Below are 68,518 nucleotides of genomic sequence, written 5' to 3'. Positions count from 1 at the left end.
GCTTGTGTGCTTCTGTGTTGACTGACCGGACCCAGAAATCGCCCCCGGATGCCCGTGGCTTCTCCTGGGGGCTGGGGGCGGTCTGCACGAGCAGCCTTGTGCGGTCGTGCGGGGCTATGATGCTTCCGCTCAACAAGAGTGTGTCAAATGTGTGCCAGGAACTGTGCTAAACGCCTCAGTCACTCACTCATTCATTCATTCATTCATGTGCTCAGGGCTCCTTCATTCATTCTCATGTCTGGCCTTTGGCTGTGAGCGTGTGTGCGCGCGCGCGTGCGCGTGTGGTGGATTCGCATGGTGAGTGGGGTGTGACAGTTGTTAGGGCACACTCGGACGTGCGCATTTGACAGCCGAAACGAAATCGAAGCGTGGACCGTGTGTGCGGACACTTGTGTACAAACAACGTCTCGCTTTCGCAGGAAGTGTCGTGATGGAGCATCTCGTTCTCGTCCGTCTCTGCTTCTCACTCCTGTAGCCTCTCTCTCTGTCTCATCCCCTCTACCCGCCCCCCACGCCCCGTCCCTTTGCATCTCTCTCTCCATCCCCTGTCTCTTTCTTTCTTTGCCTTTCTTTCCATCTCTCACCATTTCTCTCTCTCCCTCTCCCCTCCCCTCATCTCTGAATGTCTCCCCGGCCCCCTCCCTGACTTGCTCCCCTCCTCACCCTCATTCTGTGCGGAGCTGCCAGTTACCAGCCAGCCGACCCCTGACCCTCAGACCCGAGACCTGGGTCCATCTTTTTCCGTCTGAATCTCTGACAGCATTTTTCATAGTCCAGGGGTGCAAAAGAAGGCCGTGGGACAGGGCCCTCCGTGGGACATGGAGGGGGAGCACAGGGGGCAGGGCTCAGACTCTTGGGGAACCGAAGGGTGGGTTTCTACAGAAGGAAGCGGGGTGCATCTCCTGGGGCTCAGGGTTGGGGGCTTTCTTGCTGGTGCTGAGGCCTCCCTGGGGCTCTTCCCCTTTTGCCTCCCCTCCCCCCAGTATGATGAGCTGCCGCACTACCCAGGCATCGTGGACGGCCCCGAAGCCCTGGCTGGCTTCTCCGAGGCAGCACCTCCGACACCCAGAGCCTCCGGGCCCTACGGCCCCCACCGGCCTGCCCAGCCCCCACGCCCAGGCTTGGACAGCGAGGGCCTGAAGCAGAAGGATGAGATATACGGGTGAGTGGGCACCGGGCCCTGGGCTGCGGGCCTCTCCGCGCTTCTTGGTCTCGCCAGAGCTTTTTCTCTTTCCTGACTATGTCACTGTCTCTGTCTCTCCATCTCTTCCCTCTTGGTCTCCCAGCCCCCTCCTAGGTGCTCCCTCCTTGGAAGACCCCTGCCCTCCCCTCATGAACTCTGTCTTCTCCTGCTTCCTCTAGACACCCCCTGTTCCCGCTGCTGGCCCTGGTCTTTGAGAAGTGTGAACTGGCCACCTGCTCGCCCCGCGATGGGGCCGGGGCTGGGGCGGGGCTGGGTGCACCCCTGGCCGGTGACGTCTGCTCCTCCGATTCCTTCAATGAGGACATCACAGCCTTTGCCAAGCAGGTGGGCACCCTGTCCACCATGCATCAGGACCTCCAGGGAGGGGGAAGGTGGGAGATGGGGCGTGCCCTCCCTGGCCTCTCTCTTCCTCCCAGGTGCGCTCGGAGAGGCCCCTCTTCTCCTCCAACCCAGAGCTGGACAATCTGGTGAGCCCTGAGCCCCCCACAGTACTCCCTTCTGTCCTGCCCTCTGTGGCCTCGGGGTTGGTTGGGAGAACGGGGAGGAGGCCACCTGACACACGTCCCCAGGTAGAGATAGCCGCAGCCCACCGGCAGTCCAGTGCAGCCTCAAGTCTTGGAACGCAGATCGGATGCTCTGAGTTCAAATCTGAGTCCTTGCCGTATCCTGCAGGGCTGCGGTGAGGACTCAGTGAGGTAACAAGAGTCAAGAGTCGAGGGCACTTGGCATGGGGCCTGGCCCGGAAGGGGACTCCGATGAGCATTAGCTGCTCTATCAGGGACAGACCCATGCTGAAATGAGTGCAGATGCTTAGCCGCAAAGGAGAAAGGAGAGGAGGGAGAGAGGGAGAGAGGAGAAAAGGAGATGGGGGGCGGGGGGGGGGGCACCCTGGCTTCGTTCCTGCTCCAGCTCCCGCCAGGGCCTCCTATTGGCCGAACCCTCTGACAAAGAGCTCTGGGAAGTGTAGTTTGCGGGTGAAGGGTAGGGAGTGGAGTGGAGGCCAAGGAGGCCTGGGAGGGGGCGCCCTCACCTGCTTCTCTCTCCCTGACTCTGAGTCTAACGCTCTCTCTTCCTTTGGTTCGGGGACTCCCTCCCTGCGCGTGCTCACTCTGTCTGTCTGTCTATCTGTCTGTCTCTCTCTCTCCCCCTCTCTCTCTCTCTGCCCCTGTGCTTTGCGTTGTGACCGCCTCTCTGCTCTGGCCCTCTATCTCATCTCTCCTTTCCTCCCCTCTTCCTCCTCTTTCTTCTTCCCTCCCTTCCTCTCTCCCTCCCTCCCTCACTCCCCTCCTGTCTCCCTCTTCAGATGATACAGGCCATCCAGGTCCTCCGTTTCCACCTGCTGGAGCTGGAGAAGGTGAGGCCTCTCGTGTCCCCTTACGCGCTCTCCGCCCCCCATCTGCCCCCCCTCGTCCCTGCACCCCACCTCAGGCTCTCTCCCACTTCCCGTGTGCCCCAGCCCCGGCCCCCGGGTGGCCCCCCCAGTACCCCGGTACCCCCCTCAGGTCCACGACCTGTGCGACAACTTCTGTCACCGCTACATCACCTGCCTCAAGGGGAAGATGCCCATCGACCTGGTCATCGAGGACCGGGACGGCGGCTGCAGGGAGGACCTTGAGGACTACCCGGCCTCCTGCCCCAGCCTCCCGGAGCAGGTGGGCCGGGCGTGGGGCCCCGGGCACCCCCCGGCAAGCACACTCACGCGCATGGCCGCAGAACCATGCACAGACGCGGCCACGCCCACACGGGTTCCCGCGGGGCCACGCGGGTGCTTGTAGCCACCCCCACTTGTGGCCAGGTGTCAGCACACGCCACACACTTAAACACCCCCCACAGGCGCAGCACAGCGGCACAGAGCACGCAGCCTGGCGGAGACACCGTCATTCCACGGTGTGTGCGCCCGCGACACATCCCTCACACACAGGACGGCCACACAGATACATGGTGACTGAGCCAGGCAGCCCCAGCTCCTGCCACGCAAATCAGACACAGCCTAGACCCAGACGGACCGCGGCTCCCGCACACATGCGCCCACGCGCTGCCCTAACCGCAGAGCGGCCGGCCTGCGGGGGCCGCGCACACACCGTGCCATTCGTCCTCCAGGCTCGGAGCCCACGGTTTCATCAGCGATCACACCACAGCCCCGCCTTGCTGGTCCCAATGAGGGTGACCCCCAAAAGGCGGTCACGCGATCAACACACCCATAACACGCACCAGTCCGCGAGAGCCCCGCGAGTGTGGTGGTCGTATTCCCGCCTCCGATTCAGTCCCTTGGTAGTCGCCCCCGCCCCCAGACAGAGTCACAGAGCTGCCCGCCCGATCGTACAGGAATCAGGACAACCGCACACTGTGTCACTTAGAAGAGCGTGGCTTTGTGATAGTCAGCTACAGCCACCTGGCCATCTCAGAGAGTGACACAACCCACTGTGTTTCTCAGGAAGGGTCAGGTACACCGGTGTGGAGGCTACAGGTGACAGTGGAGGCTCTGGGTGACAGTTACAGCAGTGCTCCAAAGCCTTCACACCTGACATCTGCAGTCGGCACACGAGCCACACTCAAGAAAACGATTCCACACAGACGTCTGCAGACGACGCCCCTGAGCCATGTGTCTTGGGGCCAAGCCCCAGCAGGGTGTAGATGATGCTCCCACACTGGCCATGTGGGCAGGGGTCATTTACAAAGCAGCGGGAAGGGGATAGGGGAACCGGTAGGGGAGGCGGGGTGGCCCGGGGGTCAGGAACAGCTGGCAGCTGTTTCCAGCACCCCCACACCCTGTCTGCTCCCAGCGTTGGAAAGGACCCTAAGCCGAGTGACAGAGAGGTCTTGGTGCAGGGAGTATGGGTGGGCGGGCCTCCGGGGACACACGGCTAGGGCGCTATGTCCCCCAAGGTATGTCGGAATTTGGATAAAGAAAACACACACCTGGACTCCCTGATCTCCAGTTCCAAGGGAAAGTCTCTAAAAACTGAAAGTATTTTTTTCCCCCAATAAGTTTCATGCAAACTCATCTGGCAGCAAAATCTGACCTGAACTAATGAGAGGCTATTTATAGCCTTTATTTATTCCACCGAGTTAAATACTCATCCATTTTGCTGCAGAAATGTTAATGAGCTTGGTGACGAGGTTGTGCCCCTGCCGAGGGCATCATGAAACGCACGGTGCGTGCGCTGAGCGACTCTGGGCAAATGTGAAAAGCTCTGAATCCTGAAGCGCCTCCAGGCCCCCAGGATTTCCGATAGGGCGCCTTAGATGTGCAGAAGCTCGTCGTTATGGAGTGACCGCTCTGTGCTTTTCTGTAAATGAACTCAGCGAATGCTTCCCACGCTCTGGGGTGGGGACCGTCACTGTCGTCATTGAGCTGAGGCACAGAGAGCGGCAGGAGTTGCCCGGTCATAGTCCAGAGCCTGTCTGTGGTCCCAGCCGCTGTGGGATACTGCACCCCAAACCTTCCTATTGACTCCCAGCTCTTGTCTTCCAGAATAATACATGGATTAGAGACCATGAGGACAGTGGGTCTCTACAGCTGGGGACCCCGGGCCCGTCCAGTGGGGGCCTGGCCTCACAGAGTGGGGACAACTCCAGTGACCCAGGTGAGAGAGAAGCTTGGAGAAAGAGGGGGGACATAGGAGTCCGTCCAAGGATTGCAGCTGGACAGCAGTTAGGACTTCAGCGGGGCAAGATGGCTGGGTTGTGGGGTGGTGTCTGGGGTGAGGGTCCCCCACTCTCGCCATCTGCAGAGTGTTGTGGTTCCTGCCCCTCAGGAGACGGGCTGGACGCAAGCGTGGCCTCACCCAGCTCTGGGGGTGAGGACGAGGAGCAGGACCAGGAGCGGCGGAGGAACAAGAAAAGGGGCATCTTCCCCAAGGCGGCCACCAACATCATGAGGGCCTGGCTGTTCCAGCACCTGTCGGTGAGTGCCCGGGGGCAGGGCGGGCACAGGGAGGCACGGGGGAGGATGGCCGCACAGAGATCCAGACATGGGAGGCCAAGGCAGCGGGAACACCCAGGGAGAATTTTAAGGAAACGGCGACTGGCCAGAGGTAAGCATCCTGAGCACGACCTGTGTGCCAGGTGCTACCAGGGCTCTGAACTCATTTGGTCCCCCACCCACCATTGGCCCATCTATTCCTTAACCCGTCAGTCATCCACCGTCCAGCCAAACCTAGCCTTGGAGGGCAGAGCTCTGCAGTCTGCAACCTGCAGGGAAGGAGTGAGGCCCAGAGCCCTCACCTCCAGAAGCGGGTTCAAATACAGCAGGCTGGCCTTAACCACTGCACCACACTGCCTCGTGGGGAGATACGAAGGAGAGAGGGAGAGGGAGAGAGAGACAGACAGACAGAGAGACAGATAGAGACAGACACGGATACAGAGAGAGACAGAGACACAGAGGCAGACAGGAACAGAGACAGAGACAGACAGACAGAGATTAACTGAGGGAGCACCCCGGAGACAGAAGGAAATTGGGTCGGGGAGAGCCGAGCACGGAGCCCTGACAGGGAGGTTCAGGAGGGACTTGAGAGGGACTCGGAGAGAATTGCACTGGCCTGTGCTTCCTTTCCTAGCAGTGGAGTCCCCAGCTCGGTCTCTCCCGAATGAGAGCTGGCCAATTAGCCTCTAATTGCTGGAAGAGGGCGGGGGAGGGGCCACCCGCAGGCCTAATTGCTCCAAGCTTGGCTCGGCTTCGCTCTGCTGGGCTCCAGGGAGCGAGGAGAAGCTCCGACGAGCTGACTGTTCTGACCTCTGCCCCAGCCTGGGCTCGCTATTCTTGGGGACAGGGGTGCCAGGCTTTGGGGCTCAGGTGGCAGCCTGGCAAGCGGGGTCACTCTTGTTGCAGCACCCGTACCCCTCGGAGGAGCAGAAGAAACAGCTGGCGCAGGACACGGGGCTCACCATCCTGCAAGTCAACAACTGGTGAGGGGCCCTGGGGGCTCAGTGGCTGCGGGAGCGTGGGGCAGGTGGTCGGGCGCTGTCCGCGGTGCTGAAGGATGCCGCGCAGCCCCTCGGAGCCTCGCCCCCTCGCTCCTGCTTTCCCTCCCACCCAAGGCCTCGTTTCCCAGCTCTCCATGTCTTGGCGGGTTCTTCCCCGCCTCTCTCCTACCTTCCTTTAACATCCCTCGTTTCCATGGCCCCCTCCCAGGTTCATTAATGCACGGAGACGCATCGTACAACCAATGATCGATCAATCCAATCGCACAGGTACAGGGAGAAAGTGGGGAGAGGGGGCCTACTCCTCCCCAAGGAGTGTCCAGGCCTAGGCTCAGGCATCCCGGGGCTCAGCCTGCACCACTCAACCTCTCTCACAGGACAGGGTGCAGCCTTCAGCACAGAGGGCCAGCCCGTGGGGAGCTACACGGAGACACAGCCACACATGACCGGTAGGCCACCAGGTAAGGCCCCAGCCCTTGACTCAGCCACGACCCAGGACACGAGGCCCCTCCTCTATATGGCGATGCCCCACCTTCTGGGATTAAGTTAATAAATAATAATAAGGGAACCGATGAAGCAAATGCAGATTGTCCGGTGCCCAGGTGCCCACCCTTTCCTCGCAGAGATTGCTTATTCCAGGTTCTGCCCACCCATTGGAAGACTCCGCTTTCTCTTAAAGGACCAAACACCCTCTTAAACGATGTCTCAATTTGTCCTGATAGAGGACTCCCTGATGAAGAACAGGTTCGGAAGACTCACCGACCCTCCTCTTTTGTCTTCCAGGATCGATGGGGATGAGTTTGAATTTAGAAGGGGAGTGGCATTATCTATAGAGGCTGGATTCAGGAGACACGTGAGTTTCCTGTGTCTAGGGGTGCTGGGTTGGGGGCTGTGCAGCTCTCGAACCTTCATAAGACCCCTGGACTCCAATAGCAGGCCACCTAGAGCAATAGCAGCAGGGACCCCTGAAGTGAGGCTTCTCCGAGTTTTGGTGAGAAAATCATCCATCTACCCATCCACCCACCGTCCATCCATCCATCCACACATATACACACCAGGTACACATCTACAAATGCCTATGAAGCTCTCTTGCAATGCCCTGACATGTCTCAGGTAGGGTCCTGACCCTGAGAAGACTCTGAGCTTGTGAGGAAGTGGAAATCAGAAACCAGTGGCAATCTGTACACGGCTAAAACAATAACACAGAGCTTGCTCAGAGGAGCTATCAGGGAAGACTTTGTGGAGGAAGTGGCTTCCAGGTGGGGCATCGAAGGATGAATAGGAGCCTACTGGGTAGAAGTGGGGAGCAAGCTACTAGGGTACATCCTTTTACTTTCCCAGGTCCTAAGACTTTCGAGCATCATCGTATTTTGTCTTCATGACACCCCAAGAAGGAAAAACTATTGCTTTTCACTTTACAGATGAGGAAACAGGCTGAGAGAGAAGAGGTTACTTGGGCAGGTTCGTCCAGCTCAGAAAAGCAGAGAGAACAGCACGTGCAAAGGCCCAGGGTGGAGAGGCTGCCTGGAGTTTCTAAAGCACAGATCAGAGCTTGACTCGCCCTGGATTAGAACCCTTCTGTGGCTCCCTAGTGCCCGCTGGATGAAGTCCAAACTCCTTAATTTAGCACCCATCCATCCGTCCATCCACCATTCATTTGATACACATGTCATGAGGACCTCTGTGCCTGGCTCTGTGCTGGGTGGTGCTAGGGACAGAGCAGTCACCACGAGAACCTAGCCCAGCCCTATGGGGCTCCCAACCCACTCGGGGAGACAGACTCATCCCAGACAGTGACAACCCAGCGTGGACAGGGCTGGGATGAGGGAACGCAGGACCTGGAGGAGCTCAGAGAGGATTGGCTCAGGCTGGAGGTTGAGGGAGGACTTCCTGGATGAGGGGAACTTTGGAGCTGAGTCCGGGAGACTAGGACCAGGGGAGAGAGCCTATGCAAAGGCCTGGAGCACTTAGGAACCTCACAGCTGCGAGGCAGCCAGGGGGAGAGCTGGGCTGGGTTAAGGCTGAGAGCCAGGTGGGTGAGCTATAAATTCGGGGCCAACAGCAAGGCTAGGGAATGAGAATGGAGATTTGGGCGGACTTGGGCATGGAGGGGCACCGGGAAGGAGAGAGGTGGGATTGTTCAGAGCCTGGCAGGTCAGTGTGAGTGCGCGCGCGTGTGTGTGTGTGTGGGGGGGGTTGGCTAACAACTCTGCTATGACCAATTGTGGCAGGTGTTCCTGATCTGAGTGTCAGGGGACCTCCAGGATCACAAGTGATAGAGAGGCCTCTCCTCCTAGTCCCCCGTGGGCTGTCTCTTTTATTCTCCCCCGTCGCCCCCAACGCTTGTCTTTTTCTCTTTGTGTCTCATTATTTCCGTCTCCGTTTTGTGCATCTCAGCGTGTCTTGTTGGTTCTTTCTCCACATCTGCATCTCTGATTCCGTGTCTCGTCCTCTGTCCCATTCAGTCTCCCTTGTTTTCCTTTGTCTTAACATTCTCCTTGTTTCTTTTTTCATCGCCGTCTCTCTCCCTCCACTTTGGTTCTGACTCTCCATCTTCCCCTTTCTTTCTCTGTCTCGGTCGCCCTTACTTTGGGACTGAGGGGGACGAGACAGAAGGGCTGACATCAGGGAGACACCTCCTCACTTCCTGACTGGGCCTCTCCTCCCCTCTGCACAGACCCCAGACTGCGGACTGTGCCCGCTGGTCTCACACCTGGTCCTGGTCCCCGCCTGGCCCTTGGGCTTCAGGACCTGACCTCCTATGGCTCTCCCACTCAACGCCTACCTCCCTGAGGCCCCACCGGGACATGCGAGAGACCTGAGTGCCCACTTGAAGGTGTCTCAAGGACAAAGACAAGGCCTCTGGGCTCTGCACCCCACTTCTGCCCTCACGTCTGCCTGGAACCCGAGCTGAGATCCCGGGCCTGGGTCTTCAGAAGATGGTGGCCGGAAGGCCCCAGCCTCTAGGACAGAGATGGAATTGGGGGTGGGCTGGGCCGTCGGGGGAAGAGGGTCACCCAGATCTGACATTTGGGGAGGTTCCCTTCATCCTCCCAGCCCATTCCCCTCCTCCCTACCTCCTACCTCCCTTCTCTGATGTCTTCTACTTTTTTTTTTTAATGATAAAGTCTTAAAAACAAAAAGCCACCAATCTGAATTCTTAGGTCTCTTACAAGATTCAAATTCTCACTCCTTTGAAGCTCAGAATCGATCACTCATAATAACTGATCTTGTTTATCCTGCTCTGTCCTTGGGCACTCCATGTGTATCTGTTTTTGCCGTGTAACAAACAACCCCACACTTTGTGGCTCAAAAACACCCACAATTTTTAAGCAAACCGTTCTATGGGCTGGTGTCTTAACTAGGCTCAGCTGGGCAGTTCCCATAGTTTCAGCAGGGCCTTCTTAAGTATCTGTTGCCAACTGCAGGCCAGCAAGGGGACTCTACTTCTGGGGTCAGCTCGTTAGCAGCAGGGGCCACAGGAGTGACTGGGCTGTATGGTCACATGGGCCAGCAAGCCTGGCTTGTTCACACAGTGGCTTGGCTGGACTCCCAAGGGAGGGCAGGAAGGCCCGAGGCTCAGCTCTCACCCTAGGTTATCTCCCTAACCTCCTAGTCACAGGTGTCTCAAGCCCAGTCCAGAGGTGAGGGAGGGCAAGGACAGGCCACCCCTCACTGTGGGCGGAGCTGCCTAAGTCACCTAGCAAGGGAGTTGGTTACCGGGAGGAAGGAAGAATGGAGGCCACTTCCGCTTCCGTGTCCCACACGCAGCTCCCAGATTATTTGTTTCATAAGAGACGGGCAGGCTGGGCACGAATGGGCCTCGCCCACTGAGAGAGATGCTGACTGACGGGGTTTCAAATCCCGCCTCGGGAACATGATGCTGTGGTGCTCTGGGCAAGTGACTTCACGTGCCGGAGGCTTAGCCTCTTGATTGGGAAAGTGGGGATGGCAGCCGCAACACCTGCCTCCTGGGTCTGCCACGCCGATGAGCGGGATGTGAGAGGGGAGTGCTGAGGATGCTGCCTGGTGCGTGGTGGGGGCTCAAGGTCAGGGGTCATCGTTTGCAACCGAGAAGCCTCAGCCCTGAGCTGAAGACAGACAGACGGACGCGGTGCCCTGGAATCAGGTGGGGAGAGAAGGCGAGCGCCTTTGCTGGGATTCATTCATTCAGGCCACAGGTATTTCCTGGGTGCTCTGTCTCCTCACGGTAGTGAGGAAGCCCTGCCCTCGGGGAGCTGGGGAGCTGCCGCCCCAGTGGGGAGGCCCGTGCGGGTCCGGGAAATGGGCACATCGTTGAGTTCCTTAGGAGCCGACAGGCAGGGCAGGGTCAGGGCGGGTTTGGCCTGCTACCGTTATGCATTTATTCTCCCTTCTCTCATGCATGCTGTGAGCCAAGAGCCTTATCCTACCAGTGCACATCTTAGACTGTGGGAGGGTCATCGGCCCCACTCCAAGGTGAGAAAACAGAGGCCCAGAGAGGCGAAGCCACTCGCCAAGGGTCACATAGCCGGAGAGTGTGGATCTCCGTTCCAGCCAAGACCACCTGGCAGCTCCGAGCCTGTGCGCTAACCCTAACTGTTCAGCTCAATAGCCTCTCACTTTAAAAATTAGAATTCCAAGAGTCTATGATTTCTTAGAGGGCCTAACCAGAACTGTTTTCTGGGTTAGATATTGTTTTGGCGACTGTGATCAGCACTTGTCTTTCCCCAAAGCTGCCAGGATTTAAGTGGGAGAGACAGCAGGAAGGACTTGAAAATCCCACCCCGCCCCCCGCCCCGCTGCTCCTGGAAGCAGCACGACCTCTGAAGGCATATGGGGACAGGTAATGGGGGAGGGGACAGGGCTGGGCTGAGCCCTGACATCTACTTTAAAGGAAGGCTGGTGCATTTATGTGACCCCTTCCTGGGTGGCAGGTGGGGGAACATGGGAATGCTGGCAAGTGGGGCAGGGGCAGCCCGCTCTCCCCCCCGCCCCTCGGGCCTCTCCCACCTGCTCCTGGTGACTGGGAATGCCTCGCGATTCTAATTAAACCATTGACTGTGCCTCCAGGAGGAGGGCAATTGGTTAGGAGGTTAATTGTAACTAAAAATACCTCCCCCACTTCCTGGAGCAGGTGCAAGCGGACAGACCCTGAGTTCTGGGTCCCCTGTGCAATGGGTGGGCATTGCTGAGCGGACTCCGGGTGCTGATGTGTGTCTCAGGGGGCCAAAGCGGGTCTTTATACCTGGCTCCCTCCCTGTATGTGTCCATGGCAGTGGATCTCTGTGCAGCTTCGTAGCCCCTTGTGAATTATGTGACCACAACAGTGTCACTGCAGTTCATCCAGCTCAGACCCATCAGAATGTGGGGCAGGCAATGAGCCTGGCCCCCTCCAGAGGGCGCCAGAGAGCCACAGAAGGTGTTTGTTTTTTAACAGCTTTGTTGAGATGCGGTTCTCAGAGAAAAAAACCCACCTATTTAAAGCCTATGGTTCCGTGGCTGTAGTACATTCCCAGAGGTGTGCATCCATCACCACAGTCAATTGTAGAATATCTTCATCACCCCAAAAGGTCATCTCAACCCTAAGCAACCACCAATCCACTTTCTGGCTATGGATTTGCCCATTTTGGACTTTTCAGACAGAACCTCAGAGTACAATGTAGTTTTTTATGTCTGGGTTCTTTCACTTGGCATAATGCTTTCGAGGTCTATCCATGTTTAGCTTCATTCCTTTTCATAGCTGAATAATCCTCGATTGTTTTGGAAGAATTTCAAGCAGATAACGGACATGTTGGGTTTGTGCTTTGCCCTTTGGGCTGCCACGTGGAGGGTGGACCAGATGGCGTGTTACGGGTCAAACCGTGGCCCCCGAAGGGATCTACTGAAGTCCTAGTTCCCAGACCTGTGAACATGACCTTATCTGGAACTAGGATCTTGGCCGATGATCAAGTTAAGATGAGGTTACAGGGTATCCTTATAAGAAAGGGAAATTTGGACACGGACAGGCACTCGGGGAGGAGACAGCCATGTGAAGATGGAGGCTGGAGTGAGGCAGCCACGAGCCACAGGACGCCAAAGGTGGTCGCGAAAGTACCCAAAGCCAGAAGGGCCCAGGGAGGGCGCCCCTGCAGACCCAAGGGGGAGCACGGCCCTGCCCACACCTTGTTCTGGGAAGAGTTTCTGTTCCTCTATGTCACCCATTCGGTGGTGGTTTGTTTTGACAGCTGTGGAAAATTGACACGGGGAGTGGAGGAGGAGACAGGGAGGCCCCCAAAAGGGGTGGAGCCCTGCGAGAGGAGCAGGGGCAGACTCAAGGACTGCTTAGGAAGGGGGCAAGGAAAGAACGTGGAGAAACGAGGCCACTTGTTAGAGAGGAGGGCGCCATCCAATTATCACGTGACACCTTAAGGTCATCAGCGTGCTGACCTTAACAGCTCATGGCAGGCAGGTAGATGGCCAAACATGACCAAGCTGAGGACCAGAGTGTAAGGGTTGCAGGTCACCACTGACCTTGCCGAAGCAGGTGCAGAGGGGAGTGGGGAGGAGGAGGCAGAGGCCCGACAGGGAGTAGGTGAAGAGACTGCAGGTGAAGATGTGAGTGCTCCACGTGAACCCCAGGGTGTAGGTACGAGGGCGTTCACTTCTGCCAAAGCCTGGAGATGACCCCAGGTGTATGATAAGCAGACTGAATCTTGTCCGTCTCAGATGATCCAAAGATGGAATGCTGAACCACAAATAATGAGATTCAAAAAAAGGAAGCAGAAACGACCTAGGGACTGGATGCAGTAGGTAAGAGGGAAGGAAAATTTGAATCTGTACTCAGATTTCTGAAATGAAAAATGGCCCCATTTCTCTCTGATGTCACTCTGGTAATTGACAGGCAAGTCTTGGTTGCCTTTATTATTGCACTGGGTGTAATCACAGCTATTGACTGCTGAGCACCTATTATGCGCTAAGCACTGTTGTAAGCATGTGGATTAATACATTCGACACTCACGACATTGTGAAGTGGGCCTGTCATCATCCCCATCTCACAGGTGAGCAAACAGACATACGGAAGGGGACTGACAGTGGTGACGGTGTCCTCCCCGCCTGGGCCCAGCCCGTGAGGGTCTCTGACACAGTGGTGATCAGGACCAGGGCCAGCAAACCACGGCCTGCAGGCTTGTGCTGTGGTTGTGTGAGGCCTGTACACCACGCACCTCAAAACAATGCTGAGGAAATGAAAGGAGACCCGAAAGACATTTGTAAAAGGGGAGCTATACCATATTCATGGACTAAAAGACTTAGAACTGACTATGGTTGAAATGTCAACACATCATTCTCCCTAAATACAGGTAGAATCAAGACACTTCCAGTTGAAATCGCAGCAGGCCTTTGTAGAGACTGACGAGCTGATTCTAAAATGGAAATGCACAGAGCCGAGACCAGCCGAAACCATCCTGACAAAGAACAAAGTCGGGGGACTTGCGCCTCTGATTTCAAGACTTACCGTAGTGCTGCGGCAATCAAGACGTGACAGGGGATGGGCTCCACCAAGCAGATCCATGGGACAAGCTCAGGAACGGGCCTGCGTGGCGTAGTCCGTTGATTTTCAGTAAAGGTGACTAATTAAAGGGGAAAGAATGGTTTTTGCAACAAATGGGGCTGGAACAATTGGACACCGACATGCAGGAAAAGGAACCTTGACTCAGCTCCCATTACACACAAACACTGGAATTCGATCATGGGCTTAAAAGTAAAACCTAAAACTATAAAATTTCTTAAAGAAAAAAATAGGAGAAAAAAGTCACGACCTTGGGAATAGGTAAAGATTTCTTAGGTAGCACACGAAAAGTACGAATAATAAAAATTTAAAAATTCAAATAATAACATAGGAAATGTGAATAAAATAGAAATAGGTACAATGAAAATTTAAAATGACTAAAAATAACAATGCGAACTATAATAAAATAAAAATAATTTAAAGGTACAAATAAAAGAAAAATGATAAATTGAACTTCATCAAAATTAAAAACTTCTCCAAGTACACCCTTGGAGAAAATATACACGATACATATGTATGACAAATATATTAACATTTAAAGAGATATAGAAACTATTTGTTTTATAAATAACTCTCAAGTCGATATAAAGAACACCTTTACGAGAGACAAATATTTAATATAAACTCCAAAAAATATATAAATGGCCAATAAGCTCGTGAAAAAATACTTGACATCACTAGTCATCATGAAAATGTCATTCAAACTAAAACAAACATCACTGGCTTCAATGGCGGTCACTGACAGCAGCGAGTCGGCGTGTGGCACACCCAGAGCTCTCGCCCGCCGCTGGCACGAACGCAAACTGCCGAAGTGACTTCGGAAAACAAATCCCAACAACCTGCCCAAACTGAACGCACGCTCCGGGGGCCCAGCCGGGCTGCGGGGGGCTGGTCATTTTGTGTCTCCGGGTCTGGATGCCAGTGGGAGAGGTATGTTTCATTTCCTGAAAAAATTGACCAGCGCTCGCTTATGATCTGGGCGCTTTTCTGTATGTTATGCTTCCAGAGAGCTTTGGAAGACTGCTGACTGAGGCGTGCACTCTGTGCGTCAGAGGGTCCTGCTAGATCGCTCCCTGCCCTGTCCCCAGAGAAGGCCACGGATTCCCCTTCTGATGGCGGGGTGCCCCACAGGTGGGTGGTGCCATCTACCTTCTTAATCCTGGCCAATCCCATGTTTATTTCACGCGGTTGTGGACTGGCAAAGCCACAGCCTCGTCTGGAGCTTTTGTGCATGTGCTGGACCAGACGTGTCCCCAGGCAGTTAGTGGGTAATAAGAATGTCTGATACTGTTAAGGCCTGGAGTTCACCCCTGAGGGTCTGCGACCTCTGGGCATCCTTGGTTCCCACACGCCCTGATGGCCTTCTCAGCCTTCTGGGGGCATGAAGTTCCCTCCCTCCTTCCAGCAGATTCCCTCACACCCACTCCCCAGGAAGGGGTGGGTCAGACACTAGGAGATGCTTAAGGCTTCTGGGGGGACACTGGACGGCTTTAATTTTCAGGTTCCCCAATATAAAAAACTGTTTCTTGCTTGTAGGTCTTTCATTTTATTTTAACATGGAAAAAGGAAGTAAAGCAGGAACAGTCCTGAGAAGCCATGTTCTTAAACTGGCTGGAGATGAGGTGGGGGAGTCTGAGGTGAGTCCCTCCCCTCACCCACGTATTTGTTGGTTTTTCATACTTCGGGTTGGGGAAGGCCTTGTCACAGACCATAACAGGAAAGGGACAGAGATACTTTTGAGTGAGTCAAGTCACCACGAACAAGCAGACCTAAAGATAAGCGGTTTCAGGTGTTGATGCTGTGAAAGCGCTGGGGATAGACGGGCGGCCAGGGCGAAGCCGCGGGGTTGTTCCGCGAGCGCCAAAAGGCAGGGCAGGCCCCGCGACATGGAGGTGGGGGGTGGGGAGCGAGGAGACCAGGCCTAGTGGCCTGGGACAGGGACAGATCTGTGGCAGGGGCCACCCTGGGTCAAGGCGGGAGGTGCCTCAGGGAAGGGATGCCGTGGGCGGAGAGCTGAAGGTCTGAGGGGACAGCTGAGGGGACAGCTGAGGGGACAGCTGAGGGGACAGCCGGGAATGGCCCACGGGCCCTGTAGCAGCCCCACTGGCCGTGCTGGAGTGCCGACTCTGGTCCTGTGTGAAAACCAACACCGCCATCCTCACCAACTCTGGGTGACACACATGGTGGCCCAGCGCGGGTCTCCCTAGTTCACAGGGGCGCAGAGGCCGCGAGCACAGACTCAGCGCGGCCAGAGGCGCCAACATTCCATCCGAGCCCGAAGGCCGGACTCGGGCGCACCTACCCCGGGCCCTCGAGAGCGAGACCATGGGCGCCAACAGGGGAAACGGCTCCCTTCTGGGGGCAGCACAGGCTTGCAGGTCGGAGTCAGTATGTGGAACTTTACTCATACCCCGCCCCACAGGGTGTACAGGCCACCGTCCTGCATCCAGGCTGGGGGTCCGGCTGGGGTCGTAGTCCCCGGCCTGGGCTCACACGTGCTGCCTCCAGTGCCGCAGCACCTCCGTGGGCGTGAACAGGAAGTCCTGCTGGCAGGCCTCGCAGTGGTAGGGCCTCTGCAGGGCCGACGCCTTCTGCTGGGGTTCGGGGGCGGCTTCCTCAGGCCCTAAGGAAGAAGAGACGGAGGCTGAGGGGGCGCTCCCCTCAGACTCTCAGCCGCCCCTGAATCCCGGCACCCAAGGGGCTCAGCCTCTCCTAGCCTTTGGGGAATTGGGCTCTGCCTCCCCTAGAAAGCCATCTGTGATTAATGCACACACACAGGCAAGTCTTTGCTGTACGAGGCAGAGGCAGAGAGACTGAAGCCCGGGGTGGGGACGGCAGCAGGCACCGTGCCGGGGTCTGCCTCCTGCAGCACTCCCTGGGTAACAGCGGGGTGCACACGGCCAGAGTGGAGCTGTGTGGGACAGATCCACAGGGAGAGACAGACAGAGGCACAGGGGCAGACCACGGAGAGACCACAGACAAACGGAAATAAGAAAGAGGTGGCCCTCCAGGCCCTCCCCACCCTGGGCTCCGCGTTTCTGTGACAAAGTGTGCAGGTGGCACCCACCAGGGCCAGAGGGCTTAGGTCGTCAGTCCCCAGATCATCCAGCAAATGCCCAGACGCCGAGGAAACCACTGGGGGGACAGAGGGACAGCGGGGTGGGCAGCGGTGCCCCCGCCCCCAGCCGAGCCCTTACCTGGGGGGCCGTCCCGCGGGGCCTGGGGGCAGGTGTTCTCGTGGGCCATGCGCTCCAAGGGCGTCAGGGGCAGGTGCAGGCCGCAGTGGGGGCAGGTCCAGAAGCTGCGGAGGCAGTCGCTGTACAGGTCCGTGTCACTCTGCGCAAGTGGTGTCAGGGCTCAGGGCTCGGACCCACCTGGCCCAGCACGGCCACCTGGGACCCTCCCCTGGGGACCCTCCTTTAGGGGCTGGCGGGCCCCAAACTATAACTGCATCTCTGTACTCAGTTAGAAAAGAGGGTGCTCCCTAAAACCCCGTCTTCAGGGCAGGAAAGCGAGGGGCCGAGGCGGGGTTCGTGCTCACAGTGAGGCAGTTGTAGGTGAGGAAGTCCGTGACTGCGTAGCCCCCTTTGGTAGGGTGGGGGGACAGGGCGGAGCTGCCGAAGAGGCCGGGGAGGCTGGGGGCCGCCGTGATGGTTTGGGGTCCCACATAGAGATTCTGGGCTTCCAGCCCCGTGAGCCGCCGGAGCCTGTAGGGAACCTGACGAAGGAGAGAGAGGCGGACTCAGCAAGTCCCGCTCAGAGCACCCGGGTCCAGCCGCGCCTGAAGCCCAGGCCTGTACCTTTCACTCACGGGGGCTGACTGCTTAAGCTGATAGTGACATAGTATCGAACCCTCAGGACCAGCGGCCTGTCTAAAGCATGTCCGATGCCCCGCACCCACCTCAACTGCCTTCCCCGGGACCCCAGCTCCCCACACCCACATCCAGAGTCTGGCCCTTCCCCCTCCTCCCTCTCGACATGTTATCCCGTCCTCTTTCCCTGCTTCACTGGGTCCCTCCTCTGCTCCAGGAGGCCACCCTGGGCTGCACCCTTCCCCCCACCCCTGCCACGTGCAGTAGGATCAGAATCAACTCTCGACTCTCCACTTAAGAGGTGGGAGGCTGGTTTTAAATCTCTATCCAGTTCTTCCCGCCCGTCCTCCAGGACAGGACCCCTCGCAGCTTCCCTCTCATCTCGCACGCGCTCGGCTGTCACTGCGGGGGACCTGCGCGACGCCCGCGGTAGGCGACTGATGAGCCCCGACGAACAAGGGCCACAGGGGTTACTAGCCGGTCTCTGGAGCCCGGCCATGGGGATCACACCCCAGCTCCAGCCCTGACCAGCTGCGTGACCTTGGGTTTGTCATCAGCCTCTCTGGTTTGAGAACCCCCGAAGTCACATGCATTCAGTGCACTGGAAGCCAGGCCTTCAGGGGTCTCGATCCCGTGGTGGACGCCCTCTCAGGCCAGCGGGTGCAGGCGCCGGGCGCCGGGTACCTTGGACGCCATGAACTGCAGCAGCTCCCTGCTCAGGGCCACCACCTCCTTGAGGCTGCTGCGACCGTCGTCGTCGTCGTCCTCCTCCTCCCCCGGCAGCCGCCGGCGGGCCTGACGAGCCAGCTGGCGGTCCAGGGCACTTTCCCAGCGGGATCGGAGCCGCAGCGAAGCCGCCAGGAGCCGCACGGCACTCTCACTATCCGCGAGCTGCAGCTCCAGCCAGCCGTCAGCCACCAGGCGTGAGCAGTCGCCATTGGTGTCCAGGGACCGGCTGAACAGCAGGAGGGACTGGAAGAGAGGGGGCAGAAGACAGGCAGGGGGTGAGGGACAGCACACCATCTTAGAGGGGCCCCCACCTGGCTGGGCTCCTGCTCACCTGCCCATTCATCTGTCCACCCGTCCATCCATCTCCATCTATCCAACAAACCCATCGGTCCACCGACCCGCCCCCCCACACCTGCTGCACCAGCTCTGCACTCTTCCAGGTGCTGGAGACACAACTGGGAATGAGGCAGCCGGAGTCCCCGCCCCCTGGAGCTGACATTCAACTAGGAGAGATGGACTAATAAAGACCAGAGTGAAATAGAGTTTGCTCTGAGAAGGCGGGACCCATGGCCCGCTTGGGGGCGGACGGCTGAGGAGTCGTCCGTCTTCATGGGCCGGGTGACCATGCGACCACCTTTGTCCACACTCCTCAAATGGTGTCCCCACCAGGTGAACACGTTACTCTACGTTTTATCCTCAAATACACAAATACTGAACGCTAGTTAACGGGACGCACGCGGAAGGGCACTGCTGTTGACACCTTCAAATGCATCAAGAAATTAAAAAGAAAAGCCACCTATTGAAATAAGTGGTGAGTGGACAGAGGGACAGGTACGCGAGGTAGCAAAAGACCAACATCATTTGAAGGGTCTGTGCTCGCCAAACGCTTCTTCCAACTTCTGTGTGAAAACTGTCAACGCCCACCATGTTGGGGAAAATCCCATGGGATGGGGCAGGACTGACCAGCAGTCGATGGTTTGGGGGCTGGGTGACGGCGCGGGATGGCACAGGGTTCGGCTTGCCACTCTGTCTCCTTTTGTGTGTGTTTAAAACTCTATCATGAGCACACTGCGTCATGAGCACACTGAGGTCTGTTCTCTCCAGCACCAAAGAGAGCCCGCGGCACCATCCTCTATAGCCATTTGTGTTTCTGTTTACCGTCCACCTCCCCCACTCATGTGTGAGCCCCACAAACTCAGGGAGTTTGTTGCTCCTGACCACGACCACACGCCGAGCACCTAGAAGAGGAATTAGCACTGGGGGTGCGTGCAGGAGCTCAGTAAATGAATGAATGCGAAATTGAGCAGGTTAGAGATAGGGATTCATGGTGTCCACAAAATCTTCCCGAGGTTTGGGGAGCCTGAAGGATTTCTCTCTTTCCTCCACTCCACATTCCCTGGGGTAAAAGTGGGGGTTCCTGATAACGGGGAGTCCCATCTGATAAGCAGGAGGCATTAGGTGCAGGCTGTGGCCCTGGCACTCTGCCTCTGCCACTTGCTCACTGTGTGGCTTAGGCAAGTGACATGTCTTCTCCTCTAAAGGCCCAGAGCAGCAGGGTGGCACCCAGTGAGCGCGCAGGGTGTGGCAGCCGCTGCTGTCAGGGCTCCCACTGCCTGGGAGCAGGCACGCACGCGCACACACACACACACACACACACACGTGTGCGCATCTGCCCCGAGCACGTCCTTGCCCAGCAGCCGCCGTCCGCCCCTGCCTGACACGGCCGCCACCTCCTCAACCGGCTCCTTGCTTCCTACCCCAGCCAGACCCTGTCCCTCGCCTGGCTCCCTGTTTCCGTCCCAGGCCAGACCCTGTCCCAGCGCTGCCCTGACCCCTCTGGGAGTGGACGGGCCCCAGGCTCACTGCTGCCTGACTGCACCCCTGGGTACCCGCCCCCTCACGGACCATTCCAGTGTTCCCTGTGCACACGTGTGCCTCAGCGCCTTTGCACTCGCTGTTCCCTCTGCCTAGGGTGTTCTTCCCGCTCCCCCCCCTTCCTTCAGGGGTTTGCTCGACTACTAGGCCTCTCGATGAGGCCCACCCAGGTGGCCTTATTTCACACTAGAACCTGTCCCCTTCCCTCGCCCTCCATCTACCCTTCCTAACCTCCTGACCCTCTCTATTTTCTCCATCGCTGTCACTAATATCTCACTTAGTGCTGTCCTGTGTTCATGGGCACTGTTGGTCCTCCCGTGAGACCTGGGGGAATGGGGACCTTCGACAGTTCCTGGCGCATGGCAGGCACTCAGCAAGGAACTGCTGAATGAATACAGGGATGAGAAGACAGGAGCCAGCCAACAGTCTGCAGCTGATGCCCACAGCCAGCAGCCTGCCCCATGCATCCCACCCTGGGGACAGTCATCACACCTGGGTGCTGGGAGGCGGGGCCGGGACCCACCTGGAGAGCAGGGATGCGGACACAGTTCACCAGGTACGGTTTGTTGGTCTCCAGCAGGGAGACGAAGGTGAGGAGCTGGTGCCTGCTGCTCATCCTGTCCCTGTCATCTGAAGGGTCAAGAGGACAGCTCAGGCTCACTCTGCCCACCCATCTCCCACTTATACCCTCCCCCATCCTTCCTCCGGGGGCTGCCTGTCCCACCTGGGCCATTTACCTGTCCACACATGCTCACGCATGGAGCAATAAAATGTCTGTGACTTAGTTTTAAACATTTTGTTGTAATAAATATGACTTTGGCTATTTGGTGGCATTAAGAAATACTGTTAACTTTGTTAGGAGTGATAACAGCACTATGCAAAGCTAAAACCGTCATTATTATTATTACCAAACAATATGACATCTGTGATCTGCTTTAAAACGCTCCGGCAAAAAAGGAAAAAAGGGGACAGAAGAAACAACAATGGCAAAATGCTGACGGCTACAGAACCTGGGTGAGGGTTTGTCACACTCTCTACTTGGATGACAGAGATTTCCAAAATTGAAAAATTAAGGAAAAAACAATGTAATAATAGGAAGACGGCTACGAGACTAGGAATTCACAGCAGTTAAAGTTTCAAATTTTCTCTTTGAGGTTTAAAATCATACACCCCCTTTTTTGAGTTAACATGTGTCATCTGATGCAGCATGCGCCTCTGTTTACAAACGAGAAGAGGACCTATGCCCCAGACTCAGACAGCACAACCGGCCACCAGGCTGCAGGAGCGAAGGTCCCATGGGAGCACAGAGGCCTGCACCCTGGGGGTCTTCTGGCTGGGACGGCCTGGCCTGTGAGCAGCCGCTGGGCTGACGTGGCCTTTACAGCGCAGATTCCACTAGGATGTAGTCTGAACCCACGGACTGGACGCTGCCTTCCCACAGGCGCAGGCCCGCTCACGCCACTGCGGGGAGGGCGAGGCTCAGCTTGGGCCTCAGCGGGCTCAGCAGTGGTGACAAGAGGCCACTCTGCCCCATCTCGTCTCACAGTACCTCGGCTCCCTTCGCTGGCCTGGGCCTCCTGCTCCTGCGCGTGCAGCACCTCGGGGCTGCTGGCGAAGACGCAGGTGGGGTGCAGCACAGCGCCCTGCTTGGCCTGGGTGTGGAAAATCTGGAGAGGACAGGGACAGAGGACCTCAGCCCTGCTCCTCCCTGCACGTTTTTCTTCACCCTCCTCCATGTCTAAGCTCAGAAGTCGCCTCCACCGAAGCCCTGCTGACCCTTGCCCGGGCAGGGTTCTCTCAGCCTCTGGGCTCCCCATCCCAGCCCCAGCCACTCTGAATCCTTCATCTGGGAACGGGTTTGTCTCCTCACCAGACTGTGACCCCAAAAGGAAAAGGCGAGGGCTGTTCTGGTCACAGTCACGTCCCCAGCACAGAGCAGCTGCTGGGAAGGCGCTGAATGATAAAACCTGCCCGGGGCCGGGGGGCGGGAGGCCCACCTGGTCCGAGTCCCTGCGGCCGCTGTTGAACGGGTCCGGCACGGCGAGCTGCGGGTAGAGGCCCCGGCCCATGAGCAGCTTGAGCAGCACCATCTGGTCCCGCGTCAGGGCCTGGGCCGAGCTGGCGGCCGCCTGCAGCTGCTCCAAGTCGTGCCGCAGCTTGAACTTCACGTCCTGGTGGCAGCGTGGGGAAAGGTGGGGTTTCAAGGGCTTTTGGGAACTGGGGCTGGGGGGCCAGGTTATGGCCACAGGAACCTGTTTCCTGAGGCGAAGGCAGGACTGCATCCCCTCAGGCCCCCACTCTACCCCCGCCCACCCCAGGCACCGGACAGTCCCACGGTGGCCCACCTGGATGTCCACGTTGTCGCCAGCCCTGCGAGAGGCTGTGCTTCCCTCATCCTCGTCGCTGGAGCACCCAGCCTGGTCCTCCTGCAGCCGCAGCACCTTGCGCCGGCGGCCCCCGCCCGCCTCGTGCTGGCGCTTCAGCCGGTACAGGGCCCGGCGCTCCCGGCGCTGCTGCAGCCGCTTGGCGCTGTCCCCCGGCTCCCGGGCCTGGGCCCCGGCCAGCAGCCCGTGCTCCTCCAACAGCTCCTGGGCAGTGAGTGAGGGACACGAGGCAGGTTGAGTGGGCTCTGCACCCAGACACCGGTTCACGTCTGGGGCCTGCCACTTGCTGGCAAGTAACTTTGCCCTTCAGAGCCACAATTCCTCCCGAGTGGAAAATGGGGCCTCTCCCAGGGCCTCCCTGCCCGGGCTGCTAGTGGCTGGAGTGGCCCGTATAAGAACAAGCCTGTGCACAGTATGGGCACGGTGGCTGCTACAGCATTGTTGCTGGCCCACGAATGCCTTGGGTGAGGACAGGAGGGAGGGAGTGACGAGAGGGGGTGACTGTAACCTGGGGTCCTCCCTGAGGGCTCCTGTCACAGCTCCAACCTGCCCCTTCAGGACACCCCAGGCCCGAGCTTCCTACACTGTCGGTTGTCAGTGGGGTCCCCGATCGGCAGCAGGGTCTGGGACGCAGAAACCTGTTGAAATGCCAAGCCCTGGGCCCCATCGTAGAAAGCACTTTGGTCTCGGGAGTGAGGCGGGGCCTGGACTTAACGGACTCGCAAGGACAGGGTCTGCAACACGTTACAGACCCCTGCCCACACCTCTGAGAACAGTCTTTGGGTGATCCTACAGGACTGGGCTCAGTTTCTCGATGAGCCCTGATCAACAAAGGGTGTGGGATATTGTGTGTGACAAAAAGAGAAGGATCCCCACGTTTCACTAGGCTGCTTCACAGCTCTAGAGAGCTGGAGACACTGCAAGATGGGACAACAGTGAGGACACCACCGGTCCCCAGCACAGGGACCCCTAAAATTGCATGAGAAATCTTGGTGGGGTGACGCCCACCCTGGGCCTCAATCTGCCCACCTGCTACTGGCGTGCCCAGGGACGCCTTCATTTTATTTACATTGCGGGGCACACACGCAGCCACCGAGCGTGCAGCAGCAGACCTTACGCTCAGACGGAAAGACGTCGTGGAATGTTAATGACGCACACAAGGCGCAGAATCACATCGCGGCAGCAGCCACCCTGCAAACGCTCTCTGGCCACCGTGGGCTCTTCGCGCACTAACCCATCTGTCCCCACAGGCTCACTGCAAGGCAGGCGCTTCTTGTCCCTGGTTGAGGGCGAGCCGAGGCCCAGAGGGGCACAGGGTCACACTGCTGGCAAACAGCAGAGCTGGAGGTCGCCGCTGGGACATCCGGTTCCGGATCTGGTGCCAACAACTGCTGCCTTACACTGTCTCCCAGCAACCGATCCGCAGGGGCAGCTCAGCACCCCTGCTCCAGAGGGCGAGGCTCTTTACGAGGATGTGGCCTGTGACAGCTACCTTGTACGTCCCCTCTGGGGAGCCCCCTGGGATTTCTACCCTTCGCCCTGCCCACGGCACTCCCACGCTTGGTCATCTGATGGCGGGAGGTGAGTGTAGGGGGGTACCCTGATCGCTCTGTCAGAGAAGCTGCAGCATGCTCGCGGGCACTCACTGTCTCCCCCCATCTCGGCTGCCCACGTGCATTCCTGACCCTCTGTGCCTGGCCGGGCGGCCCACCTGGCCGCGAGCCACACCTTGAACTGGCGCCGCAGGTTGGCCATCTCGTACAGCCGGTGCTCCTCGATGCCCCGGCGGCGGCACCACTTGCGTGAGTTTCCGCTCCGTTCGGACTTCACCTGGTTGGAGGGCACAGATTCCAAGTGTCAGGGCCCGGCTGCTGGGGGGTGGGGGGAAGGGCAACCCACAACCCAGACTGCCCCAGCGTGTGCCCCAGCGTGGGCCCCAACATCGGTAACTTGGAGGATACAAGGCCAGTGGGCAAACTGTCAGCCATCCTTGATACCTGCTTTCCTCCTTGCAGGTCTCAGCCCTACTGCCCCCTCTTACAGGAAGCCCTCCCAGACCACACTGGGTCATATACGCCCTCCAGGGTTTCTCAGCCCTCTGGGTTCCCCAGCACAGCCCATTCCGGGTGGCCACTGTCTGGGGATGGGTCTGTCTCCTGCACTGGGCTGCGAGCCCCAGGAGGGCCCAGTCAGGTGGTTTTGATCACCACCGGGTCCCCAGCAGCACCCTGCACAGAGATAGGCCTAGGTCAGGGGCTCAGGGAACGTGTGTTGGACACACAGGGGGTACTCATTGAGTCTAAACTTTCTCCAGGTGGCACTAGTTGTAAGTGGTGCTTCGGCAGCCCCCGGCTCCCCCTCAATCCTGGGTCCTGCGGGTCCCACGAGTGGTGCAGACAGGAGTGGGCGGGCACTGCCGCAGGCCTCACCTGCACCCAGGTATTGAAGACGTTGAAGAGTGTGAATGGGTCCCCCTGATCACTCTCCAGCGGCCGCCGTGCTGCCACACACTCCGGGCTGCTCTGGGCGCTGCGGGTGAAGGGCGACTGGACGCTGAGGGCGGCCGCGATGGTGAGCACGGGCTCCGCCAGGTGGAACGTGGAGCCCAGGACCAGCATCTTCCCTGGGGGCAGGGGTGGGGGCGAGATGAGCGCGCCCTGCCCACCTCCCTGCACCTCGCCCAGAGGCATCAGAGCCACGCCCTGTGCTTTCCCGTCACGTGACCTTGCACAAGGCCTCAGCTTCCCCACCTGTAGGCTCGAGATGACCACAGTCCCTGCCTCCTCAGGCATGTGGTGGGCACTGTTAGTGATGGTGGCCACTGTCAGCAATGCCACCGCCTGCCCGCTCCCCGCTTCACGACCAGCTCCCCCAGCCCCCCTCCTCGCCTTGCCTTCCCTACACTCCTTTTGACCTGCCGCGGCAGTGTCCCTGTCCCTCTAGAATGTGACCTCCACACGAACTGTATCTTGGTCTGTCTGGCACACAGCGGGCGCTGGCTTTTGTGCCTGCCTCAGGATGACCCTCTCCTGCCATCTTTGCTGAATTCCAGGTGGAAGCAGGGGAAGATGGCGAGGACTGGGAGGGAGAGAAGGGGAGGAGAGGGAGGAAGTGGGGACAGGGAAGAAGGGAGGACATGGAGGAACAAAGAGAAGGAAGCAGTAGGAACAGTATCAGGACGAGGTGAAAACCTGTCTCCCAGTGCTCGGGCCCTCGCCTGCCTGGCCGCCCCGGGCAGTGGCCTGTGTGTCATGTGTCTGACTCATCCCCACCGGTCCCCTTGCCTGCCCTGCTGGGCTAAGGGCAGTGTCTATTATATTGCTAAGAAGAACTGTTTCACCCGTGAAGTACTCGGAGTGCCTGACTGGTGACTGAGCCATCTGGGCTCCACCCCATCCCTGGCCAAGCCTCAGTTTCTTCTCTGCACTCGGGGGTCCCTGGAGGCCCTCCCCTCCCTGAATGGGAATGAAATGATATAGGATCTGGAAAGCCCTCCACCAGCATACAGGAAATGCTCATGGAACTTTCTTTTTCTTCACAGAAGACCTGATTCTCCTTGTTTTAGACATGTTCCCTTACAAAACAAACAGAAATAACCACTTCGCAGCCATGGGAGGCTCCCAGAGCTGATGGTCTCCACCTCCCATCCTCAGTGAAGCTCTGTTATTGCAATGCTGGGGGATTCAGTGGTGCTAACATGGGCAGGTTTCATTGAGCATCACACTTGGGAAATGGTGCCATGGGTGGTGATGCGGAACTGGGGATATTCTGTGGATTTTGGGTAGAAATAGAATGTCCTGAGTCAGGAGAATCAGGCAAGACAAACGCGCCCGGAGCAGCAGGCTCCTCAGCGGGCGGGGATGACGCAGGAAGGAGGAAGAAGAAGAAGAGGGTGGGGATCCTCATGACTGACATACGAGAGATGCCAAGGCAAAGCCGGGAGCGGGCTGTGCGGAGATGGGCGCCCCTTTGCTGACTGCTGTAACCCCACCCCTAGAGCAGAGCTTGGCACAGAGAACCCGAGGACGGATGAAAGGGGCCCATAGAAGCGGCGGGTCACTCAGAGTCGCTTGGAGAGCAGGCAGCGCCCTGCATCCACCTGGTGCCCTGTGCGATCACCCCGAGGCGGGGTTCCTCACCAATCACGACGTCCACGGGCAGCTGGGCCAGCAGGGACCCGATGGGGGTGAGGGCCTCTGAGCTGTCCAGGGCGCCCTGGTCCTGGAGGTAGAGAATGGCTGTTTCCAGGCTGGCTGGTGGGGGTGGCTCAATGAACGGGAAGGTTCGGGGGTCTCCCACGTTCATGCTCTTCATCTGGAATGAGAACCGAACCCCCCACGATGGGACACATGAGAAGCTGTGGAGCACTGAGAGGGCTCGGATCACGAATTGTGACCCTTTAAGACTAAGTGTCAAGGCCCATAGCACAGAGGCAGGGGAGAAGGGCCATTGTCTGCCTGTGTGTCTGTCTGTCTGCCCAGCACCTCTTCTCGCAGACCCTGGCCATGGAATGAGCACACGATCTAAGTTGAACCATTCGAGGTTTCTCAGGCCCCCGCCCCCCCCCCCCCGAGCCCTCATGGGAACTAAGAAATAACCACATGACCTGAGCCGGGCCAATCAGAATCCTTCCCTGGAACTGGAAACTACAGCTGGGAGAGAGAAGTTCCAGCATCCTCTCTGCTCGTGAGGGGCCAGGATGGAAGCCCAGAGCTGCTGTGCTTATTTTTCCATTGCCTGGAAATTAGCCCACCCATCACCAATGGAGAATTCCTTAAGTTTTCCACAGCTAGGCCCGCCTCCCCCATGATGGATACCCAAAGCCACAAAATCCCCTTTACTGCTTACAAGAATTTCAGTTGGGTTTCTCTCTTTTGACCAAAGAATCTCCATGAATTCAGAGGCACAGCAGGTGGTGGGGAAAATGAAATAAGCACCTGTCACTGGGTCCGGCATGAGCCAGAGGGACGCTCAGAGAGCCCGGGGACTCAGCCCTAGTCTCCCGGCTAGGTGACCGGCCCTTCCTCCCTGCTCACTGAACCCTGATGTTGTCTGGGAGATCACCCAATACCCATTGAAAGACCTTCAAATGAGAAGCTCCTGGTGGGAATTAGGGCACAGATTTTTTTTAAGTTCTCCGGATGATTCCAGTGGGTAGCTGGGGCTGAGAATCAGTGCTCCAATCCAGTCTGGCAATGCCACTGCTGGACAATTACAGGTCATAAAGAGGGCACCCAAGGCAGTTCTGCCAACAAGACGGGCTGGGAAATCAGCCGGGGGCCTCCGGGTTAGGCTCCCGTGGCCTTATCCATGAGACCCACAAGGAGCAGGTCGTTGTTCCCGTCTCTGGGTAGTAAGGGAGGAGGAGATGATGCCCACGGCTGCCAGAGCCGGTGGCATTCACGATGCAGCCTCAGATGGAATCCCAGCTGTGCCGCTTGCCAGCTGTGTGACCGGGGTCAAGCTGCTTGACCTCTTTGCATCCGTTTCCTCATCCTTACTTTGGGTTGGTAAGATTACCTACCCCACAGATTTTCTGTGAGGATCAATTATGTACATAAAACAGAGAGCCCAGCCCGCAGTAAGCACTAGGTGTTTTTTTTTTTATCATCATCATCATCATCATTAGGCGAGCTGCTGAGATTGGAAAGACAGAGAAAACCTAGGTCCTTTATGACATCATTGATTCATTGAAGTAACTAAGTCTAAAACCTCTCCATCTCGGGGCTTCTGGTTATGCAAAACGATACAGTTTTCTTACAGTTCGAACCAGTGTTTTTGAAATAGCAGGTTATGTGGGTCAGGAACTCCACGAAGTGGGTCATGGTCAGCATTTTTTAAAAATGAAATCAATCAATTAGACACTATCAGCGTGTGTCACATGCAAAATGGGGCTGGTGTGCCCCGCTCATGCACATGTGAGCCTACAACAGGCGCTCCCTGTCCCCACCCACCTGCCATTCCCTCCTCTTCCCAAGCATAGAGACTACACTTTTCAGCCTCCCCTGCAGTGCGGTGTGGCCAGGGGGAGCTCTAGCCAGGGTGGTGGGGGGGAAGTACAAAGCTCCACAAACCCGTCTCTGAAAGGGATGACTGAGGCACAAGAGGGAAGGGGTCTGGGTCTCAGGATACAGGAAACTGCCCGCCAGCCCAAGGAGGGTCTTGCTGCGTTGGCAATCCAGGCAGCAGGTGCCCTCATCTGGTCTACGAGCAGCTACTAAGATGTGACACGTGTCGAGAAACGACTTCTTAATGGATTTTCTGTTACAGCTGAAAGCACTCTATTAAGTCATGAGGTTCTTCCCGTGACCCTGTGAATCTGGAGGACAATTCTCCCCTCAAAATGGCATGTGACATTCGGGAGAGATGAACACCCTGGTGGCCCGGCCAGCCCCACCCTTCTTGACACTCAACTCTGGGACTGGTCTTGTCTAACCATCTCCCGGTTGTGCTGGGCACCAGCACTCAGGGCGGTCCCCTCCCCGCCCTGGCTCACCTGCAGCACCATCGTGTCCAGGGCTACCCTCTGAATCTCGGGGACGGCGTAGGGGGCGAAGGCTTCGTAGTCCGACTCGGCATAGAGGCGGAAGCAGACGCCGGGGCCTGTGCGGCCCGCCCGACCCTTCCGCTGCTCGGCACTGGCCTGGCTGATCCAGAACTCCTGCAGCCGCTGCACCTTGGCCTGGGGGTCGTAGCTCATCTCCTTCACCTTGCCTGGGTCGGAGGAGGGGCGGGAGGGCCTCTGTGAGTGGCATGCGCCTGCCCCCACCCGCCCCTTCCTGAGTCCTTTATTCCACTAACGCTGTCCATGACCGTCAGCTCATTCTGGACCTGGCGCTGACACTGCGTTAATGTACTCTTTCGTTTTTTCATTCACACATCTTTTGTTTATTCAAGCCTTTGCTTATTCAGAGGTTTAGTCATGTGACAGGGATTATGAAGCACCTACTACGTGCCAGGCACTGTCCTCAGCACAAAACAAAGTCCCTGGGCTCACGGGGAAGAATAGACACCATGTCTCATCAATTCTAAGACCAAACTTTTCTCATACTGTACCGTCTCTGACGTGCCTTAAAATCAACGGCATGTCTGTGGTTAATGGGCGGTGTTTTAAAATTTTTCTTGACTGAATAAAAAATTGTGGAATGTTTTATCACTGATATCCCAGACTCGATACTGTAAGGTAAGTGCTGACATTTATGGAGCGTTCGCTCTGTGCCAGGAACTATCCTAAGAACCCGAATGTATTAACTCGTTTCATCTTTACAACCTAAGGGAGGCACTGTCATTACTGCCGTGTTAAGAATGAGCAAACTGACACAGAGAGTGTCAGGGACACAGCCTGGGTCCCACACCCAGCACTGAACCTGGCCAGGCTGGCTCCAGTGTCCCCTGACCACTGTGCTCTGCTGACTTTCCAGAGAAAAGTCTAGTCTGGAAGATGGAAAATGAAAAGATCAACAGATATAAAATACGATGCCCGTACTAGCAAGAAAAATAAAGCCCCATAAGGGGAGCAAGAGCGGAAGAAAGGGGAGATTACTCAGATTAAGTGGACGAGGCGGGCCTCTAATGGGGACCATTTGTGCAGGCCCTGGGACAAGATGAGCTCATAGCTATCTGGAGAAAGACAGCTCTCAGCAGACACAACAGTCAGTGCAAAGGCCCTGGGGAGAAGCAAGCTTAGAATGACTGAGAAAGATGAAGACGTTGTCGCTGCTCCAAAGCCCTAAATGCCCCCCACTCCCCACTTTGCTCCAGGTCAGACGCTTGCATGTCCCCAGACTGCACACTTCTCTCCAGGTCCCCGGGGCGGTGTGTGGGGCCGCCCTCACCAGAATCCACCACGAAGCGGATCCCATCAATGGTGACTGAGGTCTCGGCGATGTTGGTAGAGAGAATGCATTTCCGGACTCCAGGGGGGGCCACGTCGAATACCTGGGGGAGAGTAAGGAGGGGACATCGGGGACTAACTCAGCCCTCACCGACCCGGAAGGTCCCAACGGCACCTCAAACCTGCACGTCTAAAACAGCCCAGCACCCTCCTCTACACACTCCTCCACATCCATCTTGGAGATGGCTCATCATTCATGTCACCCAAGGCCAGGAACCTGGGCTGTCTTGGGTCCTCCCCTCCCCTCCCCACCCGAACCTCTTCAACGTTTCTGGATGTCATGCGCCTCCCCACACCGCCACCCCTGCCCTGGCACAGGCCCCTCCTTTGCCACCCAGGCCCTTCTCAAGCTTCCTCCTTGGTCTCTGGCCTCTGGACTCAGCCCGTCCAGTCCGTCCGTCACACACAGCAGAGGGACCCGCTAAAGCATAAACTGGCACTGGCCTCGCCTCGCTCAGAACCCTCCCGCGGACCCAGTATGCCATGGCTCCACACTGGGTCCACAACGCCCCCTGCAGTCTAACCCTGTGGCCCTGTCCAGCCCCACCTCTCCCGACTTCCCCGTCACAGTGCGGACCGCAGCCACCCCGCAGCACAAGCCCTTCTCCTGGACCCAAGGGGCAGTCAGGCACAGTGGCTAGAGCTGGGGTCAGCAACTGCAGCCGGGGCCGAAACCAGCCTGCCGCCTGTCTTTGTGAATCGTTTTCATGGCGCACGGCCTCAGCTGGTCAGTCTGCTTAACGGTAGCGCTGAGACATGGTGACAGAGACCACGTGGCCCACGAAACCTAAAAATACGTGCTGCCTCACCCTTCACATAGTTTGCCAACCCCTGGTGAATGTCACGGGCTCTGGTGCCAAATTAGCACGTTCCGCAGACTGGCTCTGCCACTAAGTGCCTTTGCTCACATCTCGGCTTCACACCTGCGAAGCGGGGACGGCGCCTGCGCCGGGCAGGCAGGGCTGCAGTGAGGGCTGAGACGGGCCAGACGCAGAGCTCACACTCCTGTCACCTGGGACACTCCTCCTCCCAGCCCCCTTCCCTGGCTGGGCCTTCCCAGGTCTGATTGGAAAGTCCTTCCTCCAAGGAACCCGACCCGAATCCACGAAGACGCTGCTCCCAGAGCGCCAGGGCTTCCATCCACTGTCTGGAAACTGTCAATTACTTGTCCTTTCCCCCGACAGACACAAGGGGAGGCACCAAGGTGGTGCTCAGAGGCTGTCTCCTCAATCAGTAAACAACCGACTCTGACCTGAAGGAACTGTTCCCCAAGGTGACTACAGCAGGCAGCTCCCAGGACAGCCCGGGGTGCCCTGGCCCTGGACTCCCAGCCTCACCCGGGAGCTTCCCACCGAGTGGGGCTTAACCAGAGGGATGCTGCGGAAATGACGCTTTGTGATTCCCAAGGCTAGGGGGTCACAAAAGGCACTGTGGCTTCTGCTTGGGCATCTCGGGGAGAGCCAGCCACCACACTGTGGGGACGCTCAAGCAGCCCCCTAGGGAGGCCGCAGGGAGGGGAACTGAGTCCCTAGGTAACAGCCGGCCATGTCAGTGTGCCATCTTCGGAGACGACTGCCAGCCACAGTCACGCCGTCAAATGAGTGCAGCCCCAGCTGACCCCTGACTGCACCCTCAGGAGACCTGAGCCGGTACTGCGGGCTATACCGCTCCCAAACGCGACCCACGGAAACCATGTGACATAATGCATGCTCCTTACTCTAGGCTCATTGCTACAAAGTTTTGGGGGTGATTTGTTAACAGCCTCTGTCCTGGCACCCTTCTGCTCCAGCAAGGCGGTCTCCTCACCTTTCCCCACACCCACATCACAGATTCCTGCCTCCAGCATTCGCCCACGCTGGTCCCCTCCCTCAACTGTCATCCTCCTTTTCCTCCTGCTCAAAACCCTCCTTACCCTCCAAAGCCTCCACATCACCAGGAAGCGCGCCCTGGCACGTACCCGTCCTCCCGAAAGCTGTGAGCAGCCCCTCTAATGCCCGCAGCCCTGAACTTGTGGAGTCACGCCCCCTCACCCGCACCCCGCCCTGCCCGGCTGCATGCTGAGACCTTGTCCTGGTCGGCCACAGAGAGGGCACTGTGCAGTGGCAGCACCACCCAGCGTTGCGTGTGGCTGGCATAGGTCTGGGCAGCCTCGAGCACGGTGCCAATCTCGGCCATGCCGCTGAGGAAGACGAGGAGGTCGCCCCGCTCCTCTGGTGGGTACTTATTGTCGATGGCCTCCAGCACCCTCAGGTAGGGCCTCGGGTCCAGCTTCTCCGACTTGGATGTCGCTGGCTTGACCTCCTGTGGCTGGTACACGACCTGCAAAGAAAGCCCCAGGCGGGAGCGCACCCTGTCACTCCAGCTCGGAGCAGAGGCGCAGGGAGACCTCGGGCCGACAGAGGAGACAGACACACAGCAGTCAGAAGGCAGACAGCACGCTCAGACAGGATCATGTGAGGAGGATGAAATAAAAGGAGAGAGTATATGGCTTCTGGGGAGCTGGCAATGTTTGACATTTTAATCTGAGCGCTGGCAGCATACAGGTATGAAATTTATAAAAATGTACTGAGATTTACATGTGATACGTGCACTGTTATGTTTGGAGTATAAACTCAATAAAGACAAAACCTTATGGGGTGCAGCCAGGTTAAACCCTAGAAATCCCTGCTCAGAAAGCGCCCTCGCACTGTTTCTCTGGCTGCTTAGAAGTGAGACCGCTGGGCATTTAGAACTGAAAATCATGGGGACAGTACAGGTTCCTGGTGGAACCGTAGGGCTGTTACCAACTCTTGGCTCAAAGGCCCAAGGGGAAGGAGTGGTTAGCCATCAAAACCACAGAGGAGGGGGCTACGTGGAGAGCGCCATCTTGAAAGGAGCCGTGGCCTCGGTTGAGGGCCACAGCCTACTGGAGACCTCGAGGGACGGGATGGATTCCTCGTTCCCCAGTGGCTCATGGATGCCAGAGGGCGAGGCGTCCACTCGCACCATCCACACGGGCCGCCTCCCAGGGACACAGGAAGGTGGAGGGGAGGGAACGGAGAGCGGGAAGAGCAAAAAGAAGCCTCTGGCACCGGGCCTGTCACCTGCGAGCAGGATTCGAGTGGCGGCTCTGCCATTTCCGAGTAATCCTAGAGACAAGTAGCTTCACACTGCGAGCTTTGCTGTTACCCTCCTGGGTGGCGATTCCAGGCTGTGGGCGGGGCTGACGCACGCTCGCCTGTGAGCGGGGAGCACGTGGTAGACGCTCAATGGACATGAGCTGAGCTCACCATCGTCAACGTTGGACAACTACTACATGTGAACTAGAGCCAGTGGCTGGGAAACTGGGGGAAAGTGCGGGGTGCAAATTGCTGGGGGAACTGAAGAGCTGGGAAGCTAGAAGGGATCTCTGCCTAGTGTGGGGAAAGTGACCTGGGAGAGGACCTAAAGAACACGCTACTGGTGACTGTCAGACTCCCTTTCTTTCACCTAAAGGGTGTGTCTCCTGATTTCGGCTTCCTCAGCAGTAGCTGCACCTCACGTCAGCGGGATGTGTCAGGAGATGCAGGGGCTTCAGGCCTACTGAGAGAACGGGGTGAAATCGGGTGTGTCTACTGGTATGGCCCCCACAAAGTCTGCTCTCTTCCTCCCTGGCGCACTGTTGCCTAGAGAGAGAGAGATGACAATTTCTAGCCTCCCTGCATTTCGATGGGGCTCGGAAATGAGGATGGAAGCAACTGCAAAGTCACATCCAACTGGTAAACCGAGAATGCACCTGACACAGGCGCCTTCCGTCCTCCCACTGGCTCTAACCACACGGCCTGGGACAACCTCCAGGCCAGGGTTCTTACTGGGCTTGGTGAGAACTTGGCAACATCTGGAGATAAATCAGCTTGTCACACTTGGGGGAGGAAGATGCCACCTGTCCCTAGTGGGTGGAGGACAGGGACGCTGATAAACATCAATGACACACAGGGCAGTCCCGCAACTAAGAATCATCCTGTCCAAAACGCCAACAATGCCGAGTGTGAGAAACTCTCCCCAAAGAGATGGCAGAGCAACGAGATGGAAGAGCCTCGATCCCTGAATAACTACGTGGAACTGAGCTGCCCATCGGCCTGGACCAGCTGGACTGTTATATGGAAGAAATACACTTCTTTGTTACCTGGCCTGTTACATTTCTGGGTCTCCTCTAACAGGCTCTTAGCACTCTTCCCTGCTCACTGAAAAGGCTCAGGAAATGGCAGCTTTAAAAAAGACAGAGGGAGAGAAAAGATCCCTACTTGAAGGGGTGGGAAACAGAGCAGAAGAGGAGGGACAGGTTGAAGTCTGGCCAGAGACCAGGCGGCAGGACGGGGGTGGGGACGCACTAACCTTGATGGGGAAGAGCCTCCCGGGCACCTGCACCACAGGGGCACCGCCAAAGTAGCTGGAGAAGAGCGAGATGTTGATGGTGGCCGACATGAGGATGACCTTGAGGTCCGGCCGCTCGGGCAGCAGGCGCCGGAGGACGCCCAGGAGGAAGTCGTTGTGCAGGTGCCGCTCGTGGACCTCGTCCACGATCAGGACCTGGTACTGGGGCAGGCGGGGCTCCCGCTGCAGGTGCCTGAGGAGCAGCCCCACCGTCAGAAACACGATCTTGGTGGCCGTCGAACGTGTGCTCTCAAAGCGGATCTGGTAGCCGACCTGACGGGGAAGGGGGCAGGGCTGTCAGGGGAGGACCCCGGGCGTGGGCACTAGGCCCTCACCCTGCGCAGACGGAAACCTAAACCAGTGCCCCCGCATCAGACACAGCAGTCCAACAGACGTGGGTGAAAACCCGACTTCTGCTACCTAGGGCTGCTGACCCTGGGCAAGCAGTTCCGCCCTTGAGACGTATATTTTTCCTAGATGCTGTGAGAATTATATGTGCTAATTCAAACAAAGCATCTGGCACGGAGCCTGGTTTGTGACAGTAATTAACAATTATAATAAAAATCAGCCTTTATTGGAGCCTTCCCTAGGTACCACCGACGATTCTAAACACTTTATGTCTCTTGACTCAATTCATGCTCACAACCACCACAGGCTGTAAGAATAATTCTTATTTATTTATTTATTTTTAGACGAGGCAACGCTTGGTTGACCTCACATATTCCAAGGACTCTGTCAGCTTTCAATCCCTTATATTTTTTTTTTTATTTTTTACACCTACAGAACCTGGTCTTCCTAGGCAGTCTTCCATACAAGTACTAACCAAGCGCGACCCTGCTTAGCTTCCGAGATCAAACCAGATCGAGCTTGTTGAGGGTACCATGGCTGTAGACTGTAAAAATTATTCTTAGCTTCACCTCACAGATGGGGAAACTGAGGTCACTCATCCAAGGTAACTCAGCTAGAAAGTGGTACCTCACATTACGCGCATATGCGCACACACCCCCCTATTTCAGATGAATTATAGTTCTAAATGTAACTAATTAGAAAAAAATTAGAACATCTTTGCGACCTTAAAGTAAGCAAAAATTTCTTTAACAGATCCCAAAGACTGTCAGCCATAAAAAGAAAATGACACACTTGAAATAAAAAGACATCAACATCGAAAGACAACCTTTCAGAAAATGAAAGGCCATTCACAAAACAGAAGATGAGATTAGCGATACATGAATCCTATATAAGTCAAGAACAAAAAGACAGACAGTGCAAAAGACAAACAGAAAAAGGCCGGGACAGTCACTTCACCAAAGAGCATCTGCCAACGGCCAGTAAACACATGGAAAGGTGCTCAACATCCTCAGTCACCCGAGAAACGCAAATTAAAGCCCACACAGCAAATTAAAATCTGATACCACCACACACCCACTACAGAAGCTAAAATGAAAAAGAGGAACGGTCACAGGCGTTGTGACAACATCGAATGTACCGCTGTGGGGTGCAAAACGGCACGACCGCCTTGCCATACACTTTGGCACCATCTGCTAAAGCTAAACATACACGCAGATCGGATGGCCCAGCAATCCCACTGCTAGACACACACTCGACAAAAATATGCACCAAAGACACCAAAAGGCAGGTCACAGGATGTTTAGAGCGGTACTGTTGACTAGAGCCTGAAACTGGAGACACCCCAAATTCCCAGCAGCAGCAGAAGGGACAAACATACGTGGTGCCATCACCGGGGGAAACCGTGCAGCGCCGGGAAGGCACGCCACGCACCTGCACGGACGCGGTAGATGCACCTCACAAAACTGAGAGTGAGCGACAGAGGCCAGGCCAGAAGAGAACATACTTTTGATTCCATTAATAAAAAGATAAAGAGCCAAAAATAATCTGGGATGTTCTATCATTAACACAGGTGTGATGATCTAGCGCTAAGGTGATGATTTATCACTAAGAATAGTGCTGACCCTTAGGGCTTCCAGGGAGTAACCAGAGGGGAGGCGAGAGGACTTTGGGGTGCTGGTAAGCCTGATTTTTTATCTGGGTGCTAGTTACACAAATATACTCGACTTGCGAAAATTCAGAGCTGTACATTTATGATACGTGCATTCCTTTGTGTTCAAAGTGTTCTAACTTCAATAACAACTTTTAATTGGGGAGCCAGGATTAGAACCTTAGAAACCATTAGTAAGAAAGTGTCCTCATTCTTTTTTTATGGCTACCTAGAGAAAAAACATGGAGGAACCTTTAGGACATTTTTATTGTTAAAGTGCCACACGGGCAGACCTCGGCTATACTGCGGGCCCTGTCTCAACCACCATGACAAAGCGAGTATGGCAGGAAAGCAAAATGTCATCTTTGCTGGTGGAGGGGCTTGCCTCCAATTTGTTAAGAAAATGCAACAAGACGAGGTTGCCTGTCTTGGGTGTTGGTGGAGCCTGTCTCGCTGGGACCACATAGAGGACATTCGGTAAATTTCTACGGCATCAAAAAGGACGTATATTCGTAACTTCGCGATCTGCCAGGGACAAGCAGCTTGTTCCCCAAGGTCACGGGGAAAAGCTGGTACGCGGATAGCACTACTCACCTGCGAGCCATACTGACTGAGGCTCTCGAAGCCCACACGCTTGGCCAGCGAGACGCAGGCGATTCGCCGAGGCTGGGTGCACGCCACGTGACTGAAGCCGGCGGCCAGCAGGTACTGGGGCACCTGAGTGGACTTGCCACAGCCCGTGTCCCCTGCCACCACCACCACCTGGTGCCGCTTCAGTGTCTTCAGGATGCGGTTCCCATACTGGAAGATGGGAAGCGCTGCCCGCTCACGCTGCAGTCTGGCCAGCCGCCCAAGGGCCTGTTTCTGGCTAAAGTCCAAGTAATGCGACAGAGCTTGGCGGAACTCAGACACTCTCTCCGGGGGCAGACGCCGGCCCGGCCACCGAGGGCCTCGAGCATCGGGGCCCAGGACAGAGAGGTTGATGCGGTAACGCGAGTCATAAGCACCAGGTAGGTCAGCCAGTGCTGGGTTGCCGGGCTGGGGACGCCCAGGGTCTTTCTCCTCCTTCCTGGGGGTCCTGAGATTCTGGAATCTCTGTAAACGTTCAAAGAAGGACCAGAACTTCTGGCACTCCTCCGAGTCCTGGCGGATATAATCCTCATCGCCGAAGAAGGCTTCCTCGAACAGACGCCGGGTCTCTGGACAATTCCAGTCCCATTTCCCCAGGGCCTCCTCCTCACTGGGGGCCCGGGATCGGTCCCGGTGAGCCCTGCCCTCCCTTATCCTGGAAGCAGCCATCACAACATTGTCACAAAACTGGCCTCAGTCTTCATCACCTGGACCAAACATTCTCATCTATCCCCACCTCCTGCAGTGAGAGGCCAGTGACTGCAACAAGAAACTCAGGAGTGGCACAGGCTCACCGCAGGCGATGGCAGAGTAAGTGGCCAGGGTCAAGCTCATAATTCACAGGGCACATCACGACTCCTGCAATGATCTCCACGATAGATACAAGTTCCGCCTGGATTTTTGGGCCCTGAATGCCTAGGGAAGAGACCAGAAAACACTCATTTGTTTTTAGAAATATTTATTGAAAGCCTATTTCGCAAGCACTAGTCTAAGAAAAGGGACAGTAAAGAGTAAGGTCACCTGAGCCCCAACAAGTGGTCATGGTCACATGCAAGAGGCATACATGTCACCAGAATGACAATCCACTGACTGGGGCTGTGATACAGGAAGCCCAGGGGTCTGTGGAGGCCTCCCCTAACCAAAACCATGAGAGGTGTGCTATACGAAGAGTACTCTGGGTCTACTGATTAAGTGAAACGAAGTGCACAAGTTTGCAAGTGTTGCGTTTCGTGCCTATCGCATTTGCCGCTCAGCACACCCCTTCCTTCTTCCTCCTAACAGGAGGCGCCTGCCTTTGGAGAGCAGCCTTTCCTGGATTCCATGTGGTTCTGATGGGCTTGAAACCAGAGACCTCCTATTGGCTCAGCAAGTGACAAAGGCCTGGCCAATCATGGTACCCTACGCTCGCTTAAACCAGTGCTCAGACTGAGATGTGGACACCACTCAAGGCGAGTTAACTGAAACCTCTCTGGAATTCACACCGGGTTACTAAAAAGTTCTCACTTTATCTATTGCGGTTACGCAAGGCCGACATAAATCCGGAGCTCTTGGAAGTATCTTCTGAAGATGATCACCTTCCCCAGAGAAAAGCCTGCACATGGGCACAGTGCAGCCGACACAAGGAAGGTCGTTGAGCCGCTACAAGGAGAGGAGTAGAAGAGGGAGGGGGCAGAACTTGGAGACATCATTTAGTGCCTGACGTTTAGTTCCCTACAACCCTCCACTACCCAGCTACAGGAGAAAACGTCTTTTTGCTCAAAGGTGGGTTTCTGCCTCACAGATGCCTGTGTCCTAACTAACATATTCCATACCAGCATAGGTGCAGTTTCCTGCAGGGGAGTCCAGCACAGACTCTAAAAAGGGTTTACGATCTTAAAAGGGTTCTGAGCCTTCTCATGCTAACGGCTTTCGTGTCGGGCACATTTGGGTTTGAACTTCAGCTTCATCATTTATTAAATGAGTGATCACTGGCAAATTAATTTCTGTGAGGCTGTTTTCTTCATCTACCAAACGCACACAATATTCCTCAAAACACGGCAGTGTTATCACCTAGCCTGGTACACAGAAGCTTAACAGTAACTAGCACTCAAGTCCTGTGCTTTCTTCCAATGGTGACTAACACAGGGAAAACAGCAAGAATGAGGGACATATAACCTGGAAGAAAATTACACTCAAAAGGCCACAACTGTTCTTCATAATGGCATTAGCAACGCTTCCACTCACTCTGCCTCCAGTTCCTCAGGCCCTCATGGACCAGAACTTGGAGCTTCGATCTCTGAGCTGTCAAGGGAACTAGGACCGACTGTGGGAGTCATTAGAGACAGAGACTCGTCTCATCTAAGGAGGAACTGGCAAAGTGGCAGAGTTGTTTCCCACAGGAGCAGCAACCTGTGGGGAGGGCACATCACTTATTAAACACCTGAACTGGATGATGTCAGAGCAGCTTCAGCGGGAGCCCCTACACTAGGCAGGAGGTAAGAACACAAGACCGTGAAAAACTCCTGAGATGCTCCGGTCCTTAGAATGAAAGAGAGCATCCCTCTCAGGCTTCAAAACGCTTTTGTAGGCACACGGGTCCAACTGAGAACCTCCCCACGGCTCTCAAGGGGTCTGTCTACTCTTTTAAGCTACCTTTTTTAGAGTTCCTGAATCTACTAGTTTCTCCTTCACGATGTCTCTGACCACCTCTTGGTTTCTCTTTTCTAGGCTCGGAGCTTTTACAGGTTTTCTTTGCCTCCCTATTTCTCTCCTTTCTGGCTCTCCATCTTCAGCTCTCAGTGTCCTCTCTTTTTCAGTCCATCCTGTTCACGGGCCAGATCTCTCCCCGTCCATGTCAGTTTCTGTCAGGTTCTCCCTATTCAATGCCTCCATCTTTCCATATCTATTGGTCTATCCCCATTATTCCGCCTCTTCTCCTTCTATTTAATTTGCGCACTTAAATTGTCTTCCTCTTTCGTCTGTTTCTGCTCCCCAGTTCCCACTCTAATCTTTCTGCATCAGCCTCCGACTCCAAAGTTCCCGGGTCGAATACGTTTCCCACGAAGTCGCTGTGAGACTCTCCCGGGGGAACCCATCAGTTTCTTGCCCTCCACCTCTCTCGTTCTCAGCTTTCCTCCTCTCCCGACCTCCAGGTCCCTCGGTCCCGCAGTTTCTCGCAGTTTCTTGTGGTGCCACGATTACTCGGGCCTCTCTGTCCCCCAGGTTCTTCGGGGACGCTCAGGCTCCATCTCCGTCCGCTTCTCCCGGGCCCTCGTCCAACATATTTCCTCATCTCGGGATCTCCCGCCACTACTCAGCTCGCTCCCTGGACACTCCGGACCCGGCCCGACTCCCACCGCTCAACAACCACCCGGCGTTGGCCCCGCATCCGTCACCTACTTAACCGCCTCCAGCGATTCAGGTTCCGGTCTCCAGCGCCCGCCGCGCTCTCAGAGCCCGTCCTGCGCTTGCGCACGGCAACCCCGCGGCTCGGCCCCGCCCAGCCACGGTGGGAAGAGCCAATGGGCAGCCGCGAACGCTCAAGCGTCACTCTGCGCCTGCGCCCGCTCACGCTCCGGCCCCGCCTCGCTTCGGGTGGAATCTCGGGTGACGGTTCGCCCTCTAGGGACCGGAAGGGGCGCTGCGGTAGAGACTGGCTCTGAGACCTCGGCCCTGAACGGCAATTTGCATCCTGGGGTCACCCGGGCGCTCGGTTTTTAACCCAACGAAGGGGAGGGAGTTTGGCTAAAAGCATCTCTTTAGGTTACAATAGTGGCCGAGGACCAGACACTATTAAAACACTCCCGAGATTTACTCATGATAATTCAACAAACCAGGAAAGGGGTGAAAAGTGAGGCTATTTAAAGTTCCATGGTCAGAGACGTCTAGAAAGTGGTATCTGAGCAGAGCTGAAAAAAGCGAAAGCTGAAAATAGTGGGAACTGTGGAGACCCCTCGAGGAGACCATCTAGGTAGAGGAAACAGCAAATGCAAAAAATAAGATGGCGACAGGCAACAAGTTGGGTGGATTCAAGGACCGACAAGCCGGCGTAGTGGCTGGAGTGAGTGTGGGTGTATAGCAGGGAACCAGGTGCAGAGAGGAGGTGGATGAATCATACACACCATGCCGAGTACTTGGGCTTCTCTTCTGTGTGAGCTGGCAGCCCTGGGAGGAATCTGAGTAGAGGACCAATGTGAGAAACCATCTGACTTAGATTTTAACAGAATCTTCTGGTTCCCGTGTGGGAAACAGAACGTAAGAAACGAAGACGAGAAAAAGGGGCCCAGAGAGGAGGCAGCTGGAATAGGTGAGAGAGTGTGGAGGCTGGACCAAGTTGATGGCAGAGAAGATGGTGAGAAGTGGTCGGATCCAGAAGAAATTTTAAGGTGGAAACTGGAGGGATAGCCTGATGGATTGGCCATGGAATGTGAAAGAAAGAGAAGTGTCCAGGATGGCCCCAAAGTTTTTTCCCCCAACACCTGGAAATATGGAGTTGCCATCGACCAAGATCAGGAAGATGCACGAGGAAGACTGAGGGAAAGAGAAATCCAGCGTTCCATTTGGAGCATATTACGTTTAAGTTACGGATTGGACATCGAGTTGGGACGTCGAATGGGAAACTGGGTCTGTTAAAATCAAAACCTAACAGGGACCAACCTTGAAAATTCCTTAAGCAGACAAAACCAGTTGAGTCAAAGAAATAAAGCTGAATTTGGATTATATTGCAAGACTGACCTGAATCAGTTCTTGCTTATGCTTCCGGAAATTACAAGCAAAACTTGAATTATTTTCAACGGAGGTATGAGGTAACCACTGTCAATTCCCTGTTATTTAAGACAATTCTGATATTATAAACAATCACCGTGAAGAATAAATAGTCACTGCTTTATGACAATATATGCTTAAGCTTCATCCCATGTTTTGGTCTGGTTTACTCCCTTGCAAACTGTTTTTTGATATGTGCACACTAAGCTTTTATTAATTTTGACTTCAATGATTCATTGGTTTGACTTCTTTTATTTCTGAACTTTTCATAGGTGTAATTTTCAAACCTTTGGGGAACAAGTTGAACATAGAGAGGTCAATTCATATGTCATTACCCAAAGAAAAAGAAGAAATTGACTAAACACCTGCTTAAAATATGCAAAACAGAACTATGACTCTTTTGAAGGAAAATGAGATGTAAACCACAATATGAAATCAATAAAGAAGTCACAAACTACCAAACCAGGATTGAGTAGCAAATATAAAACTAGCTTGTGAAAAAGGCATTAAGCCCTTGTTCTTTGGAAATTTAAAAGTCTGTACATTCGTGGTTAAAAAAAAAAGCAAAAGAAATAACAAACTTAAAAGCAAAAAAGGGGAAGCTACAACACATAAGAAAGATTAATGGTCAACGGACTTCTACCTAAAAATTACACAGTGTATGTTTGAAAGCTTTCATGCAATTGGCTCTTTTAACAAAAAGGAAGACCGACACAATAAGAAATGGAAATAAATTTCAAAAAACACAAAGACTTTTCAAAGCAGAACTCTCCTGAATATACAAATTGTTCCAAGACATAATTCATTTTACAGGCGGTTTTAATCTTAATCACTCATGTAGGAGAATTCTGAAAATAGACCAAAAGATAAAATACGTATTCTTGAGGACCTACTGTGTGTCTTATATCAGATACAGGGGGGGAAAAATAGGAGCTAGAAGAAAGGGATCTCCACCATCGGGGAGCTCACTATCTAGTTCGAAGAAAACGAGGTACAAAGACATAAAAGTAGTTTGGCTCTTTCTAAGGCCTGGGTTGGGTAGTGCATAGACAGAAATTAAAGTGGTGCAGATGTCGCTCCTGGGGAATTTACAGTTTAGCCGGGAACTTGTGTTCCGGAAATTTGGAAAAGAGAACACTATTGCCTTCCTGGGAGGAAGATGCATCAGGGAGGCTAGCTGAAGAAAGTGTCACGTGAGCAAAGCGTTGAAGGAAATTGGCCATAGTCAAGAGCAAGGGCACAGGGGGCAGGGGGCGTCAAGTAAACGTGGGATCAAACATCAAACCTCAGCTCTAGAACTTCCTGACTGTGTGATCTTGGGCAAATGACCTCCCTTCTCTGGGCTTCAGCTTATAAAATAAAGCATCTTTTGCACCTCTCTGGCTTGCTGTAAGAATTACCTTAAAGGTGAAACTACGGGTAAGGTGCTGTCCTGGAGTCATGACTCTACAGATGGGTGACGCTACCGTGTGACTTTAAAGATCTGAACAGGTGGGATTGTAGAGCAACCCTTGCCTGACAGGACTACCTGTGATGATGAAACTATTCTATATCTGCTCTGCTCAACGTGGTTGCCACCAGCCACATGCCGCTATTAAGCACTTCAAATACAGCTAGTGTGACCAAGGAACTATTTTTAATCTAAGTTAGCAGAATGAATGTGGATTTGAATGGCTGCAGACAGTTGGTGGTGACCAGTTGGGCAACATAGTTCTGAAAGGAATTCCAGGCAGCGGCACCAGCTTGAGAAGAGGCCCAGAGGTAGGAACAGGAACAGCCCATAAGATCCGTATTTGTTTCACGTGGCCGCTTAACAAGTTACCGTAAACTGAGTGACTTAAAACAGCACCAATGCACTCAAGTGAGTTTTGGAGATCAGAAATCTGATATCGAGCCCTTGGGGGGACTGCGTTCCTTCTGGGAGCTTCAGAGAGAATCCGTTTGCTGGCCTTTTTCGGAGGCTGTTTCCATTCCGGGGCTCATGGCCCCCTTTCTGACGTCACTCTGACATCTACTTCCATTGTCACACCTTCTGCTACTAACTTTGATCCTCCTACCTCCCCCTTAGAAGGACCCTTGTGATGACACTGGCCCCACCTGGTTAGTCCTGGATCATCTTCCCATCCCAAGATCCTTAACGTAATCACATCTGCAAAGTCCCTTTTGCCATGTGAGGTCATATGTTGACAGGTTCAGGGGCTTAAGATGTGGGCATCTTTGGAGGGCATTATTCTGGCTGCTACAGTGTCTTGAGTGCGTGTCCAGCAGTGGAGAGAGGTCTAGAGTACCAAGCTACAAAGATTGGCCATGGCCTTCCCCTCAAAATCAGTCCGTTCCCTGGCTCCCTCTCCCCACCTCTGCTGCTATTACCCTCATCCAAGTCGCCATCACCCCTCGCACTATCCATTACCCTGATATCGTCTCCCTTCCCTCCCCCCTCCCCCACAGTTCGGTCTCCACCAACAAGCAGAGGTAGCCTATTAAAATCTAAGTCAGACCAGGACGCTTCTCTGCTCTGAATGAGATCACCTGGTTTAGGGAAAAAAAAAAAAATTACAGACTGTTCAGTTAAATATGAAATTCGAATCAACATCAAATAATTTTTTAATGTTTAAGTATGTCTCAAATGTTGCCTGAGACGTATTCAAAAAAAAATAATGTTTGTTTTTGTGGATCTGAAATTCAAATTCGATTGGGTGTCTCTGTATTTTCATCTGGTGACCGTAGCTCAGGACCCTCCCATGGAGATTGAACTCTGGGGGAGGGGGAAGGAAGGGAGATGATACCAGAGCATGATAATGTCAGCTCCCTTCGGGCAGGGAGCTGTGTCGGTTCCGGCCACTGCTTCGTCCCAGTGCCTCATCTTCCACAAAGGAGGCGCATAATAAATGTTTATCACGTGAATAAAGGAATAAATGACTCTATCATTGAGTCCCTGAATCTACCTGTGCCTGAAGTTCCGTTTTGTGAAATGGGATAGAAGGATTAATACATACCTAGCTTCCTTCCAGCCTCATCTCCGTCTCAGAGAACTGGTCATGGCTGCTGGAATTCCTATTGATCACAATTTCATCCCTGCTTGCTGGGTCCTTCAGGGCCCAGCGACACGCAGCTGACAGCGACTGGCAAAGACGAGCCCTCCCGAAATACAGGATGAGCATGGGATTGAGGCAGCTCTGAGCCAGTGCAAGTCCCACGACAAAGGGTTCAGCCAGCAGGGCCCGGGTCCAAAGCGTGGAGTATGGGGCAGCCATGGTGAGCACTAGTCTCAGCACATGGTAGGGGGCCCAACAGACCAAAAAACACACCACAGAAGCCATGTCCAGACGCCAGCGAGGTCGGCCTTCCATGCGTAGGAGCACAACGTGGCAGCTGACCACGACTATCAGTAGCACCAGGAAGCCAAAAATAAACTGGATGGCAGTCACTGTGTTCTCAGCTACCGTCCAGCTCCTGTAGTCCAGCATGCACTCCAGCGAGGACGGGTAGGTCTCCAGGAGCACCTGATGGTAGACGTCCAGTGCCACGGCCAGCAGCAAGGCCAAGAACCAGGCTATCAAACGGGCTGCCCGCACCCAATATAGCCGCCGATCCTCAGTCCACCAGGGGGGCTTCAGGACCAGCAGGAAGATGTCCAAGTAGAGAAGAGTCAGGAGTAGGACCTTGTAGTACATGGACAGAAAGATGACAAAGGGCAGGGCCCGACAGCCCGTCACCCCATAAGGCCAGTGGCCACGCAGGGCAATGGGCAGCACCAGGGCGGGGAGACTCAGACAGCAGAACATGTCTGCCACAGCCAGGTAGTAGAACCAGGTGGTGCTGATTTTATGGAAGGTCACTAACATGGTCACCCAGCTAATCATGGCATTGCCCGACACCCCAACCAGGAAGACAACAATTAACAGCGGGACTAAGGCCAAGCGGACAGCTTCAGTGGGGATGCAGTCGCCGCCTTCGCAGTTCACAGGGACGTCCAGAGTCTCGCCATACTCCTTGTCCTCCTGGTTGAAAAAAGTATCCTCCATCTCGTCCCCAGAGACCTGGATAGGAGACAAAGGCCATGAAACCTCAGGTGAAGACTTCGAGGCCCTCGGAATCCTCCGGGGTGGAAACCGAAGCCCATCGGCATCTCAGACACTGAGACGCAACAACGTGAGAACCTCGGCGCCTTCAGATACTGGCATTTTAGAATGGCAGGATGTGCGAACTAGTTCATTCACATCTTGGAATTCTAGAATCGTCCAGCCTAGAATCCCAGCATGTTAGAATATCGGACTTCTAGAAAGTTCGTGTCAGAACACCGGCTCGTGAGCATCTGGAATTGCAGAATGTTGCCGTATTAGAACACGGTCAAGAACAAATCTCTTGGAATTCCAAAATATTAAACTCTTGCAACCCTAGCCAATTACTACTTGGTATTTTACCACAGCACCGTGTCTGATTGCACTTTTGATGCTGATAAAGATGTTTTATATCCATGGTGTCCACTCCAGTAGCCATCAGCCAGAGGTGGCTACAGAATATCTGAAACTGGGCCAGGGCAATTGAGAAACTAAACTTTCCATTTGACTTCATTTTAATTAATTGACATAGCTACACCTGGGTAGCGGCTACCTGATTGGACAATGAAGTTCTAGAGCCCTGAAACGTGAGAATGTTCTGCTATCATCAGCCTGGAATTCTAGAATTTAAAACATTAGAATCTGACTATCCATCAAAAGGGGGAAAGGTTCCTATGGATTCGCGGCAAAAGTATTTTACTTGGTTCTTCTTCGTCTGCAATTCTGAAGCTTGGTGCAATGAAAAATGTGACTCTGGAGCAATTTTGTCCTCTTTTTTTTTAAAACACAAACTGGGTCATCGTAATGCATGCAGACAGCAAAGTACACGCCTCACACAGGTGCACTCGCTAGGTTTCACAATCAACCTCAACACGACTGTATGACTGGCCACCAGACTGAGAAACAGAACATTTCTAGATTCCTCCCAGAGTAATTTTTAAAACTAACAATAGTGTTAGGAAAGTAGGAAAAACAATATGTTGAATTCTCTACAAGTCATTCATTCATTCATTCATTCATTCAACACAGCCCCCTAGTGCCTGCTCTGTTCTGGGCATTTGACACACAGTAGGGCAGCGGCCCCCAACCTTTGTGGCACCAGGGGCCGGTGCTCCCATGAGAATCTCATGCCTGAGGATCTGAGGGGGAGCTGAGGCGCTGATGCTGGTGCTGGGGAGCGGCTGCGGATAGGATTGAAGCTTTGCTCACACACTGCTCACCTCCTCCTGTGCGGCCCGGTTCCTGATACAGACCAGTACCATTCCATGGCATGGGTTGGGGACCCCTGCAGTAGGGGACAAGACTGGAGGAGTCAGATAGAATGGAATAAATAAGCAAAATCCCCAGTATTTCTGAAGTTGACAAGTGCTATGGCAAAAGGACAAAATATTAGATGGGGAATTTTTAATTCTCTCTGTTGGAATTTTAAAGGAGTGGTCAGGGAGGGTTTCTCTGAGGAGGTGATGTTTGAGCAAATCCATAAAGGAGGTGAGAAAGAGAGCTGTGTGGGGATCTGGGGGAAGAGAGTTCTAGGCAGACAGAATGGCCAGTGCCAAGGCCTTGTGGTGGGAATATGCTGGTCACGGTCAAGGAACGTGGAGAACGCCGGCGTGACTGGAGTGGGGTAGACAAAGGAGCTTAGGGGAAATTAGGAACAGAAAGACCTCAGGGGCCACGTGGGGGCATTCTAAGGACTTTACCTTTTACTGCACGTGAGACAGGAAGTATGAGAGGGCGCCGAGCGGAGAAGCGACATGGTCCATCACAGCAATAACTATTATCGTTGGTATTATTGATATTATTATTAGAAGCCACCACTTAGCATCTCATGCTATGTGCCGGGCATTGCTTAAAGCACTTTAAATATTATACTGTTTAATCCTTGTAACAATGCTCTGACTTTAATACCCATTCTGCAGATCATGTCAGGAGTGACCTGACCCACACTGCCCAAGATTCCAGCCATGACTGATGCAACAGGAAAGACAGAGGGGAAGTTGGGACGCTCACCTCTGCCCCTCTCTGTCCTGCCAAGTTGCTTCCAGGCCAGGCCACTCCACAGGCATATGTTTGGGTCTGGCACTCTGTGTTCATATGATTTTCATTACTAGAGTAAACACGAGCAGGCTTTAAAAACTCAAACCCTCACCAGTGGTGTGGCCTTGGGCAAGTCACCTAACCTCTCTGTGCCTCAGCGTCCTGATCTACGAAATAAGAGTAATAATACTACTGGACTTACCTTCCGGGGGGTTATGAGAATCCACCAGGCCGGTAGCAGTAAGTGGCTCTGAATGCAGCGCCAGTGTCAGCCGCTGTCACCTCTGCCTGTTATCTGGGAGCAGCACCCCTCCTCACCGCGGGACCCCGCCCTTCCCGGCTCTCAGCGATTAAAAGCCCGGACCATTTCCTGGGGGAAACAGTTCAGTCTGTGCTGTTTCTCCTTCAATATATTCAACAGAAATGGGCGCGGCCGACGCCCACTGCATTATCCCTCCGTCTTTCCCACTCCCTGTTTTCGGGTACCTTTTCCCGTCTGCACACACGTTGCCTCCTCTGCACATAAAACATAAAAACTATGATTATTATTATATAATAATTCAAATGGCAGGTGACATTTATCAAGTACCTGTTATGTACCGGGCATAAATAAACCTTACAATCCTGTGAGAGTAGTAGCATTGTCCCCACGTCCTGGGATCGCGTGTAAACTCAATTGGCAGCAAAATCTGACTTGAACTGATGAGAGGCTATTTATAGCCTTTATTTATTACACCTAGTTAAATATTCATCTATTTTGCTGCAGCAATGATACTGAGCTTTGCGACGAGTTGTGCCCCTGACGAGGGCATCATGAAACGCACGGTGCATGCACTGGCCTACTCTCGGCAAATGTGAAAAGCTCTGAATCCTGAAGCACCTCCAGCCCCCAGGATTTCTGATAGGGCGCCATAGATCTGCAGAATCTCATCCTTATGGAGCGACCGCTCTGTGCCTTTATGTAAATGAACTCAAGAATGCTTCCCAAGCTCTGGGGTGGAAACTGTCACCATCATCATTGAGCCGAGGAACAGAGAGCGGCAGGACTTGCCCAGTCTTAGTCCAGAGTCTGTCCGTGGTCCTAGCCGCTGTGGGATACTGCACCCTGACCCTTCCTATTGACTCCCAGCTCTTGTCTTCCAGAATAACAAGTGGATTAGAGACCATGAGGACAGTGGGTCTCTACAGCTGGGGACCCTGGGCCCGTCCAGCAGGAGCCTGGCCTCACAGAGTGGGGACAACTCCAGCGACCCAGGTGAAAGAGAAGCTTGGAAAAAGAGGGGGGATGTGGGAGTCAGTGCAAGGATTGCGGCTGGACAGCAGTTAGGACATCGGGGGGGGGTGCAATATGGCTGGGTTGTGCAGTGGTTTCTGTGGTGAGGGTCCCCACCCTTGCCGTCTGTAGAGGTGACACGACTCCTGCCCCTCAGGAGATGGGCTGGACGCAAGCATGGCCTCGCCCAGCTGTGGGGATGAGGATGAGGAGCTGGACCAGGAGTGGTGGAGGAACAAGAAAAGGAGCATCTTCCCCAAGGCGGCCACCAACATCATGAGGGCCTGGCTGTTCCAGCACCTGTCGGTGAGGGCCCGGGGGCAGGGCGGGTACAGGAAGGGACAAGGGAGGGTGGCCACAGAGAGACCCAGACATGGGAGGCCGAGGCAGCGGGAACACCCAGGGAGAATTTCAAGGAAACGGCGACTGGCCAGAGGTAAGCATCCTGAGCACGACCTGTGTGCCAGGTGCTGCCAGGCCTCTGAACTCATTTGGTCCCCCGCCTACCCATCCACAATTGGCTCATCTATTCGCTAACTCGTCAGACATCCACCGTCCAGCCAACCTAGCCTAGGAGGGTAGAGCTGTGCCTTCTCCAACCTACAGAAAAGGAGTGAGGCCAGAGCCCTCACCTCCAGAAGCGGGTTCAAATACAGCAGGCTGGCCTTAACCACTGCACCACACTGCCTCATGGGGAGATGGGAAGAAGAGAGAGACAGAAACAGATAGAGACAGAGACACACAGAGAGAGAGAGAGAGAGAGAGAGAGAGAGAGAGACAGAGAGAGACAGAGAGAGAGAGAGAGACAGAGACAGAGACAGATAGACAGGCAGACAGAGATTAAGTTGGGGAAGCCACGGAGACAGAAAGAAATTGGGACAGGGAGAGATGAGCACAGGGCCCTGACAGGGAGACTTGGGAGGAACTCTGGAGCAACTTGGAGAGGGTTGCGCTGGCCTGTGCTTCCTTTCTCATCAGTGGAGTCCCCTGCTCTGTCTCTCCCAAATGAGAGCTAGCCAATTAGCCTCCAATTGCTGGAAGAGAGGCGGGGGCACCTGCAGGCCTAATTGCTTCAAGCTTGGCGGGGCTTCACTCTGCTGGGCCCCGGGGAGCGAGGAGAAGCTCAGACGAGCTGGCTGTTCTGGCCTCTCCCCCAGCCTGGGCCCGCTATCCTTGGGGACGGAAAGGGCGAGGCCTTGGGGCTCAGGTGGCAGCCCGGCAAGCAGGGTGACTCTTGCTGCAGCACCTGTAGCCCTCGGAGGAGCAGAAGAAACACCTGGCGCAGGACACTGGGCTCACCATTCTGTAAGTCAACAACTGGTGAGGGGCCCTGGGGCTCGGCCGGGGCGGGGAGCGCGGGGAGGAAGGCCGGGCGCTGTCCGCGGTGCTGAAGTAGACCGCACAGCCCCTCGGAGCCTCGCCCCCTAGCTCCTGCTTTCCCTCCCACCCAAGGCCTCGTTCACCAGCTCTCTCTCCGTGTCTGCGTGTTCTTCCCCGCCTCTCCTACCTTCTCTTAACATCCTCCCCCGTTTCCACGGTCTCCTGCAGGTTCATTAATGCACGGAGGCGCATGTGCAACCAATGAGAGATCAATCCAACCGCACAGGAACAGGGAGAAGGTGGGGAGAGGGGGCCTAGTGCTCACCAAGGAGTGTCGAAGCCTAGGCTCAGGATCCTGTGGCTCAGCGGGCACCCCTCAACCTCTCTCACAGGACAAGGTGCAGCCTTCAACACAGAGGGCCAGCTTGTGGGGAGCTACACGGAGACACAGCCACACATGACGGGCAGGCCACCAGGTAAGGCCCCGCCCCTTGACTCAGCCACGACCCAGGACACGAGGACCCTCCTCTAAATGGCGATGCCCCACCTTCTGGGATTAAGTTAATGAATAATAATAAGGGAACCGATGATGCAAATACAGATCGTCCGGTGCCCAGGTGCCCACCCTTTCCTCACAGAGATTGCTTCTTCCAGGTTCTGCCCACCCGTTGGAAGGCTCTGCTTTCTCTTAAAGGACCAAACACCCTCTTAAACGATGTCTCAGTCTGTCCTGATGGAAGACTCCCTGACGAAGAATGGGGTGAGAGGGATTTTTGGGGGTGTCTAGCGAAGACTCACTGACCTTTCTCTTTAGTCATCCAGGATCGATGGGGATGAGTTTGAATTTAGAGGGGAGTGGTATTATCTATGGAGGCTGGATTCAGGAAACACGTGAGTGCCCCATGTCTAGGAGTGCTGGGTTGGGGGGTGTGCAGCTCTCGAACCTTCATAAGACCCTTGGACTCCAATAGCAGGCCACCTAGAGCAGCACGAGTGGGGGTTCTCCAAAGTTTGGTGGAAAGATGATCCATTCACCCATCCACACAACATCCATCCATCCACACATATACACACCAGAGCTACATCTCCAAATGTCCCTTGAGCTCTCTTGCCATGCCCTGACATGTCTCAGTTAGGATCTTGACCCTGAAAAGATTCCGGGCTTGTGAGGAAGTGGAAATCAGAAACCAGTGGCAATCCAGTACACCAGCTGAAATGATAACACAGAGCTTGCTCAGAGGAGCTATCAGGGAAGACTTCGTGGAGGAAGTAGCTTCCGGGTGGGGCATCGAAGGATGAATAGGAGCTCACTGGGTAGAAGTGGGGAGCAAGGCACTACGGTATATCCTTTTACTTTCCCAGGTCTTAAGCCTTTTGAGCATCATCATATTTTGTCTTCATGACACCCCAAGAAGGGAAAACTATTGCTTTTCACTTTACAGATGAGAAAACAGGCTGAGAAAGAAGAGGTTACTTGGGCAGGTTCATCCAGCTCTGGAAAGCAGAGAGAACAGCACATGCAAAGGCCCAGGGTGGAGAGGCTGCCTGGAGTTTCTAAAGCACAGATCAGAGCATGACTCGCCCTGGATTAGAACCCTTCTGTGGCTCCCTAGTGCCCGCTGGATGAAATCCAAACTCCTTAATTTAGCACCCATCCATCCATCCAACCATCCATTCGATACACATGTCATGAGCACCTCTGTGCCTGGCCCTGTGCTGGGTGGTGCTAGGGACAGCGCAGTCACCACGAGAACCCAGCCCAGCCCTAATGGGGCACCCAACCCAGTTATTGAGACAGACTCATAACAGACAGTCACAACCAGAGTGGACAGGGCTGGGACGAGGGAACGCAGGACCTGGAGGAGCTCAGAGAGGGCATCGGCTCAGGCTGGAGTTTGTGGGAGGACTTCCTGGATGAGGGGGACTTTGGAGCTGAGACAAGGAGACTAGGCGCGGGGGAGAGAGCATATACAGAGGCCTGGAGCACACAGGAACCTCACAGCTGTGAGACAGCGTGATTACACATACACTAGGGGGAGAGAGGGCTGGGATGGTTAAGGCTAAAAACAATTTTTTTTTTAATTTTGAAACACCTACGTCAAGAACTAAATAAGATAAAAATATTCAATCACCCGGCAAAGTGCCTGGCATACAGTAGGCGGACAAGAAATGGCAGCCAGGGCTGTTATCATTTATCGATATTATGATCATTGAAGAGATGATACCTTTCTCTGAACAAACCTTTTCTTTCTAGTCCCTTTACATGGCCCGAAGGTTGGCCAGGCTGATGGTTGGGGGTTTTTGCCATTAGAGCCACATCAGTGGTCAGATTATTCAAAGGAAAATGTCAGTGTTGGTTGGTAAGTAAACGAGTAGGATATAGCGCATCCGTGCAGGGGAATATTATTCAGCCATAAAAAAGGAACAAAGGACTGATACAAGGCACAATGCGGATAAGGCAGGACAACATTATGCCGAGTGAAAGAAGTCAAACACAGAAGGTCACATATTGTAAGATGCCACGCACATGAAATATCCAGAACAGGCAAATCCATAGAGATGGGCTGGGCTAGTGGCCAGGGGAGGGGGAATGGGGAGTGGCCGCTACATGGGTACGGGCTTTCTTTGGAGGGTGCTGAAAATGTCCTGGAACTAGTTAGAGACAGTGGTTGCACAGTATGGTGAAAGTCCTAGATGCCACTGAAGCGTATACTTTAAAACGGTGAATTATATCATGCGGATTTTACCCAATTCAAAAGAAATGCCAGTGTCATAAAGACAAGGAGGGGACTGCTCCAGATGAATGGAGACTAAAGGCAGGGTCACCAACGTGACACGACGCCCCGTACCGGAGCCCGGAGCAGGACGGGCGCATTCTCTCCACGGGGCATCGGTCGTACAGATGAGCAGGTCTGTGGACGAGCCGGGGGCACCACACCGAAAGCTGAATTCCCTGACATGGATAACCACGTGCACGCGTGCGGGGGGACGTCCTCACTCTCGAGAAACAGACCCTGTGGTATTTAGAAAAAACAGGGTGTAATGCCTGCAAATCGCTCTCAGACGGTCTGGTATAAAGATGATCGATGACAGAGCGAGCAAAGTTGGGGAATCTGGGCAAAGAGCATAAGGGAGCTCTTTGCATTGAACGTGAAAAGATTTCAGAATAGAAAGCGAAAGTTCTTGAAGTTTTCCATCTGTCAGTGCCCCCTGCCCGGAGCTATCTACCTCTGCCCCACTCCCCACCAGCACCCCGGCTTCCCTTTTTCTGCTGCAAGACCCTCTCCCTCCAGGTTGCCACACTCTAGTTGTCAAACGGTCAATGCCAGACACAGCAGGAGGCCTCAGACCCTGCTCAGGGGGGCTCCGCAGGTGGTTAAGTATTTCAAATGTCCGCTGTGGACGTCATACATGAGACTAACTTTTCCTCTGCTGGTTTCACAAGCCTTCCGCCATCTTTGGCTGCAGAATGAGTCAGCGTCCCAAAAAAGGAACAGTCCCCAACCCCCTACCCCTGCTATTGTGCACTTGTGGCTTCTCCTCTTATCAGCTGACAAAAACCCTTTCCTGGCATGAGCTCACATGGCCTTTTCCTCTCATGAACGCAGAGAAAAGATGCTAACGCCAGCACTCGGTGGCTTCCACCTGGGACCTTGTAAATGGCACACAAAGTTTGGCCGTTGCAGCATCGCCAGAGACTGGGCATGACTGAAGTGTCCAGCTAGAAGGGACTGGCTGAATTAATGAGGGCACATCCAGGCAACAGAACACCATGCAGCTATCAAAAAGAACGAGGCATCTCAACAATCAAAAAACAAATGATCCAATTTAAAAACGGGCCAAGGAGCTCAACAGACACTTCTCCCAAGAAAACATACGAATGGCCAACGGACACATGAGAAGATGCTCACCCTGGCTGGCTATTGAAGAAATGCAAATCGAAATCACCACCTCGCACCTGTTAGAATGGCTGTCATCAACAGGACAAATAACAACAAGTGTGGGAGAGGATGTGGGGGAAAAGGAACCCTCCTACACTGTTGGTGGGAAATCGCTACAGCCATTATGGAAAACAGCATGGCGGTTCCTCAGGAAATCAGGCATGGAACTACCATATGACCTTACTTTGGGGTATTTTCCTCCCACAAAAACTTGATATGCACCCTTATGTTCACAGCAGCATTATTTATGGTGGCTGAGACTTGGAAGCGACTAAAGTGTCCTACAATAGATGATTGGATATGAAAACTGTGGCACATGTATACAATGGAACATGACTCAACCATAAGAAAAGAGGAAATACTGCCATTTGCGACAACATGGATGGATCTTGAGATTATCATGCTAAGCGAAATAAGGCAGGCAGAAAAAGTTGAAAACCACACGATTCCAGTCATAAGTGGAATATAAAACTAAAAGTACCAAACGGACATGACAACCAGACTCACGGACATGGACACTGGACTGGTGGTTAGCAGAGAGGAGACAATGAGGGGGAGGTAGATGGGGGGAAAAGGGGTCAAATACTTGGTGGCAGAAGGAAATTTAACTCTGGGTAGTGAACACACAATGCAATGTACAGATGACGTGTTTGAATCATACACTGAAACCTATTTGATTTGACTAACCATTGTCACTTCAATAATTTTAATTAAAAAAAAAAAAAAAGAACGAGGAAGTTTATGCACTGACATGGAAGGGCTCCAAGATCCAGGTGAAATAGAAAAAGCAAGGACCTGAAAGTAAGTAAAATTACCAACAAAAGAAGAATCTCTCTCTCTTTCTGTCTGTCTCTCTCTCTCCACTCCGCCCCCGGCCCGCTTCCCTCTCTCTGTCTCTGTCTCTCCCTCACCTCCCATCTTTCCTTCCTCTCTCCACCCTTCCTCTCTCTCCCTCCCTCTCTCTATCACTATTGTTCCATCCATCTCTGTGTGTGCGGTCCAGCGGTCCAGCTCCAGAAGCTGACAGAGCACTTCTAACAGCAGCTGCCCGGGGGAGGGGAAGCCGGGGGCTGGAGCAGGCACCGGGAGAAAACTTGTCACCATGTGTGTTTTGTTCTTCTTGCGTCCTATGTATAGAACCATACCAGCGAGTGCACAGCCCGCTCCGCCCCTCCCCTGTAAAAAGGAAAAAAAGGGGTATTATGTAAAATACCCAAAGGGTTCGTGGCTCTAGAACTCCAGGAGTCTAGGAAGAGCTTCAGAAATTTCCTTCATGTCACCAATATTTACTGGTTCCCCACACCTGTCCTCTGAGAGGTGACGGTCTGTCTGCAAGGGACGGGAACTAATCCCAGGCGATGAGAGCCGGAGTGTTCAGTGACAGGCCAGCTGGTGTGGGCAGGAGGAGGTCCCTGGAGACCAGCCTATGGAACTTTCTGGCTCTGACGGGAACCCTCTTGGGTGGCGTCTGGGACGGTACCCGCCAGCCACCCGGGGCCCCGACGCGTGTGGAATGCGGCCGCTGAGCCTGAGGAACCGCATGTTTAATTTCATGTCATCTCAATTAAATTTCAACCACCACGTGTGTCTAGTAGCTACTGTCTCAGAGAGTCTGGGGGGGCAGGGGGTGCTGAGGGATCCCCGAACGCCAGGCACCGTTCTAAGCACTGTCCAGGTGTGCTCGTTCATTAAATAAGTAATTAATGACACTATCTACAGTGGCAATGACCTGAAGGGCAGGGTGCTCTTATGGTCCCCATCTTAAGAGCCCTGTATGTTGGGTGGAGAAAGGGCTTCTGGTGCAGAAGCGGAGACAGGAATCGTGAGGTGGAGCAACAGTGGTGGCTTGCCCTGGGGTGGTGGCAGCGAGGGGACGCGAATGGCCCGGAGAACAGGGGGAAGGAGAAGGCGCGGTGCCACCGACGAGCACAGCGACCGGAACGGCCAGCTCTGCTCTCAGCCCCTTTGCACGCGTCGTCTCAGCCAACGCGCAGAACAGCCCTGTGCGGGTTGCTGCTGTCGGGTCGCCTGTGTCACAGGTGAGAAAAGCAAGGTGGCAGAGAGCGGGAGAGACCTCTCCGAGGCCTGGCGGGAAGGGCGAGGGGATGGGGGGCCTGCATCCCAGGCTGGAGGAGGAGGAGGAGGAGGAGGCAGAGGCTGCTGCGCACGCCGGGAAATGAAAGACACGTGGCCGAGGCGAGGAGGATGGCCACCCACAGATGCCGCATTAGGGAAGTCACACTTTGCCCTGGGGTCATGGGCAGCGTGTGTGTGTGTGTGTGTGTGTGTGTGTGTGTGTGTGTGTGTGTGTGTGTGGTGTCTGAGCTGCACAGCGCCCGGATTAGCGGTTAGGTTTAGAAAAAGCCCTCTGGCTGCTGCGAGGAGGTGCAGCTAGGCTAGAGGCGGGGGCGACCAGAGAGGAGGCCGGAGCAGTGATCCAGGGCAGTGAAGTCGGGGCTCGGGTTAGGGGTGACGGTGGAGAAGGGGAACAGACGTGAGAAGGCTCAGAGCACGCAGAAGAGGCAGGACTTGGCCTCAACGTGCAGCTGGTGCAAGGTGAGCTCTGCCCCGCCCCGCCCACTTCCCTCTCTGGGCTTCGGTCTCCCCACCCTTCTGTCAGGGAAAGCTCTGCCAAGTGTCCCCTCACCCCCGCCTCCATCGCCACCGCAGGGGAAGTGACAGACCCGCATTTCCGCATTTCCGTGGGAGCCAGGAGCACACAGGAGGCAAGGCCCGCTTTCTTCTCTGGACGCCCGCCAACCCCAACCGCGTTGCGCACAGACGCGACCTCTGTGAGTTGCCGCCCCGGAACCCCAGGGAGCCCCGGCAGCTCCTGTCTGCAGAGACTCCGGACACAAGGGTGGGGGGTCGGCGCCGCGGATCATTGATTCTCCTACATGTGCACAACGTCTGTGACCCGAAACCCCTCAGTGTTAAGATACACAAACGCTCTTATTTTAAAAACCACATGCACTCCCTCTACTGGGTATTTACCGCAAAGCCTTGAAAACCCATATCCCAAAAGATACCCACGCACAGATGTTCATAGCAGCGTTATTCACGGTGGCCGTGACATGGAAGCAACCGAAGTGTCCTACGATAGATGATGATTGGCTAAACAAGCTGTGGTACATATATGCAATGGAACATGACTCAGCCATAAGAAGAGCTGACATACTGCCATTTGCAACGACATGGATGAACCTCGAGATGGTCATGCCAAGCGAAATAAGCCAGACAGAAAAATCTGAAAACCATATGATATCACTTATATGTGGGATATAAACCTAAAAGAAACAAATGAACAGGACAAACAAACAGAGATTCAGAAGCATGGACTATAGACTTTGGTTACCAGAGGGTGGGGGAGGGGAAGAGGTAGACGTGGTAAAGAGGGTCAAATATGTGGTGACAGAAAGAAATCTAACTATGGGAGGTGAACACACTGTAAATATATATATGGCTTACTGTTAAAGTGTGCAGCTGAAACTTACTGAATTTCGTTCACCAATGTCACCATTAATAATAATAGTAATGTAATAATAATAATAAATTCAGTGGAAAACATTTAAATTCTAAAATACAAAAATAAAATAAAATAAAAACCACACGCGAGAGACAGGCCTCCGGATGCTTGAGGATGCAAAGAACTGCTTCTCGGTTTGGCGAAACAAAGAACAAACAAAAAACATTTACTATAACCGTGCAGACGTGGGCGTAGACAGACAGACACTCTGCGCCGTAGATGGGAAGTGTGAGTTAGTACATTTGGCAATATCTGCTAAAAAAATAAATAAAGTGCTGATGTTTTGGATTTAGCATTAGCAGTTCTAGAAACCCAGACGTCAGTCCGAAGATGGAACTTTAAAGATAAAATATTAGAAACCACCTCAGTCTCCATCAACAGGGGGTGGAACCTCCCCTTGGAGTATCACACAGCTGATCAAAAGATAACGGCGACTGCTTTGAAATACACGGGGAGATCACAGTACTTTTCTCATAGGTTGTTTAAGACGGAATGAGTAAGTGTGAAGCACAAGGCACAGAGACTGGCATGCATTAGGCACTCAATAATGTTGGCTAATAACATATGATAGTCACAAAAAAAAAAAAATCAAGGTGCAAGACGACGTGTGAAGCATGCTTCTGTTTGCAACGGCTGCGAGGAAGGATAGCTACGTGCCTTACGCCACACTCTGCTGTATTTTCTTTCCCCGTATTATCTCATTTCATTTATCAACCCTCCAAAGGAGGGCTGGGCTGTAATAAAGAATAGAAGCATTTATTTGAGCAAAAAGAGTTGCAGCCCCAGAAATGCCGATTTAGGAAGCAACCCAAACCGGCCTCAGGAAAGAGCAAAAAAAAGGCAGGTTCCTAAAGGCAAAACCACAAGCAGAATTCTTCCCTGCAAAGGAAGCTGGCTGGCCAGGTTCACAGGGCTGTTTGTTCCAACATGCAAACGAAGGAGGCAGAAACCACCAGCGGGAGGCCAGGCCTGAGGCAAGGTCCACAGGCAGGCGGACACTGCTGTGGCTCCAGGCTGTTTGCAGAGCAGCTTTGGGAAGTGCAGGTGGCTCTGAGGATCTGAGGACCTGAGGACTGAGGAGAGACGTACACAGAGTCCACTTCCCCAGTGGCCTCTGGACCCTCATTTAATAGCCACGCTTACTCCATTGGATTTCATTAGCACTGTGAAATAGGTTCTGATGCTGTAGGATTAGTGTCCTCATCTGAAAGGAGAAGGAACCCCAGAAAAGACAAATCTCAGCTATTCCACAGAGAGGCGGAATTTGAACTTCATTTTACTTCGACCCCTACGTCAAACTACTCCTTCCTTCCTTCCATCCGTCCGTCCTTGAGCACCTGTGAGCTGTTTCTGGAAGGATCCACCAGGAACTGGTGCCCACAGTTGCCTCCAGGGGCAGTGACCAGGGCCCTGAAACCTTGGGGAGGGAGGGGAGAGTGGCTTCTCGCTGAATACCCTTTGGTATTTGGGACCATTTCTTAGAAAGAAAAAGAAGCCAAATTAAGGGTGAACCTTATTCTGAAGTCCTGTTGAGCCGAGCCAGGTCTCAGTGTGCGGTGGGTCTCAGAGTGGGGCGAGGGCAACAGAGCAACGCCAGACCCCTCCCCAGTGCAGCCAGCCCATCCTCCCAGCTCCCCCTCCCCCCTGGATGAAGAGGAGACCTTGCAGTCACAGTGGGCAGGTGCTACCCCTCAGCCCTGACTCGCTCAGATGGGTGAGGGGGCCAGAGGTCCCCAGGTAGCCTGGACACGCCCTCCCTATGACACTCACGGAGCCCAGGGAACTGCCTAGTTTTGCCACCAACCACCGCAAGACTGGGACCATCTCTGCTCCTGCCTCAGTTTCCCCGTCTCCAGTTCAAAACACCTGACAGTGTCGGTGAGTAACCTGGCCTTTCTCCCAAACTGGCTCTTCCGGCCTCCCTGCTTTTGCTCAGGCCACCCCTCTTCCCAGAAGGCCTTTCCCCACCAGAGGAAGTAAGTCCTTCTGCTTGACCCAACGTTTGAATTTCTTGCCCTCAGGAACTTTCAGGGCCCAGCCCAGGACTTTGCAGTGGCGCCTCAACAACCTCTTGCCACACTTGCTCCCTACCTGCATCCCAGCCCAGGATGGGACAACGCAAGACGAAGGCGAGGGGAGAAGGGAGGTGATGGAGGAAAACGGGCAGGAGAAAAGAGAGGGAAGAGGAGAGATGGGGAGAGAGCCGGGAGCCCAGAGACGAGAGGGCGGGGGTGGAGGGCTCCTGCCCCTTACCCTTCTAGACTCACCAAGTTTAGGTCTCAGACTCCCAGCTGATCAAAGGTCTCTCCTGCCTGAGGGCTGTGGTTTTTAAAGCCCCGAGGGAGGGTGCAGATAGTGAAAGAGGAAATGACCCTCCTCCTCCAAGGTTCTCATTGGTCTGTACACAGGCCATCCTGGCTGAGGCCACTTCTGTGGGGCAGAGAGGGGAGTCAAGGTTTGGAATACCAAGGAGGAGGACATTCCCTCCTGGTCCAAGGATTGAGGGAGCCAGATTAAAGGGACCCCTACTCTGATCTGGACTTGGCCCCACTCTGGGCCTTGGTTTCTCCATTTGGGACCATCCCTGTCTTGCCTTCGAGAGCCCCAGGCAGCCGCACCTCTGGCAAAGCTCAGGGGTCCAACAGGCTTGAACTCCCCTGGTGACCTGGGAACATGGGATGGGGACCCCCAGCCTCCCAACCAGGCTGCTTGGAGGCTCAGAGAGACATAGCAGGTGTGTGGAGGTGGCCCAGCACCCAGGTGACCAGTCAGCCTTCCTCCCTGGGGCGTTAAGTTCACACACGCACACACACACACACGCACACACACCTGAGCCACAGCCACCCTTTCCAGCCTCATCCTGAGTTCTCGTGGAAACACACTGGAGCCCGGGTTGAGGAAGGAGGCTAGATTAGCGTCCTTTTGCTGCCATAAAAAACTGCCACAAACTGAGTGGCTCCAAACAATGGAAATGAATCCTCTCGTAGCTCTGAAGTCCTGAAGTCCGAAATCAAGAGGTCGGCAGGGCCAGGCCCCCTCTGCGGGCTCTGGAGGAGAGTCTATCTCCCTTTGTAAGGTCCATGACTTACTTATCTGTCAAGTCCTTTCTGCTGTATGAGGTCACGCTGCAGCTCCCAGAATCAGGATGTGGACATCGGTGGGAACCGGTCTTCAGCACAGAGAGCGGAAAGAGTTGCCCAGTCTTATCCAGAAGCCATGGTCCTAGCCACTGTGGGATACTGCACCCCGAGCCTTCCTACTTGACTCCCAGCTCTTATCTTCCAGAATAGTACACGGATCTTAGACCATGAGGATAGTGGGTCTGTACAGCTGGGGCCCCCAGGCCCGTCCAGCGGGGGCCTGGCCTCAAAGAGTGGGGACAACTCTAGTGACCCAGGTGAAGAGTTTGAAGGAAGAGGGAGGACGTGGAAGTCAGTCCGAGGATTGGAGCTGGATGGCAGCTAGGACTTCAGGGTGGGGGGGGCAAGATGGCTGGGTTGTGAGGTGTGTCTGGGGTGAGGGTCCCCCACCCTCGCCGTCTGTAGAGGTGACGTGGCTCCTGCCCCTCAGGAGACGGGCTGGACGCAAGTGTAGCCTCACCTAGCTCTGGGGACAAGGACGAGGAGCTGGACCAGGAGTGGCAGAGGAACAAGAAAAGGGGCATCTTCCCCAAGGCCGCCACCAACATCACGAGGGCCTGGCTGTTCCAGCAGCTCTCTGTGAGGGCCCAGGGACAGGGCAAGCACAGGGAGGCACGGGGGAGGATGGCCGCACGGAGACCTGGCCACGGGAGACGGAGGCATTGGAAACACCCAGGGAGAATTTCAAGGAAATGGCGATTGGCCAGAAATAAGCATCCTGAGCATGACCTGTGTGCCAGGTGCTGCCAAGGCTCTGAACTCATTTGGTCTCCTGCCGACCCACGATGGTTGGTCCATCTATTCGCCCAACCGTCAGTCATCCACCGTCCAGCCTAACCTAGCCTGGGAGGGCGGAGCTGTGCCGTCTCCATCCTGCAGGGAAAGAGTGAGGCCAGAGCCCTCACCTCCAGAAGCGGGTTCAAATACAGCAGGCTGGCCTTAACCACTGCACCACACTGCCTCGTGGGGATATGGGAAGGAGGGAGACAGACAGACAGACAGACAGAAGACAGAGAGAGCTTAATCAGTGAGAGCCTGGGAGACAAAGAAATTGGGACGGGGAGAGACAAGTTTGGGGCCCTGACCGAGAGACTCGGAGAGGGTTGCGCTGGCCTGTGCTTCCTTACCCAGCAGTGGAGTCCCCCGCTCTGTGTCTCCTGAATGAGAGCTGGCCAATTAGCCCCTAATTCCTGGAAGAGGCAGCTGGGGGGAGGGGAGGGAGTGGGTGTGTCCGCAGACCAAATTGCTCCAAGCTTGGCTGGGCTTCCCTCCACTGGGACACAGGGAGCGAGGAGAAGCACAGCCAATGTGGCTGTTCTGGCCTCTGCCCCAGCCTGGGCTCGCTATCCTTGGGGACGAGGCGGGCCAGGCCTTGGGGTTCAGGTGGCAGCCCGGCAAGCGGGGTCACTCTTGTTGCAGCACCCGTACCCCTCGGAGGAGCAGAAGAAACAGCTGGCGCAGGACACGGGGCTCACCATCCTGCAAGTCAACAACTGCTGAGGGGCCCGGGGGCTCAGCGGCGGTGAGGGGCGCGGGGCTAGAGCCGGGCGCTGTCCGCGGTGCTGCAGGAGGCCGCGCAGCCCCTCGGAGCCTCGGCCCCTCGCTCCTGCTTTCCCTCCCACACCCCCTGGCCTCGTTCCCCAGCACGCTCCCTGTCTCCGCGTGTTCTTTCCCGCCTCTCTCCTACCTTCTTTTAACATCCTCCCTCGTTTCCATGGCCCCCTCCCAGGTTCATTAATGCACGGAGACGCATCGTGCAACCAATGATCGATCAATCCAATCGCACAGGTACAGGGAGAAAGTGGGGAGAGGGGGCCTAGTGCTCCCCAACGAGTGTCTGAGCTTAGGCTCAGGCATCCCGGGGCTCAGCCTGCACCCCTCAACCTCTCTCACAGGACAGGGGGCAGCCTTCAGCACAGAGGGCCAGCCCGTGGGGGGCTACATGGAGACACAGCCACACATGACCGCTAGGCCGCCAGATAAGGCCCAGGCCTGTGACTGAGCCACGCACGCAGGACACCGGGCCACTCCTTTAAATGGCGATGCCCCACCTTCTGGGATTAAGTTAATGAATAATGATAACAGAACCCATGATGCTTCTTCCAGGTTCTGCCCACACGTTGGAAGTCTCCGCTTTCTCTAAGGACCAAACACCCTCTTAAACGATGCCTCAGTCTGTCCTGATAGAGGACTCCCTGATGAAGAACGGGCCGGGAGCAATTTCTGGGGGTGTCTGGGGAAGACTCGCTGATCCTCCTCTTTTGTCTTCTAGGATCGATGGGCATGAGTTCGAATTTAGAAGAGGAGTGGCATTATCTATAGAGGCTGGATTCAGGAGACATGTGAGTGCCCCGTGTCTAGGGGTGTGAGATTGGGGGCTGTGCAGATCTCGAAGCTTCATAAGACCCCTGGACTCCAATAGTGGGCCGCCTAGAGCAGCAGCAGCGGGAACCCCTGAAGTGAGGGTTCTCCGAGATTTGGTGGGAAGATGATCCATCCACCCAACATCCATCCATCTTTCCACACATGCACACACCAGGTACACATCTCCAAATGTCCATTGAGCTCTCTTGCCATTCCCTGATAAGTCTCAGGTAGGGTCCTGACCCTGATAAGATTCTGGGCTTGTGAGGAAGTGGACATCAGAAACCAGTGGCAATCCAGTACACCAGCTGAAATGATAACACAGAGGTTGCACAGCGGAGCTATCAGGGAAGACTTCGTGGAGGAAGTAGCTTCCCGGTGGGGCATCGAAGGATGAATAGGAGCCTACTGGGTAGAAGTGGGGAGCAAGCTACTAGGGTACATCCTTTTACTTTCCCAGGTCTTAAGACTTTTGAACATCATCATATTTTGTCTTCATGACAACCCCAAGAAGGAAAAACTATTGCTTTTCACTTTACAGATGAGGAAACAGGCTGAGAGAGAAGAGGTTACTTGGGCAGGTTCATCCAGCTCAGAAAAGCAGAGAGAACAGCACGTGCAAAGGCCCAGGGTGGAGAGGCTGCCTGGAGTTTCCAAAGCACAGATCAGAGCTTGACTCGCCCTGGATTAAAACCCTTCTGTGGCTCCCTAGTGCCCGCTGGATAAAGTCTGAACTCCTTGATTTAGCACCCATCCATCCATCCATCTATCCATCCATTCATTCGATACACGTTTCCTGAGCACCTCTGTGCCTGGCCCTGTGCTGGGTGGTGCTAGGGACAGAGCAGTCACCACGAGAACCCAGCCCAGCCCTATGGGGCTCCCAACCCACTTGGGGAGACAGACTCATCCCAGACAGTGACAACCCAGTGTGGGCAGGGCTGGGATACAGGAACCCAGGACTTGGAGGACCTCAAAGGGTGCATCGAACTCAGACTGTAGGTTCAAGGAGGACTTCCTGGATGAGGGGCACTTTGGAGCGGAGACAGGAGACTAGGAGTAGGGGAGAGTGCCTATGCAAAGGCCTGGAGCACTTAGGAACCTCACAGCTGTGAGGCAGCCTGGATACACACACACCAGGGGGAGAGAGGGCTGGGCTGGGTTAAGGCTGTGAGCCAGGTGAGTGAGTAATAAATTCGAGGCCAACAGCAAGGCTAGGAAATGAGAATGGAGACCTGGGCGGCCTTGGGCATGGAGGGGCACCGGGAAGGAGAGAGGCGGATTGTTCAGAGCCTGGCAGGTCAGTGTGTGTGCGTGTGTGTGTGTGTGGGGGGGGGGTAACAGCTCTGCTATGACCAATTGTGGCAGGTGTGTCCTGATCTGAGTGTCAGGGGACCTCCAGGATCACAAGTGATAGAGGGGCCTCTCCTCCTAGTCCCCCGTGGGCTGTCTCTTTTATTCTCCCCCGTCGCCCCCAACGCTTGTCTTTTTCCCTTTGTGTCTCATTATTTCCGTCTCCGTTTTGTGCGTCTCCGCGTGTCTTGCTGGTTCTTTTTCCACATCTGCATTTCGGATGCTCTCTGTGTCTCGTCCTCTGTCCCATTCAGTCTCCCTTGTTTTACTTTCTCTGTCTTAACATTCTCCTTGTTTCTTTTTTCATCGCCATCTCTCTCCATCCATTTTGGTTCTGACTCTCCATCTTCCCCTTTCTCTCTCTGTCTCAGTCGCTCTCACTGTGGGACTGGGGGAGATAGCACAGAAGGGCTGACGTCAGGGAGACCCCTCCTCACTTCCTGACTGGACCTCTCCTGCCCTCTGCACAGACCCCAGCCTGCGGACTGTGCCTGCCAGGCTCACACCTGGTTCCGGTCCCCGCCTGGCCCTCAGCCTTCAGGACCCTACCTTTTATGGCTCTCCCACTCAACGCCTACCTCCCTGAGGCCCCACCGGGACATGCGAGAGACCTGAGTGCCCACTTGAAGGTCTCTCAAGGACAAAGACAAGGCCTCTGGGCTCTGCACCCCACTTCTGCCCTCACGTCTGCCTGGAACCTGAGTTAAGATCCCGGGCTTGCGTCTTCAGTAGATTATGGCCAGAAGGCCCCAGCCTCTAGGACAGAGATCGAATTAGAGGTGGGCTGGGGCCGTTGGGGGAACAGGGTCACCCAGATCTGACATTTGGGGAGGTTCCCTTCGTCCTCCAGCCCATTCCCCTCCTCCCTACCTCCTACCTCCCTTCTCTGAGGTTCTACTTTTTTTTTTTAATGATAAAGTCTTAAAAACAAAACGCCAGCAATCTGAATTCTTGGGAGTCTTACAAGATTCAAGTTCTCACTCCTTTGAAGCTTATGAATCGATCACTCATTATAATAACTGATCCTGTTTATCCTGCTCTGTCTTTGGGCACTCTGTGTGTATCAGTTTTTGCTGTGTAACCTACAACCCCACACTCTGTGGCTCAAAACACCCACCATTTTTAAGCAAATTGTTCTATGGGCTGGTGTCTTAACTAGGCTCAGCTGGGCAGTTCCTGTAGTTTCAGCAGGGCCTTCCTGAGTATCCATCGCCAGCCCCGGGCCAGCAAGGGGACTCTACTTCTGGGGTGAACTCACTAGCAGCAGGGGCCAGAGGAGTGACTGGGCTGTATGGTCACATGGGCCAGCAAGCCTGGCTTGTTCACACAGCAGCTTGGATGGACTCCCAAGGGAGGGCGGAAGGGCCCAAGGCTCAGGCTCGCCCTCAGTTATCTCCCTAATGTCCTAGCCCACGTGGGCCTGGTAAAAGGGCACGTCGTCATGTTCCTTAGGAGCCGACAGGCAGTGCATGGTCGGGGCGGGTTTGGGCTGCCACCGTTATGCATTTATTCTCCCTTCTCTCATTCATGCTGTGAGCCAGAAGCCTTATCCTACCAGCCCACAGCCCAGGGGGTGGGAGGGTCATCGTCCCCATTCCAAGGTGAGGAAACTGAGGCCCAGATGGGCGAAGCCACTCACCAAGGGTCACACAGCCAGAGAGCGTGGATCTCTGTTCCAGCCAAGATCATCTGGCAATTCCGAGCCTGTGCGCTAACCGTAACCATTTGATCAATGGTCTCTCATTTTAAAAATTAGAATTCCAAGAGTCTATGATTTTTTAAAGAACCTAACCGGAACTGTTTTCTGGGTTAGGTATTGTTTTGGTGATTGTGATCAGTGCTCATCTTTCCCCAAACCTGCCAGAATTTAAGTGGGAGAGACAGCAGGAAGGACTTGCAACCCCCTCCCCACCCCGCCCCCACAACCACCACCACCTCTGAAGGTTATGGGGGAGGGTACAGGGCTGGGCTGAGCTCTGAGGTCCTCCTCAAGGGGAAGCTGCTGCATTTATGTGACCCCTGCCTGGCTAGCAGATGGGAGAACATGGGAATGCTGGCTTTGGGGGGAGAAACAGACCCCCACACACACTCCCCCACCTGCACCTGGTAATTGGAAATGCTTCTCACTTTATTCTAATTAAACCATTGAATGTGCCTCCAGGAGGAGGGGTTTTAATTAGGAGGATAATTAACTAAAAATACCTCTCCGTCTTCCTGGAGCGGGGAGCAAGCGGACAGACCCTGAGTTCTGGGTCCCCTGTGCAATGGGTGGGCATTGCCGAGTGGACTCCGGGTGCTGTTATGTGTGTCGGGTTCATCTGGGTGGCAAAGCGGGTCTTTATAACTGGCTCCCTCCCTGTATGTGTCCATGGCAGTGCATCTCTGTGCAGCTTCGTAGCCCCTTGTGAATTATGTGACCACGACAGTGTCACTGCAGGTCATCCAGCTCAGACCCATCAGAATGTGGGGCAGCCAATGAGCCTGGCTCCCTCCAGAGGGCGCCAGAGAGCTATGGAAGGTGTTTGTTTTTTAACAGTTTGTTGAGATGTAGTTCGCAGAGCATAAAACCCACCCATTTAAAGCGTGCGGTTCCAGGACTGTAGTACATTCACAGAGCTGTGCATCCATCACCACAGTCGACTATAGAATGTCTTCACTACCCCGAAAGGTCACCCCCAACCCCCAAAAATAACAACCACCAGTCCACTTTCTTGCTCTATGGATTTGCCCATTCTGGACTTTTCAGACAGATAGAACCACACCGTACAATGTACAGTCTTTTGTGTCTGGGTTCTTTCACTTGGCATAATGCTTTCGAGGTCTGTCCATGTTGTAGCTTCATTCTTTTCCATAGCCGAATAATCCTCCACTGTTTCGGAAGAATTTTGAGCAGATAAGGGACATGATTGTGTTTGTGCTTTGCCCCTTGGGCTGCCACGTGGAGGGTGGACCAGATGGCGTGTTACGGGTAAAACTGTGGCCCCCGAAGGGATCTACTGAAGTCCTATGTGCCAGACGTGTGAACGAGACCATAACTGGAATGAGGATCGTGGCTGATGATCAAGTTAAGCTCACAGGGTGTCCTTGTAAGAAAGGGAAATTTGGACACAGACAGGCACTCGGGGAAGAGGCAGCCATGTGAAGATGGAGGGCTGGAGTGAGGCAGCCACGAGCCACAGGACGCCAAAGGCGGCCCGCATTAGCCCCCAAAGCCGGAATGGCCCGGGGAGGGCACCCCCACAGACCCCTGCCCACACCTTGGTCTGAGAGGAGTTTCTGTTCCTCTATGTCACCCATTCAGTGATGGTTTGTTTTTGGCAGCCATGAGAAACTGACACGGGGAGTAGAGGAGGAGACAGGGAGGCCCCCAAAAGGGGTGGAGCCCTGGGAGAG

At 54.7% G+C, this 68,518-nt stretch overlaps 3 protein-coding genes across 21 annotated transcripts in view; 1 reads left to right on the top strand and 2 right to left on the bottom strand.

Moving 5' to 3' along the window:
- MEIS3 (Meis homeobox 3) overlaps window positions 1-9,274 on the top strand; it is a 10,620-nt gene extending 1,346 nt beyond the window's left edge. For 2 of the 8 annotated variants that reach the window (XM_016155382.2, XM_016155381.2), the window contains exons 2-13: window positions 984-1,162; window positions 1,363-1,528; window positions 1,621-1,671; window positions 2,508-2,558; window positions 2,707-2,856; window positions 4,680-4,791; window positions 4,963-5,111; window positions 6,036-6,112; window positions 6,339-6,397; window positions 6,505-6,588; window positions 6,911-6,980; window positions 8,805-9,274. In XM_016155382.2, the coding sequence (XP_016010868.1) occupies window positions 984-1,162; window positions 1,363-1,528; window positions 1,621-1,671; window positions 2,508-2,558; window positions 2,707-2,856; window positions 4,680-4,791; window positions 4,963-5,111; window positions 6,036-6,112; window positions 6,339-6,397; window positions 6,505-6,588; window positions 6,911-6,960 (1,128 nt within the window). In that variant the 3' untranslated portion in view covers window positions 6,961-6,980; window positions 8,805-9,274. Of the gene's footprint in view, window positions 1-186; window positions 298-572; window positions 1,163-1,362; window positions 1,529-1,620; window positions 1,672-2,507; window positions 2,559-2,706; window positions 2,857-3,037; window positions 3,753-4,679; window positions 4,792-4,962; window positions 5,112-6,035; window positions 6,113-6,338; window positions 6,398-6,504; window positions 6,589-6,910; window positions 6,981-7,548; window positions 8,315-8,804 lie in introns of those variants that run through there. The other 6 variants (XM_036231735.1, XM_036231734.1, XM_016155384.2 and 3 more) reach the window with 5 other exon arrangements.
- A 4,977-nt stretch (window positions 9,275-14,251) lies between these two features.
- Window positions 14,252-40,849, bottom strand: DHX34 (DExH-box helicase 34). Of its 6 annotated transcripts, XM_036231729.1 has the most exons (18): window positions 39,999-40,734; window positions 38,871-39,005; window positions 37,332-38,282; window positions 34,703-35,014; window positions 32,414-32,668; window positions 30,291-30,393; window positions 28,952-29,169; window positions 26,595-26,769; window positions 24,885-25,078; window positions 24,184-24,285; window positions 22,417-22,659; window positions 22,069-22,242; window positions 21,621-21,738; window positions 20,595-20,701; window positions 18,152-18,439; window positions 17,197-17,373; window positions 16,853-16,991; window positions 14,252-16,278 (listed from the first exon to the last, which is right to left on the bottom strand). In XM_036231729.1, the coding sequence occupies exons 3-18, from the start codon at window positions 38,034-38,036 to the stop codon at window positions 16,145-16,147; spliced, it is 3,444 nt and encodes a 1,147-aa protein (XP_036087622.1). In that variant the 5' UTR covers window positions 38,037-38,282; window positions 38,871-39,005; window positions 39,999-40,734; the 3' UTR covers window positions 14,252-16,144. The 6 variants fall into 6 exon arrangements, with proteins under 6 accessions (XP_036087622.1, XP_036087621.1, XP_036087624.1 ...); XM_036231728.1 differs by lacking the exons at window positions 38,871-39,005; window positions 39,999-40,734 and adding an exon at window positions 40,746-40,849; XM_036231731.1 differs by lacking the exons at window positions 38,871-39,005; window positions 39,999-40,734 and adding an exon at window positions 40,742-40,823.
- Window positions 40,850-40,929: 80 nt separating this feature from the next.
- On the bottom strand, window positions 40,930-61,401 carry LOC107516015 (C5a anaphylatoxin chemotactic receptor 2-like). Of its 7 annotated transcripts, XM_016155389.2 has the most exons (4): window positions 51,127-54,698; window positions 48,695-48,724; window positions 48,411-48,578; window positions 40,932-46,150 (listed from the first exon to the last, which is right to left on the bottom strand). In XM_016155389.2, the coding sequence occupies exon 4, from the start codon at window positions 46,133-46,135 to the stop codon at window positions 45,107-45,109; it is 1,029 nt and encodes a 342-aa protein (XP_016010875.2). In that variant the 5' UTR covers window positions 46,136-46,150; window positions 48,411-48,578; window positions 48,695-48,724; window positions 51,127-54,698; the 3' UTR covers window positions 40,932-45,106. The 7 variants fall into 7 exon arrangements, with proteins under 7 accessions (XP_036087630.1, XP_016010875.2, XP_016010872.2 ...); XM_036231737.1 differs by lacking the exons at window positions 48,411-48,578; window positions 48,695-48,724 and having other exon boundaries at window positions 40,930-44,639; window positions 45,107-46,150; window positions 53,651-54,698; XM_016155386.2 differs by lacking the exon at window positions 51,127-54,698 and adding an exon at window positions 60,536-61,401 and having other exon boundaries at window positions 48,411-48,724.
- Between the last annotated feature and the right edge of the window lie 7,117 nt (window positions 61,402-68,518).

Source organism: Rousettus aegyptiacus, unplaced genomic scaffold (assembly GCF_014176215.1).
Source record: "Rousettus aegyptiacus isolate mRouAeg1 unplaced genomic scaffold, mRouAeg1.p scaffold_m13_p_14, whole genome shotgun sequence".
NCBI classification, from domain to species: Eukaryota; Metazoa; Chordata; class Mammalia; order Chiroptera; family Pteropodidae; genus Rousettus; species Rousettus aegyptiacus.
The sequence above is the reverse complement of the archived record's forward strand: the minus strand, read 5'-3'. Positions and strand labels throughout refer to the sequence as shown.

Excerpts from the sequence above, each read along its gene's own strand:
- DHX34 (XM_036231728.1), bottom strand. The coding sequence starts at position 38,036 with ATGGCTGCTTCCAGGATAAGGGAGGGCAGGGCTCACCGGGACCGATCC. Across the intron at positions 18,440-20,594 it reads TCCGCATCCCTGCTCTCCAG|TCCCTCCTGCTGTTCAGCCG; the intron begins GTGGGTCCCGGC and ends CCTCTCTTCCAG. Across the intron at positions 17,374-18,151 it reads TGCAGTTCATGGCGTCCAAG|GTTCCCTACAGGCTCCGGCG; the intron begins GTACCCGGCGCC and ends CTCCTTCGTCAG.
- LOC107516015 (XM_036231737.1), bottom strand. The coding sequence starts at position 53,761 with ATGTCAGGGAATTCAGCTTTCGGTGTGGTGCCCCCGGCTCGTCCACAG. Across the intron at positions 46,151-53,650 it reads CCGTCCTGCTCCGGGCTCCG|GTCTCTGGGGACGAGATGGA; the intron begins GTACGGGGCGTC and ends TCTCCTATCCAG.